This window comes from Brachycentrus maculatus, unplaced genomic scaffold (assembly GCF_059751285.1).
Source record: "Brachycentrus maculatus isolate JH-2025_06_01 unplaced genomic scaffold, ASM5975128v1 h1tg000667l, whole genome shotgun sequence".
NCBI classification, from domain to species: domain Eukaryota; kingdom Metazoa; phylum Arthropoda; class Insecta; order Trichoptera; family Brachycentridae; genus Brachycentrus; species Brachycentrus maculatus.
Genome location: NW_028281400.1, coordinates 28849 through 100937, shown reverse-complemented (window position 1 = coordinate 100937; position 72089 = coordinate 28849). Strand labels below are relative to the sequence as shown.

At 34.0% G+C, this 72089-nt stretch overlaps 4 protein-coding genes and 1 long non-coding RNA gene across 9 annotated transcripts in view; 2 read left to right on the top strand and 3 right to left on the bottom strand.

Annotated features, from left to right (window-relative positions):
* Positions 1-202, bottom strand: part of LOC148300706 (uncharacterized) — a 1510-nt gene extending 1308 nt beyond the window's left edge. For 2 of the 3 annotated variants that reach the window (XR_015838903.1, XR_015838902.1), the window contains exon 1: positions 1-202. This exon is cut by the window's left edge and continues 103 nt beyond it. This is a non-coding gene — a long non-coding RNA (uncharacterized LOC148300706). The other variant, XR_015838901.1, reaches the window with a different exon arrangement.
* A 212-nt stretch (positions 203-414) lies between these two features.
* Positions 415-9584, top strand: LOC148300705 (transcription initiation factor IIA subunit 2). Of its 2 annotated transcripts, none has more exons than XM_088274411.1 (4): positions 415-664; positions 745-872; positions 2283-2389; positions 6195-9584. In XM_088274411.1, exons 1-4 carry the CDS (start codon positions 593-595, stop codon positions 6218-6220), a joined length of 333 nt encoding a protein of 110 aa, XP_088130537.1. In that variant the 5' UTR covers positions 415-592; the 3' UTR covers positions 6221-9584. The 2 variants fall into 2 exon arrangements, with proteins under 2 accessions (XP_088130537.1, XP_088130538.1); XM_088274412.1 differs by having other exon boundaries at positions 2283-2402; positions 6195-8421.
* A 1346-nt stretch (positions 9585-10930) lies between these two features.
* Positions 10931-16123, bottom strand: LOC148300704 (general odorant-binding protein 83a-like). Its single transcript, XM_088274404.1, has 5 exons — positions 16050-16123; positions 14415-14467; positions 14277-14312; positions 12682-12861; positions 10931-11108 (listed from the first exon to the last, which is right to left on the bottom strand). Exons 1-5 carry the CDS (start codon positions 16066-16068, stop codon positions 11091-11093), a joined length of 306 nt encoding a protein of 101 aa, XP_088130530.1. The 5' UTR covers positions 16069-16123; the 3' UTR covers positions 10931-11090.
* Positions 16124-24814: 8691 nt separating this feature from the next.
* Positions 24815-62056, top strand: LOC148300703 (proteasome activator complex subunit 4-like). Of its 2 annotated transcripts, XM_088274407.1 has the most exons (25): positions 24815-25244; positions 28341-28481; positions 29222-29323; positions 32915-33040; positions 33169-33213; positions 35056-35269; positions 35707-35860; positions 36623-36800; positions 37280-38704; positions 39240-39417; positions 40207-40458; positions 41853-42109; positions 42811-43056; positions 45688-45935; positions 47051-47178; positions 48205-48387; positions 49670-49904; positions 50590-50842; positions 51989-52144; positions 52821-53031; positions 54081-54258; positions 54812-55017; positions 57125-57355; positions 58320-58502; positions 58987-62056. In XM_088274407.1, exons 1-25 carry the CDS (start codon positions 25018-25020, stop codon positions 59119-59121), a joined length of 5892 nt encoding a protein of 1963 aa, XP_088130533.1. In that variant the 5' UTR covers positions 24815-25017; the 3' UTR covers positions 59122-62056. The 2 variants fall into 2 exon arrangements, with proteins under 2 accessions (XP_088130533.1, XP_088130534.1); XM_088274408.1 differs by lacking the exon at positions 32915-33040.
* Positions 62057-65997: 3941 nt separating this feature from the next.
* Positions 65998-69868, bottom strand: LOC148300702 (general odorant-binding protein 83a-like). Its single transcript, XM_088274390.1, has 6 exons — positions 69788-69868; positions 68542-68617; positions 67598-67650; positions 67311-67346; positions 67030-67200; positions 65998-66018 (listed from the first exon to the last, which is right to left on the bottom strand). The coding sequence occupies exons 1-6, from the start codon at positions 69866-69868 to the stop codon at positions 65998-66000; spliced, it is 438 nt and encodes a 145-aa protein (XP_088130516.1).
* Between the last annotated feature and the right edge of the window lie 2221 nt (positions 69869-72089).

Here is a 72089-nt window from a genome sequence, read left to right as displayed (position 1 = left end):
GTTTGACAGCTGTTTAGCAAACGGCGGAATGAGAGGAAACGCCTTACCAATAATGAAGTACTCACATTTCCAATACATAATAGTTATTTTCAACACGAGATCACCCGGCGTGTCATTTATCGTTTACAATGAATTATATAAATTAGTTTGTGCAATGAATTCATGACGGTCGCCCGGCCAGACTCGAACGAAGCTTATATACAAATATCATATACTAATGATGGCGCTGTAGGTATTCGATTTCGCGTCACATCGCCAGGTTGGCAGTGAAATCTTTCGTCTTTCCAAAATTCGTACTTGAACGTTACAAAACCAGAGAAAATGTAACAAAATCTACTATTTTCCTCGTCGTGAGTGACCAGCATGACACATTGTTTTTTCATGGGTTTTTCCGTTGTCAATAAATACTAATTTAATCTCTGGTTGTCAACAAGTTGGAAGGGCTCGTTTTCGCTTCGAGGGTTTTTCTTCATATTTTATCACCGCTTTGTGAGTTTGTGGATTGATTTTCTACGTGTAATCGATTATTTATTTGACAACATATTATCTAAAAGACTTTTAGTTCAATCGGTCATTTATTTCCATTTTCAAAATGTCTTATCAACTTTACCGAAACACAACCATCGGTAACACTCTGCAGGAAAGTTTAGATGAACTTATACAGGTAAATATATATTATTAACATTATTATTTTGCAAGATTTCATAATACGTCTTTTGGAATTATTTAAATGGTTGTTTTTAGTACGGGCAAATTACTCCCGCACTTGCTGTAAAAGTGCTACTGCAGTTCGACAAGTCCATCAATCAGGCGTTGTCGGCCAGAGTAAAATCCCGGCTCTCGTTCAAAGCGGGCAAATTGAATACCTACAGGTGAGTGAATTTTTTTTCGAATTATTTAACGCCAAGTGACTTTGAAATCTAGCTACGGCTTATGCAATACCTCCTATCATGGCCGTACTTAGCCTTCAACTCTTTATGTTTCATAGGCTAAGTGGATTTACTCATTATGTTTTAAGTTACTATAATTTCATGTAATTTAGGCAAATACACCCGCACACACAGGCCATGCCTTTGTGGGATCTTTTTGTGTATTTTATATTTTATACATTTTTTGTATTTATATTAATAATAATAATAATAAAACCCTTATCCGCACCCCAATATTGCATAGGGCACTGCGTCATATAAACGCAGTGTTATCTTGATCGTTTACACATAAAGGAAAGGTGATCAGCCCTCCGCTTCAGGTACCAGTCCAGGGTAATATTGAATAAATATGACAGTAAAAAAATCATTATGTTGTATAAAAAAAAATATAAAATGAAGTTGCTTAGGTGTTTGATTTTAATCTTATGATTTTACATGTGAATGTAAATTCATAGGACACAAGATATAAGACATAGGATATAAGTTTACTTATGTACTAAGTATATATTTACTTATTATTATTATTATTATTATTTATTTACTATTATTAAATATATACTAAATATATACTAAAGATTATCGACCTGTTCTATTATATATGACAAATTTAAAGCTAGGCTGTATAATCAATGCGGCAGTTTGTCCTAAGCCAGGTTTTTTGTATCTTCTTTACTTTAGTTTGGCGCCATTTGATTGTTTTCTAAGTAAAAAATAGTGCAGTAGTTTTCTTTCTTGCCTACTGCACTGCTTTACCACCTGCCTCTTGATTGGATACCCTAATCCAACCCGCGAGTCTGGAAACATGCCAGTCCAGAATAATGCGCCAGAATAAATTTCTTTGCGCCTCGTCTCAGTACTGACAGGTATTGCTTACCTTTGACCTCTTAATTCAATAAAAATATAGTATATCCCTCTTGTATCAAAAATATTTTTCTTGTTTTTTTTTGTCTAACACTCTGGGACGGGAAAGGTATTTCTACATGTTCGGTTGGTTAATGCTTAAGTACGGGAAGGGTATTTTTACCTTTTGCGCCGGCCTTATTTCAAAGGCAAAAAAGAAGAAATTATTCAATGTCTTTATATGAATATCATATACCAATCTCTTTGTTAAGGTTTTCACTATATGTACATAATCATCAAATCCCATCGCTAGCGGTTCACAGACGTAAAAAAATACCTGACTATGTGTTAAGTAGGTCCTTGTGTAAATATTACCCGCATTTTTTTTATTTTCTACCCCATATAAGCATGATGTGAAATATCTATTTGTTTAGTCTCTGTTTTTTTTTCTATTGATCCCGGGTCATCCCGAAAACAGCTCTGTAATTTAATTTTGGTCTGTTTTGTTCTCAGATTTTGTGACAATGTGTGGACCTTTATGCTAAACGATGTGGAATTCCGGGAGGTACAGGAGGTGGCCCGAGTTGACAAAGTGAAGATTGTGGCTTGCGACGGCAAGAGTGAGTTTAATTGGTGCTGTATATCTACCTTCTTTCTAGGAATGGCTTTTTCCCCGGAATGCCTTCATCATACTAATTTTTGGGATCCAGTGTTCATTTAACTGTAACAGGATTACTTAAAACACTAGCATGCTTTTGAATACATAATGGTGGAGATTGACCGGAGAATTTTGTCGTAATGTAACAGTTACGATGCGAGCATTCAGGCAGTTAGTACAGCGAGCCGAACGCTCCATCCATAGTTTTGGATGCTCGCTGATGATCACCGTGAGCGATGTTACGACGTGACGTTGAGACGAAATGCTCCAATCAGTTCCTACCATAATATATTCGTACAGTAAAACCTCGATATAACAGACCTCTTTTTAACGAATTTCGAATATAGATAATGGACAAAAAATCCGCTCAAATTTTTGACTATTCATCAGATAACGAACTCCAACTATATTTTTGTAATTTTAGATAGTTGATTATAAAAAAAACCTGCAAATTTTTTAAATGTTGGGATATACATATAAACAAATTGTGATGCCATATCTTGTTCCTTAAATAGTAATTTTCTCACGTAAAATATCACTTTTTATTAGCTAAGGCACACAGTAGCCTTTGATAACATTGCAAATATATCTACATAAAGCTATACGCAAGTGATGATGCGATATGTCTCTAACATAGTAAAATGCCTTCTTTTTAAAGAAAATTTTGCAAAAGAAAACATTAAATTTATACACATAAAAATACCCTATTGCCTGCATCAGGTTTTGATGGTCAAACAAACAGTCATTGTATTGCTGCATGTTTCACGATAACATTTACTTGTAACAAATTTAAATACAAGTTTATTTATATTTGTTAATATTTTTTTCAATCATGATTTTTTTTTAAAACATGAAATCTCAATGGAATGATATCAATTGCTGATTACGAATAACATTATCAATTGCTTACTTTTATCATAATTAGTCAATCCTACAACCTGAACTGTGAAATTATAAAAAAAAAATACATCTACCTTTTTCATTTATAACTCTTGTGGTTATGGATTTATACGAAAGATGGGGGATGTTAGAATGGAGAACGAAGCCTGTCAGTGGTTGGTTATTAATAATAACGATAATTTTGGAAAATTTGTGCCGCCATTTTCGTAAAATACCACTTCAAGGGTGCTTAGCTGTGATATTATACAACACAATGTTTATTCTTGGACAAAACCGTACGGCGTCAAATTGCCTGTTCAAATTTCGTTTAGTATCGGTTTGTTGATTATTTAAAAACACATAATTTTACTAGTTAACCTTCCCTTTACTGTGCTTTGGTCCGCCTCCGTAGTGTAATGGTAAGCACACTGGGCTACCGTTCTGGAGGTCCCGGGTTCGATTCCCAAGGGGGGTAAAATAAATATTAGTGATTTTTTCACTGTCATAGTTATTCAATATTACCCTGGACTGGTTCCTTGAAGCGGAGGGCTGATCACCTTTCCTTCATGTGTAAACGATCAAGATAACACTGCGTTTATATGACGCAGTGCCCTATGCACCATTGGGGTGCGGATAAGGGTTTTATATTACTGTGCCAACAAAATCCGCACGTTCCAGTGCTGTGTATTCAATACACATAAAAATGAACGATTTACTATCCTAAATAAATATCATTCGTAGATAATTGCCTAAATTTATTATATTTTAAGTCAAAAGTGATGTTTGTTGAAGTTTGATAGCTGAAAACATGAAAAAATCATCGACTCACGCTTACTAACGAGCGAGACAACCACCTCGGTTGGCTGCCCGAAAGCTACTGCCTAATTACTAGAAACACAACTGAGAACTGAGATGGCAAATCTCGCATTCCGATATAACCAAGTAAAGTAAGAGTGAGACGAATGTGTGGAAAATCATTGTATGACAGAATTAAAAACGAAGATATAAGAAAGGAATGTAAGGCTGAACGAGGAATAATTGAAAGGATTAGGAAGAGTTCTTTACGGTGGTATGGACATGTGGAGCGAATGGATAACGAGAGAATGACTAAGAAAATATTTGTGGCAAATGTGAGAGGGAAAACAGAACGAGGACGACCGAAAAAGACTTGGCACGATCAGATCAATCAGAACCTAAAATCTGGCGCTGTCAAAAGTCTGCGTAATCGGAGGGCATGTATGACTAAATGTATGGATGTAAAGGAGGCGAGGAGTGTATGTCACGACAGAAGAGTGTGGTGTTCCATCCTCTCTGCCTACCCCTGCGGGGAAACGGCGTGATGGTAGTAGTAGTAGTAGTAAGTGAGAGTGAGATGTGAAAAGCGTCGCGTAGCAGTTTTTTTTAGCATAAATATACCGACGATATAAGTTTGATCGTATTGTACATTTTTTTTCTGAATTCTCACAAAATATCCCTATAATGTGCCCGATAAATGGTAATTGTTAAATTTTTTTTAATTCAATGCGTAAATGGATTATGGAGGAATACCTTAAATCTGAACTTATTATTTATTACATTTATCGAAATATTAGAGTTATTTCAAGCAATGTGTACTAGTTACACATCACCAGAAAGTAAGGGTTAAACTAATCTTTTTTTTTTCACTGAAAAAGAGGCTAGTGTTATTTAGAAAAATATTTAAAAAGCCAGATTGTCATTTGATTTGACCGGTAGCTAGAATGGCACCAGTCATATTCTTAGTACACTTACTAATTATGTTTTGTTGAATAGTGTTTTGTGTGTTTTCATAATCGTAATGTAATTTGAGCAGGGTGTAATTACTTACATAACTTATTACATCAATATAAATATTGGTGCTTTCTGATTTTTGTTTAAAATAAATTTAAAAAAAAACTAATGTGTTAACAGCTAACAGGAAAATAATTTTTTAAATACGTGTGTGTCCTTCTGAAAAACATTATTACTCCCATAGGAACTCAAATAGAGATCTAGTTGGTGTAGCGATAGTGAAAAAAACATTTTTCTCAAAGACAGTACAACTATTGTATATTGGTCAATCTTATAACCATATGCTAAAACAATGGAAAGGATAAAGTGCTTTTTAGCTAAGGAGGTTGTCTCGTAGAAGGAGTTTCTTTGTAGGATTGGTCAGGGGAATGATGAGGAGTTGATAAATGCTGACGGGTGACAAAAATATTTCTATGGTTGTTAACTACAAATAATCAAATAATCTGTCTTTTTTTGTTTTATTTTTTGTATGTATTTCGTCCGCCTCCGTAGTGTAATGGTCAGCACGCTCGGCTACCGTTCTGGAGGTCCCGGGTTCGATTCCCAAGGGGGGTAAAATAAATATAATTCATTTTGTTCACTGTAATATTTATTCAATATTGCCATGGACTGGTACCTGAAGCGGAGGGCTGATCACCTTTACTTCATGTGTAAACGATCAAGATAACGCTGCGTTAATATGACACAGTGCCCTATGCACCATTGGGGTGCGGATAAGGGTTTAATTATTTATTATTATTATTATGTATTTCATGGTATTTCTTATAAAATGTTTACTTCCATTAAAAATCATAATTTTAATAGAAGTAGACTTACAGGGACTACCCTAGTTATTTAGACAATATAATAAAAATAAAAAAAATATAAAATAAAAATATTTAAAAAATAACAAAACAAAATCAAAGGTCATTTTGTTTTGTTGACCTTGTCTCTATATTACTGACTATCCTATGACCTTTTCTCTCCAATGTTCGGATGTAATATTTTTGTATTACATTACAAAGGTCAGCATGATTTTTTTTCTCTTTTTAGTGTCACATGTAACTAATATGATTTGTATGTTTTTTTTTAAATTACAGATGTGGATGAAAATGCCAAAAGATAGAAAACGGACTGTCTATTTTCACATTTAATAAGAGTGTTCAGTGTGTCCATAGCAAATTTAATTTTATGATAAGAGAGTCTGTGATTTAAAAAGAAAATTATGGATGCGCCTGGAATCGCTGAAATATCTTACCATTGTAAAAACCTATAGACCTTTAGACTTTATAGAATGTGTAATCGTTTAGGACTTTTATATTATTTTTGTCAATCATTTACCTGTATCAAAAGGTAGGGAACTGCATTGCTTAAATTTATAACTTTTATCTTTTGAACTTGCGTTTAACTTAACTTTTCTGTTACGGGATGTATAATGTTGAGGCTGTACTTGAAATGACATTGTTTTCAACTACGGTAAAGCCCCTTTTTTGTATTCTCTGAGGGAGCACGGATAATGATGTAAATCTGAGGAAAATGTAAAACTAAGGAAATAATTTAAAAGTACAGGCTGACCTCAACTTTTGCACATGATTGATTCCTGAAAATGTGTTTGAAAGTAGAGGGATTTAAAAAATAAATAAAAAAACACCAAAAATTGTACTTTAAAATTTGTTTTTATAAAAATTACTAAGTACATATAGAATTAAAATTATGTTTTCTTAATAAACTTGTCAAGAGTTGTATTTTACTGTTTCATTTTTTATTTTCTTCATAGAGTTCTATAGGTAACATGAAGTGCTATTATGGATCGCCCTACGCACTTGAGATATGCATTCTCCATTGGGATCACATTCAATTCAGTACGTACATAACACTTTTCACAGTACAGACCTGACTCATATGCATTTCATAGTGTGAAAGGGAAACGACTGCACGGAAACAAAACATTGTTGCATTATTGCCAACATAAAAAAAAATTATAATTGTGCAATAGTCGAATGTGCGAAAGATGAGGTCCACCTGTAGAATGTAATTTCTCAATTTTCAATGGTATATAATTTGTTTTTTAAATAGTATTATGTGTGAATAAACATATTTTATTTTCGAATATGGGATATTAAGCTCTTTCTCCCTATGCTGTATTTATTCAAATAATATGAGAATATTTCATTCAAATTACCCCTTAAAACATCGGGATTGTCACGTGTGGCAACAGATCACAAAATCAATGCTGCGACGTGCATTTTCAATTTAGTTTAAGGCAATGGTTTATCCTTATGAAGTCCAAATGACAAAAAGGTTCATATTCATACAGTAGGTCATTTTAAAAATTCATATTAGAAATATTTATCATCATTTTGCTTCAATAATTACATAACATTCTTTATGTATGTAATTTACCTAAAAAAAGTATGACCTAAACATCTGTAAATCTTTTTATTTCCACTTTTCAGATCTGAGAGTTGAGAATTTTGTACATTGCTTTTAAAGTATTTGAAACAAGTTTCATTTAAAATGTCTTAAAAATTATGTATCGGGTAATAAATTAACCTTCTACCATATAACAGTTAAATTTAACTGGTAAAATAGTGTTAAAAAATGTATTGTAAAATTTTCAAGTAAGACTGAAATCAATCAATCAGTATTAACATTTGTAAAACTCTGGCGTATACATACTCATAAGAATACCCTTTACGTATACTGAAAACTTTTAGTATACTGAAAAGCGATATACTGAAATCTGGAAAATATGTTTTTAATATTATGATCTGTTTTTTTTTCCTGCGTCTTACGTTGATCTGGTTATTGTATCAGTATATGCTCATTAGTTCAATTAAATATAAAAGTATATTGAATCATAATTTTTTCATACCCAATTATGATGATTTAAGAAAAATAGGATTTCATCAAATATTTTGAATTATGATGAAATTTATTTTAAATTAAATCAATAGATGCCTCTGTAGTGTAATGGCCAGCACGCTCGGCCACCGTACTGGAGGTCCCGGGTTCGATTCCCAGGGAGGGTCAAATAAATACAAGTGATTTTTTCACTCTAATATTTATTCAATATTACCCTGGACTGGTACCTGAAGCGGAGGGCTGATCACCTTTCCTTCATGTGTTAACGATCAAGATAACACTGCGTTTATATGATGCAGTGCCCTATGCACCATTGGGGTGCGGATAAGGGTTTGAAGAAGAAGAAGAAATCAACAAGCATTTATAGATATGTACTACGAATATAAAACTGATAAAATATATTTAAAAAAATCCGATTTCATGCAAATTTTGTTTATATGTATACATGGCTGATAAAAAAAATACTTTTTAAATTTTGTACCCTTTGAGTTTGAATTAACGAGCTTTACTGTAATAACCTAATGCATCCATAGTCAAATTATATTTTTTTAAATCCAGATTGTATAATTTACTTAAATTAATCCCGCAAGTCACCCGGTTTATTGTTTACCAACCTTGTTATCAAAATATGCATCAAACGTTGTGTTTCCTTGGTTTGTTTTTATTTTCATTAAAAAGTGATTAACCCTGAATATGTTTGTGTCAAACTTCAAAGAATTATTACAAATTGTCCACAGACATAAAAAACTATAGATTTTTTGAAAATATCGAATTATTTATAAGTTAATACTTATTCTGGAATAGTTTTGTTTCACCGCACAGTAAAAGCCATACTCCCGTTCAGATTAAACTTGCAAAGGTTTCAAAACTCATTGTTTGTGGGAAACTGTTGGTACAGAATGGAAGACGCTTAAAAGCGCCTGTTACATACTGTTGATAGAGAGCAGGAGATGCAAAAAAAATGTTCATATCGGAATTGGGTTTTGCGGTTACTTGTGATTAATATACGACCCTGTTTAGTATACTAATTAGGGTCGGGGTTGATGAACAGACCGCCCTATAACAATTTGTTAAAAGTGCCACAATTTCATTAATGTCAGATTCTGTCAACAGTTTTTTTCTAGTGTCATTACAATTGCTTATCGCTCACTTCTTTCAAGACCGTCATAAATCAAAAAACTTGATTTTTTAGGAGAATTTTTTTAACACTTTCTGCCCTGTAGCAGGTAAATATTAAGTTTAAAATATTCCGCTTTTGCTGGGATATAGTACATTTTTTGGGCATTCCAAAAATACGCACAACTGAAAATTTACGATTTTTGATTTATGACGTTCTTGAAAGGAGTGAGCGATATGTATGTAGAGAACATTATGTAATTCTTAATACACACACAGGGCACAGACACTTGTAGAGACCACTTTGATTTAATATTTTATAAGTATTTTTATGTTTAAGTTTGTATTATATCATTACATAGATAAGAAGTTGGCATTGAAATAATGCAAATTTTACACATTTTTTTTAAATATTAGCTTTTGATGAAGCGCTATGAGTTGTTTGAAGAAATAAATTTGTATGATTTTCAATGAATAAAAATTTCTTTAAAATGTGTGATGAAGAAAAATGCATTTTTATTTGAATTTCCCTCATAAACTTGCAGTAAGAATAAACTGTTTCATCTTAGCCCTGTTAAAACTGGATCGTTTTTTTCATTATCTGATGAGTAAAAAATATCATATAATTTAAAGAGCACACTTTCGTAAAATATTACATAAAAGGTGTAACACTTATCTAAAATCAAATCAGGAGCAAAAATATGGAAGTAATAAATTTTTTAAATTTATTTCACTTTCACAGTTTCTTACTCCTGGTGAAAAAGCATTACATGCCATCGGACCCGCAACAGCGTAGTCATAGTTGCCAACTTTGGTGCATTGATTGCGAGGTGCTAAGATCATTTATTAGTATCCATGTCAATTATTGTTGTCGATTAAAGATGTCTTAACAGATTTAACTCTTTTTCTAGTAAATAACTTGTATTATAGTAACACAATTACATAAATTCATATTTTTTCTTGTAAATATACAATAAGCGAATCTGATATACGTCCGCCTCCGTAGTGTAATGGTCAGCACGCTCGCCTTCCGTACTTGCGGGTTCGATTCCCAGGGGGGGGGGGGGCAAATAAATAAAACTGATTTTTTCACTCTAATATGTATTCAATATTAGACTGGCGCCTGAAGCGGAAGGACTTTCCTTCATGTGCAAAAGATCAACATAACACTGCGACAATACAATGGAGTTTCCTATGTACCATTGGGTGTGGATAAGGGTTAAAAGTAGAAAAAGGTTTGTTTTATGGCAAAATATGTGATGATAATTTTTGTTAATATAAAACCCTTATCCGCACCCCAATGGTGCATAGGGCACTGTGTCTTATAAACGCAGTGTTATCATGATCGTTTTACTTATGAAGGAAAGGTGATCAGCCCTCCGCTTCAGGTACCAGTCCATGGTAATATTGAATAAATATTACAGTGAAAAAATCACTTAAATTTATTTTTACACCCCTTGGGAATCGAACCCGGGACCTCCAGAACGGTAGCCGAGCGTGCTGACCATTACACTACGGAGGCGGACGTACGCTACGTTTTTTTACATATTTAAAATGCAACATTAAAATTCTAATGGTAGGGATAGGCCGGAGCCATTTCGTCGTAACACGTTACGATGCGAGCATTCGTATAGTCAGTACAACGAGCCGCATGCTCCATCCATAGTTTCGGATGCTCGCCGCGAGCGATGTTACGACGTTACATTATGACGACATGCTCCAGTCAGTTCCTACCATAAGAGAAGCGGAAATATTTAGTCCATTTTTCTTTACAATACTTAAAAGCACTTTGGTCTTAGTGTGACTTTTTTCTTTTTTAAGTTATGGTGTAGGTTAGAAATAATACCCATATGAACACAGATATTTCCTTTTATTTATGTACTACATACAAAAAAATTGTTTTATTGAAACTTTGCTTTACACACTTAAATTAATATAACATAATATTTATATTTTCCTTGTGGGCCCGTCCATAATTTCATATTCTCAAAGGTCGTTTTCTTGTTTGATCATATTTACATCAAGAAATAATGCTGAAACACAAAAATTAATGTTATAACACCACTACGCTAATGTGAAAAGGCAACTAGCCATAACTCAAGTTGCGGCTGTTTGGCGTAACACGGCTCAAAGCATTCTTATGACTGCCTCTATCATATACAATCACGGATTTTTCTGTATCTCTTTCCTTTACCGGGATATTCTTTATCCAAATAGCCGCAACATTGCATTAATTTATTTTTTGACATCTCATCAAAGATGAAGAAGAATATGGAAGTCTGGGCATTTACGGGGCTGACGACCGTCATAGGCTTGTTTAAGTGATCACTTTACACACGTGTAACATTCACCAATTCTATCCATTATTGACAACCACACTACTCAAATTCTTGGAAGTTCTATATATATGAACCAATTTAGAAACCTTGTTCTTGAATCACTAGAACTTCACTAGAGACATCTATTGGTGAGATGTAAAGAAACTTTTTACTAAGCAGAAACTCTTATATTAGTATGTGAGGTCCGAATCCTGGATTATAATCACAACATGAGAAACGCCAGAAAATACCATTTTCATTTTTATTATTTAAGCTTATAATTTGACAAGATAATTTATTTACAACATTTTGAGTGTGTCCAAATACTTGTTCACAAAATCTGGATTATCTCCAATTACAGGAGTTATTTTCATAATATTTTTTGACATCCCATCAAAGATGAAGAAGAATATGGAATATTCCATATTCTTCTTCATCTTTGATGAGATAACAAAAAATAATATGATAATAACTCCTGTAATTGGAGATAATCCAGATTTTGTGAACAAGTATTTGGACACACTCAAAATGTTGTATTAATTTGATACATGAGTTGGCAAAAATCATCACTTTAAATTAGTTTATCTTAAAACTACTGTTTTTAACTTGTGGCTTTTTGCCTTTGCACATTAGTACGGTCCATTCACATGTAAAAGAGTCTACTATTTTAATTTTTTTCTTTCTATTTATTTTAAGATCTGTCAAATACTAAAATTATTGTCGGCTTCCATAGTGTAGTGCTTAACGCATTTGGTTATCATTCAGGAGGTTCCGAGTTCAATTTCGAGGGGGAGATCAAAATAAACAAATGATTTTTCACTTCAAGTATTCAACAGTCAATCTAATACAGCATCGATGCGATGCACTTTGAGTACGGACAAGGGTTAGAAGAAGAAAAATAATATTTTTTTAAATGAATTTTCTTGCCAAAGTTTGACTGTTAAGTGGTTAAGAAAAGTATGTTGAGATGGTTTGGCTACGTGATTCGAATAAGTAAAAACAGGAACAGTTAAACAAATTTATGAGGCAAATGTAAAACTGAAAAACTTGGCATTATCAAGTATTTCAAATACTCGAAACTGGTCAGGTCAGGAGCTGGAATAATCGGCGGATATATCGCTCACTCCTTTCAAGAACAGCGATATATGAGATGTATTAATGTGCAAGAGGCGAGGATTGTTTGCAAAGACAGATTGGTATAGCATTATGCTCTCTCTGCCTACCCCTGCGGGAAGCAGCATGATGGTTATTTATTTTTGAATATATTCAATTATCTATGAAATACTACCTCTGGGTCCGACTGCTGCCAGCATTTGTGTAGATCGTAAGAAACTTGGCAGAGATCAGATCCATCTTCCCCTTTGAAATGGATACAATCTTTTCCCATCCTATAAGCAATCTTCTTCATACTCTCCGGAATGCTTTCCAACATTTTTTCATAATGGAATGTTCCGGTTGCCGGATCCAACTAGGTCAACAAGAAAAGAAATTTGATGTCGGTTTTGTGGTAAGTTCATTTTCCCTCCATTCTGACTGGGTTATTATAATGGTGGGGACTGATCGGAGCCATTTTGTCGTAACATAACACGTTACGATGCAATCATTCGTATAGTCAGTACAGCGAGCCGAGCACTCCATCCATAGTCGGAGCGCTCGCTGCGAGCGACGTTATGACGTTACATTATGACGGAATGCTCCGTGTCAGTCCCCATCTTAAAAGATGTGCCCCATTGAATTAATAAGGAATTCTTGTTAACACTTTATTGCTCTATAAGCTCTAAAGCTTAACAAGAAACAAATAAGAATCCTAACCAGGACCTTGACAGGACACTGCAGACTGAGAAAGCACATGTCAAAAATTGGACTACATGACTCCCCAGTCTGCAGATTTTGTAATAATATTGTACTGTCACATCCTTGGAGGACCACTACTAGACTCCGAGAAGGTGAAGCTCCTACCACCAAGGCAGGTCGTGAGCTACTTGACTCACATAGGTCTTGAGAATGAGCTATGACACAAAGAGAGGTCACAATACACCTAATATGTTCGCAGTGAAAAAAGAAAAAACACTGGATTAATGAATTTTTTGAAGACATACCTCTAAAACCAAGCACATCAATAGCAAATAATTCACATTAAACAATAACATTCATAATTTATGTACCAATACCCTAGTCAGCTTTTCGCTGCCAAACGTAAACAATCAAACACCAATTAATCAGTTTTTCTACCCTACGTACTGGAAATAAGTCTCACAATTATGTAAATCACTATATCCATAACCGGAAACACATTGCGAAACCGACTAAGAAATACCGACATCCGGAGCATGTGTAAGACGGAGGATATCGTGAGATGGGGACGATAACGAAGGTGATACTGGAATGATCATGTAAACAGAATGTCAGATGACAGACTTACACGTATCGCCCTTCAAGGAATCCCTGAAGGATGTAGACCTCCGAAAAGGTGGAAAGACAGCTGGGAGTCAATATCCCAAGAGCTACAAGCGAAGGCACAAACAGATCCTTAGGATCTAAAAAAAGAAGAAGAAGAAGACTATATCCATTTGAAATTTAAACTATTCTCTTAAAAAGTATATCGACAACTGCTATGATATAAACTTCATTTGTAACTAACTTGCAGGAAAAATTGTTTAGTACCACTAAGCACTATTTAAAAAAAAAGTTTGTAGTAAATATCCTTTTTAAATGAAGAGTTTAAATTTGAAATGGATGTAGTGGTTGACAAAATTGTGAGAATTATTTCCAGTGCGTAGGGTAGAAAACCGACTGATCAGTTTTTGATCGTTTACGGTTGGCAGTGAAAAGCCGACTAGATGGCTTTTGGGTGTTAATTTTTAATCAAATATTTATACTCACAACTTCCATTTCCAGGAACATGCACTTCATGTAACACTGTCAAATTAGAAAAGAAAATTATAATTTTTTCATAATTTGTTTAAAAAAAACAGTACTGTTCATAGTATTTTATATATAAATATAAATAAAAACATTCACCTTTAGATTTTGATCATCTACCATTGTTCCTTTACTAAACTGTTCCACCAATCCTAAAAGAAAGTAATTTCAATTGATATTTTTTCTTATTATTCTGTATTTTCAACAAATCTTTTTGTATTATTTTTTGACATCTCATCAAAGATGAAGAAGAATATGGAAGTCTGGGCATTTACGGGGCTTACGACCGTCATAGGCTGGTTTAAGTGATCACTTTGCACACGTGTAACATTCACCAATTCTACCCATTATTGACAACCACACTACTCAAATTCTTGGAAGTTCTATATATATGAACCAATTCAGAAACTTTGTTCTTGAATCACTAGAGACATCTATTGGTGAGATGTAAAGAAGCTTTTTTATTAAGCAGAAACTCTTATATTAGTATGTGAGATCCGAATCCTGGATTATAATCACACACATGAGAAACGCCAGAAAATACCATTTTCATTTTTATTATTAAGCTTATAATTTGACCAGATAATTTATTTACAACATTTTGATTCATATATATAGAACTTCCAAGAATTTGAGTAGCGTGGTTGTCAATAATGGGTAGAATTGGTGAATGTTACACGTGTGTAAAGTGATCACTTAAACCAGCCTATGACGGTCGTAAGCCCCGTATATGCCCAGACTTCCATATTCTTCTTCATCTTTGATGAGATGTCAAAAAATAATATGAAAATTTCTCCTGTAATTGGAGATAATCCAGATTTTGTGAACAAGTATTTGGACACACTCAAAATGTTGTAAATCTTTTTGTACGTTGAAGAATTTTATAGTTTAAAAAATAAATCTTAGTAAAAATACAACTAGTTTTCAACGGGTTTATATAGATGGGAGTTTAAAAATAACTTTCTCTTTTATTTTTCATTTAAAAACATTTGCTCCATACTAATTTATTATTTTTTACTGTACCGGGCATCGTGTATTGTGTGTCAGTCTGGTTAAATGCAAAACAATGAAAATAGCACAAATATCTCATGTTTAATTTCACAGTGTCTGCAACGCAATGAAAATATTTTTTCAAAACTTTAAAACAACAACGCAATTGAAAATCGAAATGTTTTTCTTAGAAATATGTATATTTTGTTTATTTTTCAAAGTGATATACATATATTTTATTAATTTAGGCTGCCTTCTTAACACACTAAGGACGGGGAAGGTATTTCTACCCGTTCAGTTAATTGATGCATAAGGACGGGAAGAGTATTTTTACCTTCTGTGCTGGCCTTATTTCAAAGTCAGAAAAGAAGGAATTATTTAATGTTTTTATATAAATATTATGTACCAATCACTTTGTTAAGGTCTTAACTATATATACAAAATTATCAAACCCCGTCACCAGCGGTCCGCAGGCGTAAAAAACACCTGTCCAAAATCTGTTAATTAATTCACATTATTTTAATATTTAATTTACCCTTTTTCAATCACATATTTTTTATTGTATATGCAATTTGTGCGTAATTTGGAATGCCCCCTCAATTTGTTTTTTAATTATTACAAAACTTGCATGATTTATACTTGGTGGTGAAAAATAAATCTTTGCTTTAAATGACTTGAGCAACCCAGTTTTGCTTAAATTGTGGAAAAATATAAGTACAAGGTAGAAATATGAAGACTTCTTACCTTTGTCTACAACCGTCATGACTTCACATTTTTCTACAACCGGTTTCAACAGATCAAGGAATTCTTGTGATGGAAACTAAAAAAAATATTTAAAAAAGATTTTCCATTCATTATTAAGATGATCTGAAGGCACATTTCTTGATTGCTATGGATATTTTTAAATTTCGATTAAACCAGGCATATCAAACTCGATGCCCACGGGCCGCATGCGGCCCTCGAGTATTTTTTTGGGGGCTGCGGATACCTGCGTTTATATTTTTCATTAATTTTAATTCTTCATTGAAATCATTTTTTTGTACGGGAACATATGATATTATTTTACAAAATCATTAAGTTGGATCTATTGCACCTCATGTGACTGTCTTTGATAGTAAATTATTCACTTAAAGTTAGATAAAAATTAAAATGAGATTTTCAAGTTTTTTGATGTGGCCCGCTGGCGTACCCAAAATACCTTGAGAAGCCCTTGGTGCTTTTTGAGTTTGACATCTCTGGATTAAACTATATTGCTCTTTCCCATAAAATTTGTATTAACGAAAAATTATATTCTCACTTTAATTACTTAAAATTCTAATGCTTCATTGCTTAAAGTTCAAAACTCTTAGGCTTAAAAAAAATTAATGTTTTTCACTACAGTTACTTAAAATTCTTTTGCTTGGTAAAATAATGTTTCTCACTACAATTACCTAAAATTCTAATGCTTAAAAAAAATGTTTCTCACTACAATTACTAAAAAATCAATTTTTCTATTTTATTGTTTTTTTGGTATTTATTACTAACTCTACCTGGCCACATGTTTCTGTGGCACAGTCTTGTTACATGGAAAACAAAATAAAAAATAAATAAAATAAAACACTTTCTAATATATTTAATTTCACAATGCATATATTATGGGCATATAATATTCTAGTACAATATTGTAGTTATCAAGGAACACGCTGTCCGCTATGGCCGATGTTAAGTATTGCCTATGTTGCTGTTACGTTCAACAGATGGTGCTGCCATTGCGGAAAAAAGCTGTCCAAGGTAAAAACACCTGTCACTAGTTTATAAAAACACAAGCATGTTCAAATGCAACATAGTATCAAAATTATAAAAAAAATCGGTGAATAACTCAACTCAACAGATTTATAAAAAAGGTTTTTATTTATACAAGAATTGAAATATCCATTATTGAAAAGAGTCACTTTCGCTTTTAAACCCCTTATGGTATTTGATATCAAACAACTTTGTATTTTAATTTACTATTTATCAAACTAAATTTATGTATTTTGAAAATACCAGTGAATATGACAAGGACAATTACTCAAGTGATAGTTGACTTTCGGGAGGACCTGACATGGCACATAAAGAAGAAGTAAATATGTATGTATGTTTATAACTTTGTATATAGATACCTCATCACACAATGCCACACCAATCACAGCCAATAAAATGGAAATTATTTTTCCTCTATTTTCTGCCATTTTTAAACAATAAGAACACAACTTCTTCAGTAACTTTACAGTCTGAATCTCTATTTTCAAAAGAATCCTTATATATATCCATAAAAAGGCATTCTCACAATTATCTTGTCATTGAACGATGTCAATTAGTACCTACGGCTCACTCATGATAAAGAGCAGTGTTTTGCAAACTTTCTTTTGTTCAAGGTACACCTGCCAAATTAAGAAAATTAAGAGGTATACTAAAAAAAAGCAAAGTCTGTAATATAAATTAACTATTAAAATTAATATAATGCGAAAACTTTTTCATTTTTTTTTCATTTTATAGAAATTTCTGCTTTTACTTTTAAAATTATTTTGCTTTTTTTCTTTCTTTTATCAACATGTATATATTTCATTTAATTTATTTTTTAGCATTTTAATGTCTCCAATGTTTATATCTGTAGGAAGGTTATTGAAGTACTTGGTTCCCAAATATTTAAAGTTCTGTTGGAATTGTTTGGTATTGCATTTTGGTATTGTAAAGTCATGTTGGTATCTGGGAGATGAACTTTTCATTATATTTAAGCCTTTTTTACCCTTAAATAGTTGGAGAAATGCTGTTTTTTTTAAAATTGTTCTTACTTTTGGGACTTGAAATATTGAATATAATAAATTTGTTGGATAGGTTTTTTTTTCTTATGACTTTATTGTTCTCTGAACTGTTTTAATAGGGTTTAAAGCGTTGTTGTAAATATATCGCTCACTCCTTTCAACAACGTCATATTTCAAATATTAGCAATTTTCAGTTGTGCATGTTTTCGGAATGTCCGGAAAATGTACTATATCCCAGCAAAATCGGCATATTTTTAACTTAATGTTTACCCGCTTCAGGGCAAAAAGTGTTTTTTTTGCATTTGAAAAAAAGGTATTGTTTAATTATTTTTTTAAATAAACTAAATATTTTTCAAATGATAAAAAACCTTCAGGTTTTGCCTAAATAGGTCTGTTGCACAGTAAAAAGTTCGATAAGAGGCTTGATATTTATTTTTCAACATTTAATTATATTCTTAAACTTTAAAAACAATCTCTTGAAAAATCAAGTTTTTTTTATATATGTTCTTGAAACGAGTGAGCGATATAACATATTATGTTTTATGCAAAATGTGAGCCTGCTTAACTGAGCAAAGGCGATCAGAATTTGGAGCAGTTGTGTTATCTTCACAAAACTAGACTTTTTTCCCAGTCACAACGACTAGTCACCACGATACACCAGTGTGCCGCGGCACACACTTTGCAGAACAATGATACAGAGAACTACAGGATTTTTAACTGTTTAAAATTTGTTTTTCATTTTTATTTCTTTTTAACAAGACTGCGCCATTCTGTGCACGGCTGCGTTCAACAAGTCAAATAAATAAATAAAATCTTTATGTTTTAGAAATATGGTGTTTTCTTACAATGTATTTTTATGCTTTAACCCTGATAAATGAAGTCTTTTGTTGATTCATCACATTCACTAACATCAAATTAATTTTAATTATGCTTTAATCCTGTTATTAAAAGTATAGCTAGACTCAAAATGGTTACCTTATAATTAATGATGGAATGATACGTAAACATGGTAATTAATTACTCATTGTGTCTGACATCATGTCTGAAGCATAGAGTATTGTTTTATACACTGTCATTCAATATCCCTTGCTGTTTGGAGGTTCACAAAAGTGGATATTTTAACGGCCATATGTAAAGTGCTCTAACTACATTTTTGTCAATTTTGGGATATTTGGTGTATGTTATCATCTGACCGTTATCTACAAATATAAACAAAAAAAATAATAAAAATAAATTACGCCTACTGTTCAGGCATATAAAACGCAATCTACATCGAATTTTTGAAATGAACTGAACTCTAAAATGCTAACTACTGAATTTTGACAAAGCATAAAGTTTTAAAATGATTTAACACGTTATATTATCGTGTCTTTGAATGTAAAACACTTGTTTAGAATTTCAGATAAAACTGTTAGTTAATACAAAAAAATATGTTGAAAAAATCTTCTAAGTTTTCTCTCTCCTGTAGTGTAACAGATTTGCAGATAGAGTATTTTACGTAGGTTCCGTCGAAATAATATTTAATCTTAAATATTACACTTTTTTAGTTTATATCATAATCCAGGATTCAGACCTCACATACTAATATAAGAGTTTATGCTCAGTAAAAAAGCTTCTTTTCATCTCACCAATATATGTCTCTAGTGAAGTTCTAGTGATTCAAGAACAATGTTTCGAAATTGGTTCATATATATAGAACTTCCGAAATTGGTTCAAATATATAGAACTTCCGAGAGAGTAGTGTGGGTCTATAATGGGTAGAATTGGTGAATATTACACGTGTGTAAAGTGATCACTTAATCCAACCTATGATGGTTGTCAGCCCCGTAAATGCCCAGACTTCCATATATTTTTCTTCATCTTTGATGAGATGTCAAAAAATAATATGTAAAATATTTCATTCTTTCTTCCCTGTATCTGTATTTAGTAGTACTTATAGCACCGAATCAAAAATCTCTATTTCTTTATTTGTGGCCACCACTAAGCTGATATTAGTCCTCAGACGCGGTGTGGAGGGCAAAACTGTAAGTGATGAACAGATTTCAATTACAGGAAGTTATGTATGCACAATGTCATAAGTTATAGAATTGATAAAGGTCAGCCAAATAGAAATTCTAAATGTTATTGAAATATTTGGACAGGTGTAAATTTAATTTTAATTTATTTATTTTTATGGTATTTTAATGTTTATCATTATTATTGATAATGAGTTGAATGCATCTAAAATTGTTTTTTTTTAAAACGTAAAAGTTAAATAAAATATGATATTTTATAATGTTTGTTTGTTTTAGTTTCTTTTAAGTTAGTTTCCTCATTTTTTCCATAATGTTCAACTATGGTTAACTGAAATAGCATATGTGATTTGAAAAAAAATAAATACCGTAGCCACACTGCTGTTTTTGTATCAAATTTGAACAGTCACATTAACTCCTATAATAATCTACCGCCATGGCCTTAGGAAATGATATTACATATCACAATGGCAACTTTTAGTTTTTGAGTTAGAGTTTCTAGATTTGATCCCACTCTACCACAACTCAGTTCCTATTTTTAATGACAAACGGCTCAGGCCAATGAAAAAAGTATAAAATTGAAATATTTCTGTATGTGTTATAAGAACACAAATATTGTGAAATTTGCTCAAATAAATTTAGTTTGTCAACCTACAAAGCCAATGTGTAGAAACGTCTGGCTTTTTACACATGATTCCGGGGTACTGGGAGCAGAGACAAGGATTGTACATAACACTGCTGTGATTGCAAATATAACCTTGATAAATAATGAGCAAGGAAAACAAAACAACACAACCAAGTTAAAAAAAACACTGCTGTGAAATTTAATATTAGGCTTTTTACAAAGACTCTTATCCTACCTAGCTTCTAGCATATATATTGTTATCACTTACCTAACCTTACCTTTAATGATCGCCAAACATGCATATTGTGATCACTATAACATTATCTTTCGTGATCACCATACGTATATATTGTGATCACTAACCTAACCTTGCCTTTCATGATCGCCATACATACATATTGTGATCACTAACCTAACCTTACCTTTCATGATCGCCATATATACATATTGCAATCACTAACCATACTTTAACTTTCATGATCGCCATACATATTCTGATCACTTATCTAACCTTCCTTTCATAATCGCCACACATACATATTGTGACCAATAACTTAACTTTATCTTTCATGATGACCATACATATATATAATATTGTGATCACTTTCATTTACAGACATTTACATCTCCCTCATATACATGAGTTTAATAATGTAAATATACGCAAAGAAGATGTAGTTGCTTTCCTTTTATTTATTTAAAAATAGTTAACTATTTTAAATTACTGAAAATACATTTGATATCCACATTATAAACCTAAATTCAGATTTCGAAAGATGTATCAATAAATTTATTACAAGAATTTAGAAAAATATGTCACTTTCTGCAGTCTTATAAGATAAATGCATGTTCCTGGTGTTTCCCAAGGAAATAGATTGATACTCTTGGCATGATACTTTTATGTGTCATGGTCAGAACTATTTTGTGCTAGTTAATGGTCAGGTGTCCTATTTCTAGATAACATTTCGACATGTGGAACCAGTCACAGTTGCTTTTTCAATGCCAGATTACAGGGAAATGTTGGTTATCGTTATTATCAAACATCATTTTTATGGAAAATTGTTACATAACATTAAAAACTTGAAACATATATCACACTACCATTTCATTAACTAAAATTATTTCCTACCGTTTTATTGGTTTAAATGTTTTAAAGTAAAAAAACATTTCAAATGTAAAAGTCATAAACATTTTTTTCTATTCAAGTAGTTTTTATTTGAATTCTAATAATTTTTGTAAGTATGTAACACCTAACTATATTTTTTATGTTTATTGAAAAGAGAAATATTTGTGTTTTTATCATTTACACAAATATTTCGATTTCATACTATTTCTGTGAGCCTAAGCGGCTCATTATTAGAAATGGGTATCAAATTGTGGTAGAGTGTCGAACCGAGAAACTCAGACTTAAGAGTCCGCGACACTAACCACAGGACCACTCTTTATTTAATAACCGTGGTCTTATCAGCTCCCTTCATGTAATAAATGAATATGATAACACCACCTTAATATGATGCAGTGGCCTATGCACTATTGGGTGAGAAAAATAAGAAAAATATCAGTATTATTTTCAATAAATTAAAAAGTCTAATAAGTACCTTACACACTCAAATATGTTTGAAGACCATTTGGCTGAAGTTAAAACAAGTGACAACATACTCGATCGATTGTAAGTATGACAAATAAGAGTCGGTGGTTGGAGTGCTGGCCTCGGAAACACCATTTAACAAGAGCCGATTTCATAAAATCTCAATACATGAATGTATCAATGCATGTAAGTATCAATATATGTAAATATTTTACTTTATGGTGTCGAGGCATGGGTCCTAAAGGTTAATATCACTAAACGCTTGGAGGCTTTTGAAATGTGGATCCGCCGTAAACGCACTAAACGCTTGGAGGCTTTTGAAATGTGGATGTTGAGAATATCCTGTACTGACATGATTAGTAATGTTGAAATACTGCGTAGAGCAAAAACACAGAGAAAATTGTTCACAACAATCAAGCTTCTTAAATCTTCGTATTTTGATCACATAAGGAGAGGTGAAAAGTGTGCCATCCTACAACTGGTCATATAAAAGGGAAGATTGAGGATCGCAGAGGGGTTGGAAGAAGGCAGCTTTCCTGGCTTCGGAATATTTGAGAGTGGACCGGGACGAGAGGTGTGTAGGAGCTGTATTGTGCTGCCGAGGACAGACAAGGTTTCTCCCAAGTGATCGTCAACGTCGGGGGACACATGTAGAAGAGATGTAAGTATTGAAAAGTCTACTGACATATTGACAATGTAGGTTTGGAAGTGTATTGGAAACAGCAAGCACGCAGTATTGCGAGTTGGGCTTGAGTAACATTCTGATAGAAGTTATTCGATATTCTGGTGTGTTTAATCGTTCATGTCTACCTAAAAATAGGCGTGCCTATGAAATTTAAGGATGTGCCTATGCATATGTTGGATGTTAAAAAAATATTCAGAATATTATGTTATTGATGTGGTGATTATTTAAATTAATTTAGAAAATCTGTGATAATTTTTTTAAAATTGAAATGATGAGATGATTGATTGATTTATCAATATTGTAATGATTTATGATTAATAGGAGGGGGGGTCATTGACATTTTTCCAATGAGAACTTTGTTATATGTATGAATGAATTCCTTGATAATATTTAAATTGATTGGTGATTTTACTACTCTTAACATAATTTTGTTATTTATTTTAGGACGCTATTATTAATATTTTTTGCTGTTTCTCATGTCACACATATTTTTTTATTTCCTTAATTTTTTACTTTTTTATGTATATTTTATATATATATTTTTTACTTTTCTTTTCTGCCTATTTTCCTATTTTCTAATTTTTACATTTACTATATTGTATTATAATGTATACTCACGCACAGATTATGCCTATGAGAGATTATTTGTTTATGTTGTTTATAATATTTTTATTCATTTAAAAAATATATAAAATTAACAAAAAAATTTGAAAAATTTAACAAAAAGAAAAAAAAAAATGAAATAATATCTTTGAGGTTTAAAATAATCAAAACTGAAATTCAATTTCCGAAAATGTGTGAACTTTTAAGAGAATAAATGCACTTTCGCATATCAATATTGCATAACAATTAGTTTTCTGAATGACTCGTAAAAATTAATTCCGTGGAATTGTTTGCATTTTTCCTCACAAGATGGCGCTACGTGTCAAAATTTGACGTTTCAAGGTATTTTAGAGTAAGGTAAAAATTGGTCTGCTGATTGTTACGTTAAAAAACTTTCGTCTTTAGCGCATACGTCATAGTTGTAAAATGAAGTGTACAGATTTTCACGATTATTCGATTTAAATAAAAATTGATAACTCAAAACAAACCATTTTTGTAAAACTCTACCTCGAGGGACCTATTCATTTTACTGAAAACGTGGAAAATTTTATGAAATATTTTGTGAATATATGAGTTACAATTTGTTTTTTCTTCTGTAAAATCACCATCTTTAAAGTTTAAACAGCTTTTCATGTCATCGGCCAGCAGCAGCAAAGGCACGATCGCCAAATTTAGTGCATTGATTGGGAGCTTCTATTACAATTTTATCCAAAGAGATGTAGTAGCTCATTAAGCTTATTCGTCTGAGAAAAGTGTAATTTGTGCGAACTCAAAACCTCTATCATAGGGGTCTACGCGATACTGGGTGCAAATACGTTGAAAGGGAAATCGTTTAAAGGTTTTTAGTCTTTGTTTTGGTATTTTATGTCACTCCCCAAACTCCCTTATTAAAAGTATAATTGAATACAGTAAACCCCCCCCTTAACGTTCAAATAGGTACCGTGTTATCGGAAGATACGTTATAGGATATTATTACAAATATATATATTTTTACATTTTAACTAGCGGGAAGACTGAAATTAGTAATTTAAATAAAAATACAATTTAAAAACATCAACGCTTATGACGTTCCGTCCGATAACGTAGTTCTCAACGTTATAAGGGGGTTTACTGTACATCCTAAGAAACGTCATAAAAATAGTGCCAATAGATGTCATCAATGCATGACATGCGCATGGCCATACCAGATATACTTTTACCTTTTATTACACTTGTTTCGCAGTAAATTTTTTTAATAGCGTTTGTTTCGTAGTTTAAAAATGTCGTCTGCGTGACTTGTGCATTGTAGAAACATCGGATGATGACAGTCGGTGACTTGTTTAGTACGTTAATTAATTCAATCGGTTTTAATTATTTACGTGTGTGAAGTGTTCTTCGATAACTGTTAAGTGTAACTGTGTCCAAAACATTTTCACGATGGAAGAAAAAGATTTTCACAAATTTTCCGCGTCCGAAGAAAGAATAAAACGTTTGGGTTTTAAACCACAAAGGGAATTGGTTTACAATCATTTACTACCTTATGCCGATGAATTGGACGATGAATCGACATTATTGTTTTCTGAAATAAAAACATATTTGGGGAAAAGTGTCTTGCTTAAGGAGATGAGACCAGGTTGCGGGATGTGGACCTCCAGACTGATGAAGTAATTTAAACCACCCTTTTCTACGTTTTATTACATTTATTTCTGATATGATAACGCATAAATACGTCATTATCCATGTAAATCTACCTACACAATTTACGTGGACTTTGTGCAAATAATCGTCCATTTACTACCATATTGTCGCTTTATATATTTATTATGCTCCGTTTCATCGACGACAAACGATCGTTTTGGAATATTAAATCGCAAGCGAAGTGAATTTGCCATTAATAATAAATAATAAAATTCCATTAAAATAATTTCGTTTTGAAATATCATAGTTAGCCATCATTTTTGCTGTCATTGCATCATTGCACTTTGTATTTTTTTTAAATGGCTATTTAAAAATCAAACTTTGTAGCTTTTGCATTAAATTGGGTCATGGTGATGGTTACATTTGGGTTATTTTATTTATGAACAGTAAAAAATGCATTGTCACTGCGGAAGGATATTTATTTACTTAACATTTTTGAACGCTATATATTTTTTTGGCTGAAAGGTGAGGTGGTAACAATGCTGACTCCAGGTTCCAACCAACTGGTTATACGCAGGGCCGTTCAAAGTTGCCCTAGAGCAGTGTTTTCCAACGTGGGGCGCATACAATTTGAATGTCTTGGGGGGGCAACGCGCAAATCGTTGGTATTTGTTACATTGTTGTTGAAAAACACATTTTCTAAAAAAACATATATTGCAACTCTGACTTTTTGAAAAAATGATGGCATCACATTTATATTCGTTTTATTTGTACTCTTCCATATTATTTTTAGTGACAGATAGCAATACTACCTCAACGTAAAAAAAACTTGCGATTATAGTTGGGGTACTTTGCATGTGTGTGATTAACGCGTTCATTCGCTTTTAAGTTTATTAACTTATTTTAATTATAGTTCATTACCACATACAAAAATGAATAGTAAGAATATGAAAAAAAATTGTCAGGATTCAGAAGATTAGTCTCATTTTGGTTTCTCCAGCCAAACCCAAGGATTGCACTAATTTTCTTTAGAGTTGTAATGTAACGTAATTATAAATATTATTTATTCATAAAAATTAAATAAAAATAGTATCAATTGCATGTATGTATTTTTTATTTGAAGTGATTCAATTTTTTTTAGACTTTATTAGGTAAATAAAAAATTAATAGGGGGGGCGTAGAGATTTTTGACTTGTTAAAGTAGGGTATTGTATAAATAAGGTCGGGAAACACTGCCCTAGAGGGCAAACCTAGGAGTAACAGTCGGCATCGGCTGACTGTTATATTCCATACTTGATTAATCCTATATGAACCGTATGGAGCCCGCAAACTGCTTCCGAACTCTTCTGTCAGCAGCCAGCTCCCAAGGAGTCAGGTCCGCGTCCTGAAGTTCAGACAAGAACTCCTGACATTTTGTCAGCAGTAGAGGTCCTGGGCGGCGGGACCTGATGCCTTGTAAAATAGGCAAGCTTGATGGCGGCTCTCAGGAGGCATGCCAAGTGCCTAACCTAAGGGCCAAGGGACTTGCCAGATTAATAGCCTTTTCTTGAAGACAGTTGTGACCATGGGTCGCATTCTTCATAGTGTAAAACTACCGCATGCCTATATTATTCGTAGATATCAAATAAATGTACCTACAAAGTACATATATATTTTGTCTGTGTTTTTTTTTTACATTCGACGACAATATTCCAACGTGTGGGATAGAAAATATTTCCTTGTGTATTGACTTCTTTATCCCGTATTCATAGTTTATTTCAATAGATCATTTTTTTAATTAATGTTTTACTTAGTAAATACCACTATTTCTTAAAATGTACCGTGACACGTGTTTCGATACATTCCGCATCATTTTCAAACACCGTAAACAGTGTTTGAAAATGATGCGGAATGCATCGAAACACGAGTCACGGTACATTTTAAGAAATAGTGGTATTAACTAAGTAAAACTTTAGTTGAAAATGGATAGATTTTACCACAAAGTGAGTGCCGAATCAATTAATGAAATCAATAGATCCTTCTAAGAGGGTTTCACTGTATTGTTATTTTATTTATTATTTATTTATTGACTTGGCGTTTAATTTGTAGAACTCCATTTTAATTTATGTATTAATTTTAAATCAAACACAGATTTTTTGAGTCTACTAAGTTGTATTTTATTAACAAAAAACACATAAAAAATTATATTGTGACAATTGTTTCGCCTTGTTAGGGCATTATCAAACGAATGCGAATTCGTTTGATAATGCCCTAACAAGGCGAAACAATTGTCACAATATAATTTTTTATGTGTTTTTTGTTAATAAAATACAACTTAGTAGACTCAAAAAATCTGTGTTTGATTTAAAATTAATACATAAATTTTATTTATTGTTTCGGCATTCACTTTAGCTACAGATGCTTCAATTTCCGGGTTTGAATTTAAACACGTAGACAAGCGTCTGTAGCCTCCGAAACTAGTTGTTAAACAAAATATATATAATACTCAAGTGGTAATAAACCAATGTCTTTATTTACAAGTTAAATGTTGCTATATTACATAAATTATCTTCTTCTCCATCTAATTCCTCATTACTGAGGGTTGTAACCCTTGTGCAAGCAATGACTCTTCTCCAGTTATGCCTTAACTGCGTTGCACGTAGCGCTCCAACCAGCGAGGTGCCTGTTGCTACCTTAACTTGATCGGTCCATCGTGTGGGGATCTTCCTCTCCCTCGCTTCCCCTCCAGGGTATTGATCACAACCAGGCCATCCTCATTGCCACGCGCAATGTGTCCAAAGAACAGGAGAATCCGTCATGTACAGACATTGGCCATTACACTCGGATGGCTTGACTCTGGCCAATATACATTATATGCACCTAGATAGATGGATCGGCCATGTGATGCGTCAGGAAGGTCTCTTGCATGCCATAATGGAGGGTATGACCGAGGGGACAAACTCTAGGGGCCGCCGAGGAGGATCATATGCAGATTTCAAAAGAGCCGCACAAGGCAGGGAAGAATGGAAGAGAAGAACAGAGGAAATTGCTGCAAACCAATCCCAGGATTGAAACCAGAGAGAGAGAGATAGAAATGACCCTGATAGGATTCTGTAATTTTCAATACATAACTATTTTTTTAGGTACATAAAGCTGTACGGATTGAAATTTTCAAAGGAGGACCATATAAAATTAATCTACTTGGTTTATGAGCTCATTACCATTCCTGATTTGGAGCCGACGAAATTGCACAAATTTTGTACGCTTATGATTTTGCTAACAAAGTAAGTATTTTAATTATTGATAATCACTTTCCCATTCATCAAGACGATAGCATTGAAATAGATTCAAGCTGTTAAATATGAATTAATCTCTGGTATAATTAGTCTTTGTGTCTATGGGCTACTTGCCAGCAAAATTTTGAGTGAAAATCCATTCGAAGAATGAGACATTTTATTTACCTCATATTTTTATGACAAAATTTATGTTCAAGTAGTTTCAAAGTATTTTAAACTAACCGAACCATAAAATATTATTTTGCAACAAAAAAACATTATTTGCTTAAATTACACCGAATTTAAATATAGTTTTTTTTGTTGTTGTTGTAAACATGAACACATATTTGATATTAACACATTTCGGACGGGTGTTTTTACGCCTGCGGACCCGAATGAACTGAAAAAGTACTTTATGGAAAGATATTTTTGGTAGTGTTTAGTTTTTTTAATTTTTTTAAACATCTTACCTTATGTTTTTATTATTTTTTATATGCCTAATTATAATCTTTTATTGGTTTATATTTTACATTTTGCCCTGTATTTTCTTATTTGTGTTTCAGTCTTGTTAACCTTAATCCCATGTCCCAAAATGAGTAATGTAAATTACTCATCGGGAATATTATATGTGTAATATGTTTAAATATATAAATAAATCTTTTAATTCTAGTTTTACATGTATCAGGTATGTGCATGTGTAGAGAGATGAATGCCATCACAAATTTATTTATTGTAATTTTTTTTTTCAGAAAAAAGCACTTACTATCACCGAAAGACGTAACCATACCATGGAGGCCATTATATAATATAGCCACAAGGATATTTTCCAAATCTTCAATTTACCATTTTTCGTAAGTAGACAACATCCTTTTCAAAATCAGCAACATGTAAATAATTTCTTGAATGTTTTCCGCAGATACTTTGAGGCACATTTTATAAACTTTATAAAATGAATTAACTTTGTTTTCACCGCTTTTTTTACTAATACAATTTAACCTGCCGGTTTTTACAGAGTGTGTGGAAGTTTTTGGTGAGAGTATTTTAATGTTTTTGAATTAAAATAAACCCTGATGATGACAAAGTTTTTGTTAAAACCGGTAAGTTAAATTGTATTAATAAAAAAAGTGGTGAAAACAAAGTTAATTAATGTTATAAAACATGTAAATAAGTTTATTTTTACTTTTATTAATGTTGATTAAGGGTTTTATGAATTTAAAAAAATGCTTATGGCATGGCGACATTTACATACTGATATTTTTTCTATATCAGTTATCATATACAGTGGAACCTTTCATAATGAGTATAATTCATTCCAGAATCTTAATTGTTAAAGGAAACATTTTTTGTTTTGATTGGCGCGGCTCACAAGTTAATGTCGTGAAATAGGGGCTCGACCTCTCTGTAACTCATTATGCGAAATGTCGCTCATTAAGGCAGCAACTTTTTGACAGTTTTCTTTCGTTATGTGAATTACACGTTATGAGAGGTTCCACTGTAATGTTTTTTTTTAATTATTGGCTTTTTATGAAACAGCCTACGAGGAACTACCTGACAATCAAATTAAATTTCATTAATTGATTCGGCAGTCACTTTGTGGTCAAATCTATCCATTTTTAATTAATGTTTTACTTAGTAAATACCACTATTTCTTAAAATCTACTGTGACACGTGTTTCGATGCATTCCGCATTATTTTCGATGTTTGAAAATGATGCGGAATGCATCGTAACACGTGTCGCAGTAGATTTTAAGAAATAGTGGTATTTACTTAGTAAAACATTAATTAAAAATTAAATTTCATTATTTTCCGCAATTTCGTCAGTTTCCTGCGGTTTGCTTAACCTTTTTACACGTGATATGTGTTTTTATTGGTTTCCATTACTTGACAGACTCTTTCAAATTTCACATTTGCTGACATTAAAAGATTGCATTTGCATGATTTATTGTTGAATTACCTAGAATTCTGAGCATTGGAGTTTTCGACCCTTTTATTTTTGATGATATCATAGTTTGAGTCATAATTAAGTACAAATAAATAAAAACAAGTCAGCTGTATAATATGATATTATGTAATAACAAGTCTACAGTAAATTTATTATATTGTGAAAGAATATTATTGTGTACTTCAGTATCCATAAATTAGACGACTTTATAACTGAAAATATATGTTGAAAGTTCACTTTTTGCGAAATTTAATCAGTTATATTTCTTTATGAAAAAAAATTAAAATCAAAATATTCAGTTATGTTATGATTTATTGAGATTTCTTAATTTGATGAAGTGTAATGTAATTTATTGATGCACATTAAAAAATAACTGGTTTATTCTGGGAATAAATAAAACTTTGTAGAAAAAAAAATTAATATGAACTCGCTAAGGACGGGTGTTTTTTACAACTGGGAATGCTGGCGATGGGATTTGATAATTATGTACATATAGTTAAGACCTTAACAAAGAGATTGGTATCTTATATTCATAAAAAAAACATTAAATATTTAATTTCTTCTTTTCTGATTTTGAAATGAGGCCGGCGCAGAAGGTAAAAATACCCTTCCCGTCCTTAAGCATCAATCGACCAAACGGCTAGAAATACCTTTCCCGTCCTTAGTGTGTTGAAAAAAAATTTCCAGTCAATTTATATTTCAGTAAATTGGTATTAAAAAAATTACATGCATTTGATAAGCTTTGCTTTATTTAAGAAAATTATGCAGTAATTAAAATAACAATTTTTTGTTTCTTTTTTACATATTTAATACATACTAATGGAACAACGCTTTGTATATTTTTATGCACAGTTACAAAATAAAACGATCTTTTTTACTTTCTACGCAGATGCACAAATATATATCGTCAATCAATAAAAATACCGCTCAAACCTTAACCTTTTAACTGCGTCAACTTTGTTCCTGAGAGACGCCTGTATGTGGCGGTATTTAGCTGTTTTTAAAATGATTACTTTTATCATGTATTTAGTTAAGAAACGATTTATTTTCCTAAACAAAAACGTTCAATGGGATTCATTGTGCCTTTTTGGTACTCTATAATACACTTGTGTCACATTATTCTTGAAATATATCATAATATAAACAAATAAGATCGTAACATAAATAAATCAAAGCACGCATCGTGTGTCACTCTTACCCACTGGCGATGCGTAGCGTCGAGAGTGAGACAGATATGGGGCATGATTATGGCGCGGACTAATTACCGACTGCAAGAAAAATCAGGGATCTGTTATTTTATTTATCCTTGCGATGTTACAAATTATTAGTCATATATTTCAACAGATGTCATAAGGCCAAGGATTGACGTATTATTTTATCCAAAGTTCCACACCATGAAAAAATTCCTCCAAGTTGAACTGAGGTTCGAAACTTGGACCTAAGTGAAAACACAAACGGTTATGTCAGCCGCGTGTGGGGAATGTTTTGTAAAAACACAAACGGTTATGCGAGCCGCGTGGATAGAGTTAATTATTGAGAATAAATAATGTAACTTATTATTTATAAATGAAATGCAGGGCTCTAGGTATTATATAATTTTTGACTGGATACTACCTTTAACTCGCATATAGACTCCATCACACCCATTTTGTATAAAATTGTTTGTTTTATTCTTTTTCTTCTGTAAGTGTCATGTCAGGTCCCCTGACATTGATTATCACTTGAGAGTTATTGTCCTTCTCTTGGGCAGCTCTAAACGGCGCCTCGGTAGTTCTTAGAATTGGCCAAGCATTAAAAGCGCCAAGCTAGGACACAAAATGCTGAACCCTCTTATAGTGGAACGGAAGGTCTGCTGATGACAGTCAACAGTCGGGCTTCTCCTGAGGAGTTTTACGTGGTTTTCTCCCAGCAATGAGCAAATGCTGAGAGAAATAGATATCAATAATGTTTCTTTTAATATATTTAAAAGAAATATTGTTGATGTCTATTTGACCAGTTGATAAAGAAAATTTCTATATAGTTATACTTTTATGACAGTTTATTTGTTTTTTTTTTTAAATATTTTTAGATTACTTAGGTGGAAACTTTTAATTAGAATTGTTATTTTTTTTAAATAATTTATTATAATATGTTATTTTTGTGAAATATTCTGTTGGTTTTCCAATAAAAAAAAAGGTTCCTGACTTCCATATTCTTCTTCATCTTTGATAAGATGTCAAAAAATAATGTGACTATAAACTGTTTATTTCAAAACTACTGTTTTTAACTTGCGGCTTTGCCTTTGCACATTAGCTCAGTGGAATACCCTTAAAACTGGCTTTGTGCAAATGGTGCCTAAATCTAGGCACTTCTGTCCTTAGCACTTTTGGGTGTAGATAAAAGAGATAATCGTCTACCTAGCGTTTCGTCCTGATTTTCCCTTTGCAAAGATTCGTAAGGTTGAGCCGTATTGTTTGCTTGTTGACAACGTATAAAAATTAGGATGTTTAATGTTGTGTAGGGGTAAACGTCGTGACTCTGATGATGAAGAGACAGACTCTGAAACTACACTACCGATCCACCAATTGTTGGAGAGTCTGGGGATCGAGGTGCCGTTCCAACTAGCCGAGTATGCCACCGAGAATGAGTAATAACATCACTTTGTTTATCGGGAGGTGGTTTGGGGTCTATGTCGCTTTTGGGTGTGGACAAAAGGTTGTTGTGTAATTTCGCTGGAAGCGTACTCGGCAATTAATTTATTTGATGTCTTTCCAGATCGCTCGAGGCCACCTATGATCTCCTGATATTCTGTCTCAAGCCGTAAGTATATTATGTATTTGTTTGCTTCAAAATGTATCAAACGTTTGGCCACCTATGATTTGATATTCTGTCTCAAGCCATAGGTATATTATGTATTTCATTGCTTCAAAATGTATCAAACGTTTGGCCACCTATGTTTTGATATTCTGTATCAAGCCATAAGTATATTATGTATTTGTTTGCTTTAAAATGTAACGTTTGGCCACCTACGATCTCCTGATATTCTGTCTCAAGCCATAAGTATACCATGTATTTGTTTGCTTCAAAAAGTATTAAACGTTTCACGGCGAAACATCTTAGACATGCAGCTGTCAAGTAATACACCGCCCGTCATGTTGCATTACATATGCTGCGGACATTTTATTATTATTTTATTAAGGAAGAACCAACAAAGTCTCTATTTTAGAGGATTGTATGCACTTGGAGCGCATTCCGCCAAGCGTTTCTTTAATTTTGGGAATATGTGATAATCACTAGAGGCTAGGTCCGGACTATAGGGTGGGTGGCACTGCCATACTGATGATGAAGTCAAAGAAGAGGTTATTCAATTTCTTAGAGGAATGGCGGCAGAATTTTATGAATTGGGAAAACAAAAGTTGAAGCATTTTGACAGAAACAGCAATTATGTAGAAAAATAAAGTCAATTTTAAGCTTTAAAATGATGTATAAATGTAAAATGCCAAGGTAAAGAATAAAGCTGTATATGTATTTAGAAAAAAAAAGGATCCTTATTTTATGAATGACCCTCGTAATTTATACACAAAAAGACAAACAAGTTTAGTTTGGGCATTAAATTTAATTGTTCACATATTTAAAAAAAGAGATCTGTTCTTGTAACGGTGTTATTGAACTCTCTCTCATCATTTCAAATTTAGAGTAAATACATATGTACAATTGGCAATTTTCCAAATAAAGGCGTTCTTTTGTGACAGAAAAAGTAAATATTTTTTCAAGCGGTTGTTCACAATATCTATCTTGTCATGGAAAAGTTTTTGCACACAAATTTTGAATGTTTCTGTTTTTGCCGGTTGGCTTTTAGTAGTAAATACTGATAGTATTTTATAGGTATGCTTCTTTGACACCTATCTGCTAAACAGCAAAGCAAACGTGACAAGAAATTAGACGTTTTACACGGGTTTTTTGTACATGAAGTTAAAGCTTACCAAAATGGACAAAAATGCTCTTCTTTTTGTCACCAGCCCCTCGGAGAATGCAGATGATAACGTCCAACCAAAATTGTTACTCAATGATTGTTTGTCGTTGTTCACACATTTATATAACATAGGGTTGTTATATTTAATTTTTCCGCCTCCGCCTTTGTCCGCCTCCATGGTGTAATGGTCAGCGTGTTTAGCTACCGTGCTGGAGGTCCCGGGTTCGATTCCCAGGGGGGGAGGTGAAAATAAATATTAGTGATTTAACACTGTAATATTTATTTAATTACCCTGGACTGGTTCCTGAAGCGCAAGAGTGATCACCTTGGCTTCATGTAAGTAATGATCAATATAACACTGCGTCAATTTGATGCAGTGCCCTATGCACCATTAGGTGCGTTATAAATAAATAAAAAATTAATTAATATTAGACTTAAAAATTATATAGATAAATAAGATCACACGCGAAATGCAACTTTGAATCAAAATTCAAATCAATCGTTGAATAACTTAAGATTTAAGATTTTGAAAAAACGTTTTATTTATGTACATTAGTTTTTAGTATATCTATGAAGTTTGTAAATAAATAAAAAAAAACTTCAGACACAGTCTTAAATACTTCAATTTATCAATAATAATCAAAGCACCAATTTTGCGTGGATACCACCAATAATTTTTTTTGTTTTAGATATTTTCCACTGTCGGCAACTCAAGAGATATTGGATGAATTGATGCCCAGGTTCACTCCGTGGAATGGAACAAACGAGGAGACAATCCAAGACCTGCTGGTGTACCTGCCGACTTCACACCCCCCTGAAGATATGGACTATGGATTCAGGCTGTGGATGGATGATCTGATGGACATTTGGAATGTCTGTAACAATGGACCAGCATGGGAATCGGTAATATAATTATAATTTAATTTAATTTATATTTGAAGCACTAACTTTGTGATTTTCCATTTTATAATGAAAATGTAACTTTGTTTTAAAATCACTATAAATATTTTATTATAACTTAAATATAATGTCTACCGGTTTCGAAGCTAACCGCTTCTTTATCAAGACTGATTAATACTAAAACACTATCTACTAAACAATATTCCAAATAATTCCAAAATCGAGTATTTCAAATACTTGAATGTGGGCAGGTTTGAGGAGATGCATGAATGTGGAAGAGATAAAGATTGTTTGCATAGACATATTGGTGTGGCGTTCTATATCCTCTGCCTACCCTTGCGGCATGATGGTTGGTTAGTTATTTAAAATTTTATATCACCACTATGTTTTCTTTACTGTTTCTTCCTTGCTGTTTTACGGGAAAATATACATTATTCCAGGAAATTATGGTGCTGATGGCAAACATGGCATATGCTTCCATTGGCTATGTCGATTGGGAACCCCATATTCCCGTGATGTTCACCAGATTCCTGAGATCTTTCAACTTGCCCGTGTTTTACAAACAGTCTGAGAACAACCCGCAGCCGAATATTGGTAAGATATTTTTTTAACTTCTAAAATATTTATCTAAATGTAAAACTAAGAGTGGCAAGTAGATGAAATGTAAATATAAAAAATAAGTACACCCGTAAGATTCCAAAATGATTTTATGATAGCAAAACGGAACACCGATAAATTCCAACAAAATTACAAATATTTGGGAATCAAATTAATAGCCTCACTGCGGATTAGAGATATTCAAATATTAATTATTATAAAAAGATATTTAAGATATTACAAAACATAGTAAATTCCAAAAAAATAAATGCACATTATATATATCGTAGTCATACAGGAGAAAGTGACCAAGTGCATTGTTTTACAAAAACGTGATCATTGACTATTTGATATCTTACTAGCTTAATATTGCCCTGAAAAATCTCAAAGGGTTTTAAACTTGGAAGCATAATATATTGACTTGTTTAAAATGACTAACTGCATTGGTGTTTATTTTATTGGCAAGCAAAAGTCAGTTAAATGGGCCTCCTGAACATTTTACGTTTTGGTAGTTGGTCACTTTCTCCTGTACGACTACGGTATATAAGATATTAGAAAAAAAAACAACATAATCCTCAATTCTTCTTTTTCTTCTGCTTGGTGTAGGCCTTGTGGCCTGTTTTTAAGAGGGATTAGCTTCCTGCGATGTCGATTTCCAGTATATTTTTTATCGCAGTCTCTACAAGAAATTTCATACGCACCTGAGTAATTTCATATGAGTAATTTTTACCCGAATTTTACTGAATATTTTTCTTTCAGACATCTGTGGTATGGCTCTGTGGATTGTGTCTGTACTCGGCCCAAACAGCTCTGCCCAGAAGTACCTGGATAATTTTATGACAACCGTTGTGACTTATCTGCACAGCGCTAACACGGGCCGTTGGTCCATCAAACTGAGAGAATTAGTGCGGAAGCTTCCGGATCATTTCGTGCAAAGGTGAATCTCTCAACAAATTATATTATTATTTTTTGAAAATCAACACAGATGAAGAAAAATATGTATGTCTGGATTTATATTCATATAATATGTTCAGATTTGTGAACAATCATTTGGGCACACTCAAAAATGTTGTATGAAATTATCAATTTAAACTAGTAGTGCTTCTGTTCTTAGCTTAAAATTATTATTAATTTTTTTTACAATTTGTACTGAACTTTCGTTCAATTTTTGTATGCAAAAAATATAACAACTTCATGCCGTTTTAAAGTTGTTTGAAAAGTATATTTAACAAATATAAATTATTTATCTCAAGGCAATCACAGTATAGATTGGATTAAATCAACACTTTTTCATTTTCACAACATGCACCATTCAACTAAAAAATAGAGATTTTTATGTTTATTTTTCTTCTTCATATTTATGTTCTACGATTTTGTCCAAAGTTTCTTCGTTAACTTGGCTATTTCTTGTTCTAGGGTTCACAGAGAACGCACAACATACAAGGTGACCTGGGAAACTAAAGTGCCCGAATCACACCATCTGACCGACGCCGATATCACGGCCTTCGTGGAATGCATGTTGAATGTCGCCCTCCAGGCCGTGTTCAGCCGGGCCGGAGTCAACGAAGCCTGTTGCGCCCTGCAGCAGCTGGCCGTGCTGAGGCCTTCTCTCGTGGTCGGCCCGACTATAGAGAAGATGTGGAATACTCTAGACTCGCTGACCGAGCCCCACAAGCTGACCTGCGCGATGCAGTGCGTCGTAGCGGTCGCTCGCCCGCTAGTGAGCGGATTCACCAACGGATACCCGGAAGGGCCCACTCATGTCATTCCGCTGCTGCTGTCTTCTCTACCCGGATTAGACCCCAACGACTTCAAGAAGACGATCGTCACCCTTCATTTTTTATCCGTGTTTTGTACTTTAATCCCGCTCGTTGATTGCAGCGGCGCGTCCGAGTATTGGAAAGACTTGACGGAAGAAGAACACACCGTCTGCGAGGCCACTGCCCAAATAGAAGATTTCGTGTTGCAATATTTCGAGAGAGTTTTCGCTCTCGTGGAATCCAGCTCGATGGAGAGCACCAGAATGGAACAAAAGGACACCGATTCGAGAAAAAACAAACTCGAGTCTACCAGCGAAGGCGCTTTGGCGTCGGCTTCCGTTACAATTCTGATGCAGACGTCCACGAACATTTTCAAAATGGCTCTGAAAAAGTTTTTTTCATTCGTGACGCAGAGAATTTTAGAAATAAACGTGGCCGGAGTGACCGCGGCATCTTTGGGAAGAGCATTCGCCAGAGTCAACGCCAGGGAGACGTATAAAATATTCATCCCGTATCTGTGCGATACGATCACAGATTTACTGGGCGAGGGGGACGAGGTGATCAATGGGGAAACCCTAGACAACGATCTGCTCTTTAATTTGTTACTCTTGTCTCATATGGTGGAGCGGAACGGCGAAGAACTACTCGTTTACATTCCGAGTCTTCTGGCGGTGTTGGATAAGACTCTCAACATTGCCTGCAAAGAGGGGTATATTCTGGCCACCAACACTCTGAACTACATCCTCTCGTCCATGTGCAACATCTACCCGCAGGAGTTCAGGAGCAGTACGGAGGATTACGACAGCGGCGTGAAGAACTTCCTCGCTGTCCGGGAATGGGGCAAGCCGGGAAAGTTGCTCAAGTGCAACATCAAGTGGCACGTGCCCAGCAAGGAGGAGATTGAATGCGTTCAAAGCATCGTCAACAGATACATGCCTAGAGAGCTGCAAAGGTTGAGGGACCATATGGACGGGACACGTTTGATGACCCGAGAAGAGATGCACCGATCTCTCAACACGGTCAAGGCCCTCTTCTCGGCGAACCCTGTTTTGCCACCTCTTGAAGATGAGCGGCTTGTGGTGTAAGCGATTTGTATTTTACTTATTGTAATCAAAATATGTGTATATTTCTTCTTCTAACCTTTATACATATAATATAACACCCAATGGTGCATGATATCAGATAACATAAAACAAATATATAAACTGTTTAGCTTCAAATCAAACCCTTACCCGCACCCCAATGGTGCATAGGGCACTGCATCATATAAACGCAGTGTTATCTTGATCGTTGACACATGAAGGAAAGGTGATCAGCCCCCCACTTCGGTACCAGTCCAGGGTAATATTGAATAAATATTTGAGTGAAAATATCACCTTTATTTATTTGACCCCCCCCCTGGGAATCGAACCCGGGACCTCCAGAACGGTAGCCGAAAGTGCTGACCTTTACACTACGGAGGCGGACAAACTGTTTAGCTTAGTGGATAGAAAACCTGATCAAAAATTGGAGTCCTGAAACGGCCAGTTATAATTTAATTGTATTGATTTATATTGGCATAAAGATATTCTCTTAGGTTATATAATACACATTCTTTGATGGTTGATATATTTCAGAATGGATTCCAAGTTACCAGCCTTCAACTTTAAAATAACCACCGGTATCCACGGTAGCGTGACAATGCCGGACGGGAGTAACGTGAGGAAGGCAGTGGCGAGCGTGATTCACGAGTTGCAGAAACAACTATTAGATTCCAATGAAGATGATACCAAGAATCTATGTTCTATTATTGCAGTAAGAGATACTCTATTTTATCATAATGCTTTATGCCAGAGATGGCGAACCTTTTTGAGTCTAAGTGCCAAAAAAAAATAAAATTAGTATGTCGCGTGCCTCATGCCATGGAAAAAAAATGCATCAAATGTTTGTGTTACTTCAGATTTTTTGATAAACAAAGCATTCATACATGGATAAAAAATTAACTACAGTAGAATCACGATATAACAAAATCCATAGGACCAAAAAATATTTTTTCGTAATAACAAATTTCCACATATAACGAAATAAATTTTAAAAATCATACTAGGTATATATATATATATACAACATTTTGAGTGTGTCCAAATACTTGTTTACAAAATCTGTGTTGTCTCCAAATACAGGAGTTATTTTCATATTATTTTTTGACATCTCATCAAAGATGAAGAAGAATATGGAAGTCTGGGCATTTACGGGGCTGACGACCGTTATGACGATCGTCAGCCCCGTAAATATCACTTAAACCAGTCTATGGGCTGGTTTGAGTGATCACTTTACACACGTGTAACGTTCACTAATTGTTGTCAATAATGGGTAGAATAGGTGAACGTTACACGTGTGTATAGTGATCACTTAAACCAGCCTATGACGGTCGTCAGCCCCGTAAATGCCCAGACTTCCATATTTTTCTTCATCTTTGATGAGATGCCAAAAAAAAAAAATAGGTTTGTATATGTTACGCGCCGTCGCAATGTTGCGTTTCACCAGATTGTCGCGCACACAAACTTCTCGTTGAATCAGTTGTGAGCATATTTTTGTTTCCAGATTTGGGACCAGATCGTCGCGCACACCAACTTCTCCTCGTCGCAGTTTGAGGCGCACCTGAAGGCCTTTGCGGCGGTGAAGCGCACGCTGGAGGACCGGCTGGCGGGGCGCCCGGCGCACCCGCGCGCGCTGCTCGCGGACCGCGCGCTGCTGCAGCAGGAGTTCCGCGCGCAGACCGGCGGCAGCCTCACGCGGGCCCACGCCGACGTCATGCGCGACCTGGTCACTCTGTCCACCAGCATATACAGCGCCGTGAGTGAATAATTAAATTTTTTATTTTTTTTTTAAAAAGAAATATTCATGTTTTTATTATTTACACAGATATTTCAAATCTAAAAGTCATAATCATTTTATTCCATTCAAGAATTTTTTATTTGAAATCTAGAATTTATCTGAGAAATATTTGTGTTTTTATTATTTACACAAATATAATTTATTATTAGATTAAAACCAATATTTTTAGCTTTTTCCACTTTTTTTTATTTGACCAGCGACCGGGTTTCGTCGTTACCGACATCATCAGACTGGTCTCCAGCCTGATGATGTTGGTAACTACGAAACCCGGTCGCTGGTCAAATAAAAAAAGTGGAAAAAGCTAAAAATATTGGTTTTAATCTAATAATAAATTAAAAATGCAATTCCATCACGAAGTGTCAGTGGATAATATAAAAAAAAAAAAAATTACACAAATATTTCAATTTCATACTATTTCTGTGGACCTAAGACGCTCATTATTACAAATATGAAGGTATCAAATTGTGGTAGAGTGGGTTCGAACCGAGAAACTCTGACTTAAGAGTCCGCGACACTAACCACGGGACTTTAACCCGACACACTAATGTACTGATCATACAAAAATTACACAGCATAACAAGCAGGGTACCAAAAGACTCCAGTTCATCTTCTCTGTCCTCCTCACTCCTGGATATATGTCTCTTCCTCATCTGTTCCTGTTGCTGCTTGCAGCCAGTTTCTTACCCCCACAGTAACTATGTAGTCAGATCATCTCTTTTGGGGTCTTCTGACATCTCTTTTGTTTCCTAAGGTCTTCTTCGTAAAATTCTCGGGGTCTATCTTGTGGGGTCCTGTCTTGGAATATGTCCTGCCCATTGCCATTTCAGTTTTGCCACGTGATCCATGATATCCTATACTTAGGTTCTTTTCCTGGTCTCCATCTTAACCTTCCAAGGTCTCCATCTTAACGCACTTCGGGCGGGTGTTTTTTAATGCCAGGATCGCTGGCGATGGGATTTGATAATATGTACATATAGTTAAGACCTTAACTAAGAGATTCGTACATCAAACATATTCATATAAAAACATTATTATGTAATTCCTTCAGTTTTAACGTTGAAATGAGGCCGTTACAGAAGATAAAAACACCCTTCCCGTCCTTAAGCATCAATCAACCGAACGGGTAGAAAAACCTCTCCAGTCCATAGTGTGTTAAAAAAATCATATAATTTTTTTACCCAGTTCATATTTGTACTGAAATGTGTTAGTCTCCTGTGATGTTGATTCCCAGCTGTCAATCTATCTTTTTGGTGGTCTGCCCGTGAGTCGTCTACCTTGGGGTTGGCCGTGCAGTGCAATGTGCATGTGCATAATTGTTAGCATTAGAGAATTGATCGCAATGTCTGTCTCAGGTGAGGATCCGAGCGCAGGCCCGCCTGAACTGGATGATATCACACTTCACATACTCGTACGTGTGCATCGTGCCCCAGCTGGCGGAATGCCTGGCGGCCGATCCCGTGGCCGAGCACGACAAGCTCAAGGGGGCGCTCTACTGCCTGCTGGGGCCCAAGCAGACCCCCCTGGTCACGCGGCACGACTGGACCGTGCCCGCCGCGCTCTGGCCAGCCATAGTCAACTCCAAGCCCAGCGAGAAGAAGAGCGTCATCAGGTAATAACCCAGCGAGAAACAGAGCGCCATCGGGTAAAAACCGCTTCTTGGGAAACTGCAAACCCAGTGAGAAACTGAGCGTCATCGGGTAAAAACCACTTTTTGGGAAATACAAACTCAGCAAGAAACTGAGTGTCATCGGGTAAAAACTGCTCATCGGGAAACTGCAAACCCAGTGAGGAACTGCGCGTCATCGGGTAAAAACCACATCTTGAGATACTGCAAACCCAGCGAGAAGAACAGCGTCATCGGTTAAAAACCACCTGGAAAACTTGTCCTTAGCATAACTGATATTAGTGCACCATTCATTCTGTTCCCTGCATTAACTCTCTTTAATATATCGTTGTCAATCTTTCCATCTCTAGGAAAAAATGCTTTTCCATTTATTAGTATTTTACATCCAGAACTACATTAATCTCTTTCGAAAACCATGACTTTGGATTTGTAAACATTTATCAGCCATTCACTTTCCTTGCACACATTATGCATCTTTTTCACCAACGCTTGCAAGTCTCTGCTATCGGCAAGAAGCCCAGAAATGGCAAAAGACATTAAAATTGATAATTTTAGCTCCAATATTAAAATATTACTATGTAATATTTGAATCGGCAAAGTTATCTGCCGCACCTGTAGAATCTCATTTTTTAAAAATAAAATTACAAATAAGCAAACAAAAAATAAAAAATCCCCTCAAATTCCAGGCTTTTGGACCGCATCGTCAACTCTGTCGAGTTGCATTTCCCCACAATCACAATATACCCCAAGTGGTCTCAGACCTGCTTGGATAGAGCCAAGGATTTATTGTCCGAAGCCGATTTGAACGATCCGGATTTTACGATGCTGGTTGCGGAAGCGGACGAGACCTTGAAGAAGATCGGAGAAGAAAATGCCGACTTGTATAAAAATCTGGTGGACGCCTTGGTTGAAGGTGCCGGGTCTACCCTATTGTGAGTTGAAATTTTGTCATTGTTATTAATGCTGTAAACGGAGAATAAATATAGAACACATATAGAGAATATTTGGGACCAAATTCTTTGAAATTTCAATTTACACAATCATTAAAAATAACAAGAGTATGTATTCAAAGAGTAACAAATATTATATCTAGTATCCAAGAGTATTCTTGCTTATTTTCAATGTTGATGTTCGATTTTGCCGATTATTTTTTGCTAATGTACACGCATTCAATTTTAGTTTCTAATGTGGATGTTAATTTTGAATAAATAAATTAGATTGAACAAAGTTATGACATAATGTATCGCGCACTCCTTTCAAGAACGTCATAAATCAAAATACTTGATTTTTCAGAACGTTTTTAAAGTTTAAAAATATAATACAATGTATTAAAAATAAATATCAAACCACTTTTTGAACTTTTTACTGTGCAACAGATTTTTTTAGATAAAATCTGAAGGTTTTTTCTACATTTGAAAAATATTTAGTATTTAAAAAAAAAAAAAATAAACAATACATTTTATTCAAAATGCAAAAACAACACTTTCTGCCCTGTAGCGGGTAAATATTAAGTTTAAAATATGCCTCTTTTGCTGGGATATAGTACATTTTCTGGGCATTCCGAAAACACGCACAACTGAAAATTGTCAATTTTAGATTTATGACGTTCTTGAAAGGAGTGAGCGATATGTTTGAAGCAATGAGTTTGTGATTTTTCATTTTGTAATTAAAATATAACTTTGTTTTAAAATCACTATAAAAAATATTTATATTGATTTTTAAACAAAGTTATATTTTAATTATAAAAATTATCACAAATCACAATGGCCAGCAATATGAAAGAATGAACTTGCGTTTTTCCCTGAATGTTTGTCAAATTCAAACTCAAATCTCAAAGATGTTCACTTATTTATTATATTCTCGCATGCATCATAGATCCACGTGTAAAGGATTTTATTTACCTACTAGTTTGTCATTATGGTTGTCATATTATGTTAATAATGTTTATCAATATGTTCCTCTCCGTAGTGTATTGATCAGCACGTTTTCAAATTAATAAAATTCGTTTTAAAATGCCATAACAAGGCGAAACAATTGTAACAAAATTTATTTTTATGTGCTTTTTAACCTTTTAACCGCGTCAACTTTGTACCTGAGAGACGCCCGTACGCGGCGGTATTTCACCGTTTTTAAAATGATTACTTTTATCATGTATTTAGTTAAGAAACGATTTATTTTCCTGAACAAAAACGTTCCATGGGATTCATTGTGCCTTTTTGGTACTCTATAAAACACTTGTGTCGCATTATTCTTGAAATATATCGTAATATAAACAAATAAGATCGTAACATAAATAAATCAAAGCACGCATCGTGTGTCACTCTTACCCACTGGCGATGCGTAGCGTCGAGAGTGAGATAGATATAGGGCATGATAATGGCGCGGACTAATTACCGACCGCAAGAAAAATCAGGGATCTGTTCTTTTATTTATCCTTGTGATGTTACAAATTATTAGTCAGATATTTCAACAGATGTCATAAGGCCAAGGATTGACGTATTATTTTATCCAAAGTTCCACACCATGAAAAAATCCCTCCAAGTTGAACTGAGGTTCGCAACTTGGAGCAATGTAAGAACACATACGGTTATGTCAGCCGCGTATGGGACATGTTTTATGAAAACACATACGGTTATGCGAGCCGCGTGGATCCGGTTAACAATAAAATACAATTTAGGTTTAAAAAAATCAGTTTTTGATATTAATATTTAAAATATAAATTAAAATGGAGTCCTACAAATTAAAAGCAATATCTATAAATAAGCTATTTTGTATGTTAAAAGCTTAGGTAACTTTGTGGTGGTAATAAAACACTCTCCTTATCATCCATTGTTTACTTTGTGTAATACCGATCAATAAAAACTCACCCATCATAAATAACCAAATAAATTTAATTTTGAGTCCACTTTTAAAAATATTCCCATTGTGATTCGTTTGTCTTCTTTCTCTCTTTCAAAATTTTATTTTTATACAAATCGCTCACTCCATTCAACAACGTCATAAATGTATCAAAAAACTAGATTTTTCAGATCGTTTTTAAAGTTTAAAAATATAACAAAATGTATTAAAATTAAATATCAAGCCACTTATTGAACTTTTTACTGTGCAACAGATCTTTTTAGGTAAAACCTGAATGTTTTTTCTACATTTGAAAAATATTTAGTTTATGTAAAAAAATAATTAAACAATAGCGGGTAAATATTAAGTAAAAAATATGCCGCTTTTGCTGGGATATAGTACATTTTCTGGGCATTCCGAAAACATGCACAACTGAAAATTGACGATTTTTGATGTATGACGTTGTTGAAAGGAGTGAGCGAAATGTCAAATCGTAATAATTTAATTTTAACGACCTGACGATGGATTGATTTTCCGAAACTAGTAGTCACAAATATGTGTTAATAAAAGTGGTATTACACAAAGTAAACAATGGATGATAAGGAGAGTGTTTTCTATACATAAGATATTATTTATTATTTATTAAAGTGATATTTTGCATAAAGTTAGTTTTAATTCTGCGCGAAACGCTTCCAAAGTCAATATGTTATTACTTTTGGTTGCAGGCACTGGCGACATTCGATGATGTGCTTGGCCTTCCTACCGAGCTTGATGCATTTAGACATAAAATATTCGACCAACACCGTCAAGCTCGTGATGCAGAGTCTCATCCACGACTCCATCCTCGTCAGGAAGATGGCCATCAAGCTGATCTCCCCGGTCCTCAAGCAGAGGAAGAAGAAACACAAGAAGGTCGAGGTGGACCCGTACGAAATGGCCGGAGTCGCCAAGCCGGAAGGGAAACCCAAGCCGGGTTTGTCTATTATTACTCTCTCTTATACCCGGAAGTCATCTCTCCTATTAAAGAACATTTTGAGTGTGTCCGAATACAACTAACTAACTATCACGCCGCTTCTCCGCAGGGGTAGGCAGAGAGGATGGAATGCCATACTCTTCTGTCCTGACATAGACTCCTCGCGCTTCCTTGACATCCATACATCTATTCATACATGCCCTCCGATTACGCAAACTTTTGACACCACTAGATTTTAGGTTCTGATTGATCTGATCGTGCCGAGTCTTTTTTGGCCGTCCTCGTTCTATTCTCTCACTTTCGCCACATATATTTTTTTAGTCTTTCTCTCGTTATCCATTCGCTCCACATGAACATACCACCTTAAAGAACTCTTCTTAATCTTTAAAAAAATAATTGTTGCATTTAACAGTATATTATAATTACAAATACATTTTTAAAATTATTTTATTAATCCAAAAAAAAGATCCCACAAAGGCACGGCCTGTGTGTGGGTATACATTTTATTTAGTTATAATAAAGGGCACTAAAAAAAATACAATAGATATCAGAAATATAAATAGATTAAATGTGCTAATATAAACTAAAAATATTTGATTTTAACAGAAAACAAAAAGTTTCTTTTTACAACCAAATTTCTATTCTTTATAAATATATATTTAACTTGTACCGTAGAACTGGGCTACTTGAACTTCGATGTATTACTTGAGCCTAGTACAAAAAAAATATTTAGATCTGTATTTGGTCTACAATAATGAACGTATGGACATGATGCATTGTTTTCCTGACAGGTGACACTTATTGTCACGATACATTCATAATTGTAGACCAAATACAGATTTATTTATTTTTTGTACTGGGCTCAAGTAACACATCAATGTTCAAGTAGCACTGTTCTACGGTACTCTTATTTGTTTCTATAAGTTTGTTCTCATCTAATTGATGAAAAACATTGCAACAATTTGTATTGCGCTGTATTTCATTTCTTGTAATGTGTTTGTCATTGTTTGAGAATCATTAATACATAAATAAATTAATTAATGTACTAAATGAGTTATAAGTTTAAATTATCCCTTGTTCTGCCAAATTTTATTATTATTTTTTCCTTTATACAGGAATCAGACCGGACAATGATTGGTTGCAGTTTGATATTGATAAGCAGTTCACGGAAGAGTCATGGGATAACACACCGTATATTCACCAAGACTGTTACGGATACTATCGCTGGCCCCAACCTTTCAAGGTATCCTTGCATTTTTTTCTTGACCATCATTCATTTATTCATTTATTCATTTATTCATTTATAGTCCTACGTGGTGTAATGGTTAGCGTATTGACTGGTCCTGCGTTTGCGCGGAAATTTTAACTGACCATTAAGGACCGGTCCCGCGTTATCGCGGGTTTATAAGTAGTCAAACTCAATGACATCTATTGAGTAAATGAAGACATTTGTTTATTCGAAAATAAATTCTCGCTTATTAAAAAGGTTCGTGTCATGGCTAAGAGCTGATTTCATGAGCGTTTGTACCTCATTTTTAATATTTTATGACTATGAAATTTTTCGCATCTACCAGTAGAAAATGTAGATGGTTTTGCCTCTCTGTTTATTACATATGAATTTTTGTACAAAATTGCCGATGCGTGCAGTTATAGGCGTATATCTCATACATTTACATGCGGTCATTAAGGTGTTAACTACCATGCCGGAGGTTCTGGGTTCGATTCTCAGGGGGGGGGGGGGGGGGGTGAAAATAAAAATTCGTGATCGTTTGCACTGAAACATTTATTTAATATTACTCTAGACTGGTCCTTGAAGCGCACGAGTGATCGCCTTGCCTTCATGTAAGTAACGATCAAGATAACACTGCGTATATACGATGCAGTGCCCTATGCACCATTGGATGCGAATAAGGGTTAGAAGATCATTAATTTAATCTCTCTCTCTAACCCTTGATCCGCACCCAATGGTGCATGGGGCACTGCATCGTATTGACGCAATGTTATCTTGATCGTTAATTATATGAAGGCGCTTCAGGGACCAGTCCAGAGTAATATAAAATAAATATTAGAGAGTAAATTCGCTAATATTTATTCTCACCCCCCCTGGGAATCGAACCTGGGACCTCCAGCACGGTAGCTAAACACGCTGACCATTACACCACAGAGGCAGACTGACATTTACACATCTCTTTAGATTTGATTGATTCGGGATTTGATTATTCTAAAGAATTTTCGCAAAATTTACAATGTTTGTGATATTTTCTTTCAGATGTATGCGCCGCCCTCCGAGCAGCCGGATTTCGAAGGTCCCGACAGCTCTGAAGAGACTGACAGAGAAATATTTATCTTCTTCAGCAATAAAGACAACGCGGACAAATTAATGAAGTATTTCTCAATGGAAGATAAGAAGGGAAAAGACAAGTTTAACCTGTACAGATATTCAATGTTTAAGGTAATAAGTGTGTCCGAATAGAGTGTCGAAATGGTATGTTCACAAATCTGGACTTCAGATTTGTGAACACACTATTTGGACAGGCCCAAAATGTTATAAACAAATTAACTTTTCTTGAATGTTTTTCGCATATGCTTTGTGGCACATTTTATAAACAACTCCGTTTTAACCACTTTTTTTTATTATTAGTACACTTTAACCTACCGGTTTCGACAAGAATCTTTTCATCATCAGGGTTTATTAAATTCTAAAACATAAAAAACATTAAAATATAATAAACTATTTAATAAAAAGTGGTTAAAACAAAGTTGTTTTATTTTATAAAGTTTAACAAATTGACTGGCCAAATTATAAGTCATAATAAATATTGAAAATGATTTTTCCTAGCGTTTCTCAGGTATGTGAATAAAATCCAGGATTTAGACTTCACATACAAATGAAAGAGTTTCTGCTTAGTAAAAGCTTTCCTCATCCCACCATAAATATCTTAAGTAAACTCTCGCATACTGTATTTCGAATTTGATGAATACAGAATAAAATAACAACTGTGTAATTTTTTCCACGTGAATTTTACTAGACCGGCAAATGGGTTTCGTCGTAATCGACATCATCAGACCACTCTGATGATGTCAGTTACGACGAAACCCGCTTACTGGTCAAATAAAATTCACATGGAAAAAGTTGCATAGTTGTTATTTTATTCAATAAAATGCAGTTCCACCAAGAAATGTCAGTACAAAACTTAAATTTGATTAATATATCTAGAAGTTTCAAGAATTTGAGTAGTGTGGTTGTCAATCACTGGTAGAATTGGTGAATGTTAAACATGCGTGTAAAGTGATCACTTAAACTGGCCTATTTTGGTCGTAAGCCCTGTAAATTCCCAGACTTCCATATTTTTCTTCATCTACAGCAGGGGTTCCCAATCTTTTTCAGCCCGCGGCGCACTTACAAGTTTAGTATTTTGTCACGGCCCCCTACTTTAGTAAGCTACTTGGAAAAGACAATGTGACTGTATATGCATAAACATATATTATAGTCGAAAGAAAGTAGGTACCTACAATAATAGTAGTAGGGTAGAAAGATGCTAGCTCTCAAAAAAGAAATTGTTGCTATATAGGTACCCGAGAATATTTGTGGTTTCGGATAATGATAGAGGATCGACTCACGACGCCCCTCTTTACTTTCTACGGCGCACACTTTGGGAACCCCTGATCTACAGTGAGATAATCTATGGTCAAAATTAATGTAAAATATTTTCATGTTTACATTATGTTTCCAGAGGTTATTCCGATTGTACGGCGACGGCTTCCTACCCGTATACCTGGAGTACCTGCGCCGCATGGTGTCCGACAAGCAGGAGGCCGTGCAGCGCTCCGGGGCCGAGCTCTTGGCCGGCATCCTCAAGGGCACCAAGCACTGGCCCTTCCGCAAGGCGGAGGCCCTCCGCCTGCAGATGGAGCCCGTCATACAGGACGCCCTGGACAACATGACCGCCGAGAACATCTCTGACTGGGGTAACTAATTACTTGCAGCCTCTTCTTCGAATAATGTGCCGGCTTGTGGTTCGGTGGTTAGTGTCGCGGACTCTTAAGTCGGAGTTTCTCGGTTCGAACCCGCTCTACCATAATTTGATACCTGTTTCTAATAATGGTAACCACTTAGGCTCACAGAAGTAGTATTAAATTGAAATATTTGTGTAAATAATAAAAACACAAATATTTCTCATTTTAAATAAATAAAAAATTTTTTTATCCGCACCCCAATAGAGATAAAATTTAATTTTTTTCCCATTGCTCCATCTACATTTCACTCCCAAATGTTTATTTAAAAAAATCGTCTTCTTCAAACCCTTATCCGCACCCGGTGGTGCATAGTGCACTGCATCATATAAACACAGTGTTATCTTAATCGTTGACACTTGAAGGAAAGGTGATCAGCCCTCCGCTTCAGGTACTATTTATAGGTCCAGGATAATATTTTATGAATATAAGAGTGAAAACATCGCTTATATTTATTTGACCCCCCCCCTGGGAATCGAACCCGGGACCTCCAGAAAAGTAGCCGAGCGTGCTGACCATTACACTACGGAGGCGGACACAGTTATTGAATACAGTGCACTTTATTATTATTTACGACTCGCTCCCGTCTGTGGCGTGTGGTGTGTGGTGTGTGGTGTGATCAAGTGGCCCCCTCTTGCAGGCATCTGCTTCGGGACGGCGCTGGAGCGCATGGACCCGTCGCGGCTGGCGTGGGTGGTGCGCGCGCTGCAGGGCGGCTGGGAGCGCGGCGCGGGCGGACTGGGCGCGCTGTTCGGGCGTCTGTACGCGCTGCAGGCCGCCGTGGCGCAGCACCCGTGGCGCGGCGCCCGCAACGCGCGCCGCCTGCTGGCCGCGCTGCGCGACCAGCGCATGCTCGGACACCCCTACCAGCTCATCCGGGACAGGGTGGCCAGGTGGGGAAGGAAACAATGCTTGCTAGTAACTCCCTCAGGAGTCGTTCTAATACAACGCGATTACGCAATCATCGTGGGAATCAACGACGCACATTGGCGATAATTGGGTGTCCTAATAGATAGCCGCGTGACTCCTTGTTCGCACTATGTCATTCCTTCAATTTCATTTTCAATTTCAATTTATTTTATTTATAGATAATATACACATTATAAACTTAAATTTTAATAGTATACATTAACAAAAATAGAAAAATAAGCAAGAATACTATTGCTAAAGGTGTAGAAGAATCCAACTTCGGAAAACTCCTTCAGACGCATGGAACAGATCAATATCCAATGAGATATTGTTCAACATAGCGGTAGCTCTTCCTACAGGCATAACCATCGGCAGGTTGGTCCTGTGTATAGGAATGTGATGTCATCCCTGATGATGCGATGCGATTATTGTGCGAATCTCAATTAGGTCACCTATTCGACATCAATATGTTTGATCACGCGTTCGTACAAACTTAGTTCGCATTAATAGATTATCGAATATTTTCATCGCGCAACCACATTGCGAAGCCAATTAGGACACTTTTTCGAGATCTTTATGTTTATCGCAGATTAAAATCAGCGAGAACGCGCGACGATTGTGTTATCGCTTTGTATTAGGACAACGCCTTAGACGAATGTGTGGAAAATCATTTGTATGATAGAATGACTCACTTTCGATAGTTTTTTATGAGACCCCAAAAAACATTGTATAGATCGATATCGGGTTTTTGGCGGCAGACTGTCCAAATATAACTAGAGTCGGGGTTGATATAAAGACCGCCCGACAACAATGTGTTATTATTTAAAATATAAACTGTAAAAACCTATTGTTCAAAGAAGTCCATATTTTTTTTCTGAACAGTTCTTTCTCAAAAGTACACTTTTTATGATGCTTGCAAGGAAATTGACGCTATAACCAAGATGAACAATCATGATAAAACGATGATAAAACCGGGTTTTTGATACATACAGTTTTTCAAACGCTAATACATACAGACTTGTCTGACTTGCTAAAGAGTGACACAATATCCGAGTCGAGGTAACAGCCGAGGCCGTTATAACCGATCGACCCTTTATATTGAATTTTAACAATTTATTTTTTGTCGATAGCTTGTTGGCGAATCTCTTCGAGGCTGACATAACATTCCCCGGAGGTACACAAACCATTGCCCTCAATGTTAATGAGTTGATGGAGGAAATTTCTCCAGTGATAGAAATTCTGCTCACTGAAGGAATGAAGGATGCTAGTAGCTCCAATAATCAAAGGTAATTATAATTTACTTCCGCAAATCTTAAGTGCTAGATATTTATCAGTCTTTTTCATTTTAAACTCTTATCCGCATGATGCATAGGGCACTGCATCATATAAACGCAGTGTTATTTTGATCGTCAACACATGAAGGAAAGGTGATCGGAGGGCTTCAGGGACCAGTCCAGGGTAATATTGAATAAATGTTGAAGTGGAAAATAACTTATATTTATTTGACCCCCCCCCTGAGAATCGAACGCAGGACCTCCACGTTTCCCGGAGTTTTTCATTTTCGTTTCAGTTTCTCCAAGGCCCCGGGTTCAATTCCTAGGGTGGGGTCGAATAAATAAGTGATTTTTCACTCTAATATTTATTCAATATTACCTTGGACTGGTACCTGAAGCGGAGGGCTGATCACCTTTCCTTTGTGTGTGAACGATCTAGATAACACTGCGTTTATATGATGCAGTGCCCTATGCACCAACGGGTGCGGATGAGGGTTTGAAGAAGAAGAAGAACAAAATATTCTTAAAATCTGTGCTCATGTCTCTGTTAGTGCCTTGCACCGAATAATTTATTTGCACAATTTTGAAAAAGTGAACCAAAAGATAATTTTGTCCGAAATATGAATCAATATCAACTTTTCTACATTGATATATTGAATGATAGTGTTTTTTTTCCCTCCACCAACAGTAATAATAAAGACGTGGTTGTAGATGTCGTAAATTTAATCAACCCAAAGCCAGACTCTTCCAAGTCATTCCTCACGGACGATATGAGGGCCGTCATACAAAACACGGTAGCGAAAACTGGGATCCAAAAGGGGTCTATCAACATGGCAGCGCTAGGTGAAATCATGAAGGATTTGAAGAACTCCAATCTTCTTAATGCGGACGTATTGAAAGTAAGTTTATTTCAAGTTCATTATATTCATATCATTCCAAATTGTGAATAAATAATGTCCAGGATGATAGATTTATAAAAATTCTATTTTGTATATTAAAAACATTATTTCAAAAAATAAATTAAAAATACTTCAATTTCATACTATTTCTGTGAACCTAAGCGGCTCATTGTTTGAGATAGGTATCAAATTGCGGTAGAGTGGGTTCGAACTGAGAAACTCTGAATCAAAAGTCCGCAACACTAACCACGGGACCACAACCCGATACGTAGTTATCTTTGTGGTATGGTAATATAATACGCTCCTTATCATTCGTCGTTCACTTTGTGAATGATAAATATAAAGTAATTTTTTTCACGAAGTAGTGTTTTTTAAAGTGGTATTACACAAAGTGAATGACGAATAATAAGGAGATTGTTATATTACCATATTACCTCCACACCTGTCATCCCGGTCTATTCTGGAATGTTCCGAAGCCAGGAAAGCTGCCTTCTTCCAACCCCTCTGCGATCCTCAATCTTCCCTTTTATGTCCAGCTGTAGGATGGCATACTTTTCACCTCTCATACTCTCATTTATTTTAGCTTCATGTACAGAAAAGAAATAAGTACATCTTCCAACCAACCAAAAACAGACCAGTGATATTGATCAAAACGTTTGATACCATATATAGCTGTTTGCAATCAGAGGGTAGATAGTACTTGAACATTTAAAAAAACCTAAATTAAAAATTGACATAAAAAAACTTAAATAACAAAAGATGATAATAAGGAGGGCAAAGGAAAATAGTATAAAAAGTAATATCCGAACATTTAAAATTTGTTGCCGACGGATGTTATAGGTCAAATTAAAATATGGAACAAAGGCAAAATAAAGGAATGTGTAAATAAATGATCAAGAGTTAATTTTATGAAAATTGTAAAATAGTTAAATATGTTTAAAATTGTTCTTTAAATAAATATATACAATTATGTTAGTAAAATTAAAAAAAAATCTAATAAAATAACTATTATTAGACATTTAATTTAATTAATAATAATGTTTTTTAAGGAATGTGAAATTGGAAATAATTCTTCGCTTGAAGGCATAATCAGTGGATTTATGGATACTCAACTCAACACAACTGTGGAGCTGCCCGACGATTCACCGATGGATGGCAGCTCAAGCAAAGAACTCGCCTCAGATCCGGAGGGATGCGACGATGATCACCTCAGGATCTTCAAAACAGGTAACAATTTATCATAAGAATTTAGTTACAAGCGTTGACGTACACCGATACATACTCCTTTGAGGGAATATTTTTTGGACGAAATGTACGGCCATAATCTTGAACTGGTTAAATAACCACAGCAGGACTTCTATAATCCGAACCCCCGCTAATCCGAACGCCCACTCATCCCTTAAATACATGCCTAGAACCGGCTGACCAAATGGATATTCCTGTGCCAGAGAAGATGTTTTTACGTATATTGCGGGACATCTTTTTACTTGTCATTTAATAAATTTCAATCAACCAACATATTTGATTTCTTTAAAAAAATATATAAACACATTTAAAATCTGATTTAAAAATATTCTACAGATTCTCTGTACCGTAATCCAAATGCTCCACTAGTCCAAACAGAGGGTACATTTTCGGCATTCGGATTACAGAGATCCTGCTGTTATAATAATAATAATAATTTTGGATGATTTATATAGCGCCATTTTCGTAAAATACTACCTCAAGGGCGCTTAACTAATCGCAGTCGCTAATTTTTGTTTGTCTCGATCATTCTCAGCGGCGAAGTTTGTCATCTGCTCCATATCGCGCAGCCCGTTTGCGGCCCGCGAGGCGTACTACACGCTGGTGCCCGCGGCGTGCGTGCTGGGCTCCAAGGAGGGCGACGAGGAGCTGTGCCGCCTGTGCGGCGCGCTGCTCTCCTCGCTCGCGCACGCGCTGCACCCGCCGCAAGCGCTCGCCGTGGCGCTGCAGACTGTCGAGAAGGTCAATATCCCAATCTCACGGATTTCTCGGAACGTCCCAATATGTTTATGATCTAGCAGGATGATGAAAATATCTTGGGTATACTGGCAAAAAATGAAACTCGAAAATATTAAATTTTGACTTAATGATGCATATTACAAAGTTTTCAACGTTCTTTAAACTGGCAAAATACACTAAGTAGTTTGAAATGTCATATATATATCGCTCACTCCTTTCAACAACATCATATATTGAAAAACTTGATTTTTCAGGAGATCGTTTTTAATGTTTAAGAATATAGTAAAATGTATTAAAAATAAATATCAAGCCACTTATTGAACTTTTTACTGTGCAACAGATCTTTTTAGGTAAAACCTAAAGGTTTTTTTCTCCATTTGAAAAATATTTAGTGTATTTAAAAAAATAATAAAACAATACCTTTTCTTCAAAATGCAAAGACACTTTCTGCCCTGTAGTGGGTAAATAATAAGTTAAAAATATGCCACTTTTGCTGGCATATATGTACTACATTTTCTGGGCACTCCCAAAAACAAACTGAAAATTTACGATTTTTGATATGTGATGTTGCTGAAAGGAGTGAGCGATATGTGGTTTTAAAAGTAAATTCAACTTATCGTTTAGTAGCGGCTATTTTATGCAGGTTCATTTTACCCACGATATATTCATTTTTCAATTATAAGTAAAACACTTGTTGTTTTTTGTATTGTTTTTTGATATCTCAGCATAGATGAAGAAGAATATGGAAATCTGGGCATTTACGCGGCTTGCGACCGTCATAGGCTAGTTTAAGTGATCACTTTACACACTAGTCGAAAAGTTGGTCCCGTCTTCCTCGTTAAAACCGAGTTCGACTGTATATGATGTAAAATTAAGTGTTAACACACTAAGGACGAGAAAGGTATTTCTACCCGTCCGGTCGATTGATGCTTAAGGACGGGAAGGGTATTTTTACCTCCTGCGCTGGCCTCATTTCAAGTTCAGAAAAGAAAGAATTATTTAATGTTTTTACATAAACATTATGTACCAATCTCTTTGTTAAGGTCTTAACTATGTGTACACAATTATCGAATCCTGTTGTTAGCGGTCCGCAAGCGTAAAAATACAATGTGTTAACCCTAAGCACTCAAATGTCGCCGTAGGAGCGGCATGCCTGGGTTTGCCGTATTCAAGTGCCGCTGCTATGGCGCCAAGAAAATACAGTCCTAATACTCAATATTTTTAATATATGGTTATTTTCTTGTCAATATAATCAAACCAGAATCAAAAAAGTACGATTAAATATAATAAGTCTCAGAATTCAATTGAGTTGGCGTATGCACATACCAAATAACTTTCGAGTGCAAAGGGTTAGTAATATAATGGCTTAAGGTGGAGACTGACCGGAGCATTTCGTCGTAACATCGCTCACGGCGAGCGCTTTGACTATGGATGGAGCACTCGGCTCGCTGCACTGACTATGTATACGAATGCTCAGACGTAACACGTTACGACAAAATGGCTCCGGTCAGTCCCCACCATCATGTGTCACCACTAAGTATTGTTAAAATAAAAATTAAAATCGCCCTCTTCATCTATATATAATTCTAAGTAGGTTGTACTTAGTATGCTATAATAGCCTGATAATTATTAAAATCATGTATTATGTACCGCCGATAAGTGCCGAGTTGAAATAATAATGGTACCTGAAGCGGAGGGCTGATCACCTTTCTTTCATGTGTTAACGATCAAGACAATACTGTGTTTATATGATGCAGTGCCCTATGCCCAATTGGGGTGCAGATAAGGGTTTGAAGTAGTGAAGACCTAGTATATTACAATTGTCTCATAATTATTAAAATCATGTATTATGTACCGCCGATAAGTGCCAAGTTGAAATAATAATGGTACCTGAAGCGGAGGGTTGATCACCTTTTCATGTGTTAACGATCAAGATAACACTGTGTTTATATGATGCAGTGCCCTATGCACCATTGGGGTGCTCATAAGGGTTTGAAGAAGTGAAGACTTTGAAGAAGAAGAGATTGTCTGATAATTATTAAAATCATGTATGTATGTATTTTGTACCGCCCCGCCGATAAGTGCCTAATAAATAATGTTTACACTGCAGGTGTGCGAGTTCCCGTCGTGGTGCGCGCGCGCGGCCAGCGTGGGCTTCCTGCAGTCGCTGGTGTTCCACAACATGGCGCTGGTGTGCGCACGCGCGCCGCTGCGCGAGGCCGTGCTGCGCACCGTGCTGCGCCTCATGGCCGACGCGCGCCCCGAGGTGCGCCAGGCCGCCGCGCAGATCATGGCCGGCCTGCTGCACTGCGGCTTCGCGCCCGACCAGCCCAACCTGCTGGTGACACATCACTGATCAATTACATACGCGTTACCTTACCCTTACAGTGCTAAAAACCTCCCACGTGCAACGGTGATGTGTATTTTGTACATATGAAAATGTGATTTAAAAATGGGAAAAATGATAATATTACTAAATGTTGCTTTCATTGAAGTTGAAATGTAACAATTTTTGTAACGTTTTGTTCTCGGCTACCGTTCTGGAGGTCCCGGGTTCGATTCCCAGGGGGGTCAAATAAATATAAGTAATTTTTTCACTCTAATACTTATTCAATATCATCCTGGATTGGTACTTGAAGCGGAGGGCTGATCACCTTTCATTCGTATTTTATCGATCAAGATAACACTGTGTTTATATAATGCAGTGCCCTATGCACCATTGGGTTGCTGATAAAGGTTTGAATGAATGAAATGAGTGAATATAGAGACATCTATTAGGATGATCAAGAAATACTAAAATATCACAATTTACCAATATTATCAAAATTACAGTCATCTTTTTAAAATCTTTCACATTTTTGTTGAAAAAAAATCACGGCCTGCTGGGTACGGCCATATTAATACCTTCCGGCATTGAAAGGGTTAATTGATTCGGCAGTCACTTTGTGGTAAAATCTATCCATTTTCAATTTAAGTTTTACTCAGTAAATACCACTATTTCTAAAAATCTATTGTGACACGTGTTTCGATGCATTCCCCATCATTTTCAAACACAAAAGGTGTTTGAAAATGATGCGGAATGCATTGAAACACGTGTCACAATAGATTTGAAGAAATAGTGGTATTTAATTTTTTTTTCAAACCCTTATCCGTCCATACACACAGAGCCACCCTTCGAGATTACATTAAACTACCTCACAAAATAATATGATGAAGTTAGTTTGAGCTATCTCTCCGCTATTTCTTCTCTAAACAGGTTACTATTTTTATGCTTGCCGTAGTAACAGAGGTTATTTTGTTCCCAGGAGCATTTTAAGAGTCTGTGCAAAGGTAAGGTGAGCAAGACGCCTGAAGCCTTGGTGAAGAGGCACTGCGGAGTGCTCGGGCTGTGTGCCTTCATAGCGGCCCACCCGTACAGCGTCCCGCCCTACCTTCCCGAGATATTCCTACTGCTGGGAAGGCATCTCAATGATCCCTTACCGATACCCGTGAGTTGAATTTCTTTTCATTCAATAATATCTTCTTCTTCTTCTTTTCCCATGTTCGCTCCCTAGGTGGAGCATATGGCCAACACGAGACGTCTCCAAGTCACTCTATCACGCGCCTTCTCCTAGGCTTCCTCCCAGGTCAGTCCGGCGTCTCAAAGTTTCCCGTCAGCCATGCACTTAACGGAAATCTGTTCATATTTGGTTTTTGGATGCACACTTGAGTGTCAGAAATCAATCTGTCTCTGTTATATGTCACACCATCATGCGTTATTGTTTACAACTCATCGTAATGGCTCCTATAAAGCAACATTTATTTAATGTCACCAGGTTGGCACTTCTCGCTATATCCATGGTGGCCAGGTTGCAATTCTGAAAAAAATAGGCCATACGTATTTGTCATTATGAAGTCATTTGCATGTTACTGGCCATTATATCCAAGAATTTACCCATCTATTGCCTAATAATTTTTTAAAATTTATTCCAGTCAACGATACGCAAGACTCTTGGAGACTTCAAGAGGACCCATCATGACGACTGGCAGAACCATCAACTCAAGTTCACAGAAGATGAACTGTGCTTACTTAGTGACCTTACTGTACCGCCTTCTTACTACGCATAAGGTGTTATGGACCAATTAACCGAGTCGGAGTGATGTCAGATAAACTCTAAACCCTAGCTTCTCAAACTCTTTTACTCAAGCAACTTCTGCTAAAAGATTCGATTCGGGAAACGATATTGCCAGAATGTCTCCTTATAGAGAGAGGGGAACAAAATATGGGTATTTTCCCCATTAACAACTTTTTCTGTAAATTTTCATTTTTGGGTACAATCAGTTTGGATTCTTAAAATACCTTTCATCTTCTTAGATGAAAGATGGTCCAAACTCTGGTATTTTTACAATTATCACAATTTAAGAACTTTTGGGTAGACTATTGTCACTATGTCAGTCAATCCCGTTGCCCAGAGTCACCATTATAGAAGTAGACTATAATAAAAAATAGACATAGAAGTGGACTAAAGTAGAAGTTAGGCCATAAACAGAGAAGTGGACTACATATAATACAAAATAGAATGTGAATGTATCTGACCACTAAACTCAACAGCTTTTCCCAATATAATTAATTGCTGTAATTTATTGCGAGTCCTATTTATGATATTTTGAAGTTTATCTGACTTTATTCCGGCTCTCAATTAAAATGTTCAAGATTATTTGACTTTTACTTAATGATTCAGGATTCCTTTTATTTATATCAGTATTGTTTTTTTTTGTTGCCTAAAGTATTCTCATTTTTATTATTTATCTTTAAAAAAATCTTTGTTGAATTCTCATTTTTAAAATATTGCACGATAATTTGTTGGTTATTTTGTATTAAAACATTGTAAATTTGAAACTAGAACTGAAATTTTGATGCCAATGCCGGATCTTAATGACGGTTGTTGATTGAAGTTGATATTTTACACTCGGACCATGTATACTTATTTATTTTGTGAAAACGACAACTCATTCATTATTGTGTTTATTTTTATAAGTCATAAAAAAGCGGTCTGCAATAGTTTATAAAACAGTTGTTTTTTTTACCTTGTAAGAAGTGCCATCATTAGAGGCTACATTTATAATACTACAATTTGAATCTCTCCCATACATCTTGATACATTATGATATGTCGAAACAATGTTTATTTTTTAAAATATATTATAGGTAGATATTTTTATTTTGTTATTAATATACTGGAGTATCGATATACATATTATTTTCATAATTTTAGCATTCTGTGATATGTTGTTATCTGAAATAGGGTCTTTTCACATCATTTTTATTTTTATTTATTAAATAAAGTAAACAATTACAATGATACTTAACTGCATGTGTATTTTTTTATGATGTTTTTAGCGAATTTCAATATAATAGTCAGTTCATTTTTTTCTTGACACATTGGTTATGGCGAAGAAATGTGATTTGTCACGGGCGATATTAGAATGCATTCAAAGAGTGATCGCTTTTAGCCATATTTTTAACCTTTTAAACGCGTTAACTTTGTTCCTAAGAGACGCTCGTGCGCGGCTGTATTTCGCCGTTTTTTAAATTTTTACTTTTATCATGTATTTAGTTATGAAACGATTTATTTTCCTAAACAAAAACGCTCAATGGGATTCATTGTGCCTTTTTGGTACTCTATAATACACGTGTGTCACATTATTCTTGAAATATATCGTAATATAAACAAATTAGATCGTAACATAAATAAATCAAAGCACGCATCGTGTGTCACTCTTACCCACTGGCGATGCGTAACGTCAAGAGTGAGACAGATATAGGGCATGATTATGGCGCGGACTAATTACCGACCGCAAGAAAAATCAGGGATCTGTTGTTTTATTTATCCTTGTGATGTTACAAATTATTAGTCAGATATTTCAACAGATGTCATAAGGCCGAGGATTGACGTATTATTTTATCCAAAGTTCCACACCATGAAAAAATTCCTTCAAGTTGAACTGAGGTTCGAAACTTGGAGCAAAGTGAAAACACAAACGCTTATGTCAGCCGCGTATGGGGCATGTCTTGTAAAAACACAAACGGTTATGCGAGCCGCGTGGATCCGGTTAAACAGAAAAGAAGCTTTAAATGTTTTGTATTATAGTGACGCATATAATATCATTTTTCAATGAGTAGCGACACAGCAAAGCCAACATGTATTTTTTGTTGAAGGTAGCCCAAATGCACAAAAATGTGGAAATGCAACATACGTTTTATGAAACGCACTAATAAGTGCATGCCGTGATCAATGTGTTAATTTTATAAATAGAATATATTGTTCTTTGACTTGATTCCAATTTTGTGTGAAATGTTTTCTTTTTATAGCTATCCAAAGTTTTGAATGAAAAACACGTTATGCCAAAACTTATAAATATTGTATGAATTGTATCAAAATTTAAACTATTATTTTATTATATTGACCTTTAACTATAATTTGTTACTTTTTAAATGTTTAACTTGAACTATTCAGAGTCATAAAAATACATTTAAAATGTTAAGTATACATATTTAAAACGCTTTTCCAGCTTTGTGAGAAGTCCCTGTTATTACTTGTTCTTGGGTTTTCGCATGGGAACATTTCATGAAATGAGAATATTTTACCTAATGAGAACATTCCATGTAATGAGAACATTTCATGTAATGAGAACACTTTGAGCTGTGCATGTTTTCAAGTAACTTGGACATCCAGACTGAATTGTATTTGAATTATGATAATTGTAATCTAGTAGGTTACAGGGTTGTGTTCACTTAATTATAATGAAGATATTTATATTGGTATTAGATATAGATTACTATTCTGTTCAAACAACTTATCTGTTACCTGTAATTTTTTTCAAAGGGAGGCTGTTAGACTAATATACAAATTTACTATTGGAATGGAATAAAAAAGGTGATGGTTTTATCAAATATTCATATACATATTAAATTTGAAACTAAGTACATTTAAGAGTATATGTATTGAAAAAAATTACAGCCCATATCAATTAATGACAGAATTATCATTATTTGTGTTATCGCATGATTATATAATTATATATATATATATATATATATATATATATATATATATATATATATATATATATATATATATATATATATATATGTGTGTATATATGTAAATATAATACAGATTAGTGCTTGTAAAATTATTTGAGGTAATAAAAAGTTTAAAAAAAAAATTGTTTTAATATATTTTTGACGATTGTCAAAAATTTACAAATTGCCTTGTTTGGACTTGCCTAAACATTAAGTGATTTACTTAGAGGTGAGGTTTTTCGATGAAGTGAAAAATATATAAAAGAAATTATCAATTACTAGCATATAATAATATAATCATTTTTTGTCAGTCACCATAGTGTAGCGGTCAGAGTCAAAATAAATACTTGGACTGTTCAATTGATGTGTAGACTGACGTCATAAAACAAAATGCACTTTATTTAAAAGTTATATCGCTCACTCCTTTCAAGAACGTTATAAATCAAAAATCGTAAATTTTCAGTTATGCATGTTTTCGGAATGCCTAGAAAATGTACTAAATCCCAGCAAAAGCGGCATATTAACTTAATATTTACCCGCTACAGGGCAGAAAGTGTTGTTTTTCTATTTTGAAGAAAAGGTATTGTTTAATTATTTTTTTAAATAAACTAAATATTTTACAAATGGAGAAAAAACCTTCAGGTTTTACCTAAAAAGATCTGTTGCACAGTAAAAAGTTCAGTAAGTGACTTGATATTTATTTTTAATACATTGTATTATATTTTTAAACTTTAAAAACGTTCTCCTGAAAATCGACTTTTTTGATTTATGACATTCTTGAAAGGAGTGAGCGATATGTCTGGGTCCCATTCAATGTATTCCCTCCCCGACGCACACTCTTATCCCAATGGTGTTTCTACTGGAACGCTTCTTTTGTGATATTCTTCAGCTTCTTTGTCACATTGGCTTTAATCTCAGGAATCTTCTCATAATCATCCTTTTGTCTTTTGAGTTTGGGGAACAATAATAATTCAGAAGGAGCGAGATAAGGTGAGACGAAAGAAGTAGTTAAGATTATAAAACGGTTTACATTGATTGTAGATTATGGGTGATTTAAAATATCCTTTGTTTCAATTTATTTAAGGTACCATAAATTTATTTAATCGTGGATTGGGAATTGTAAATTAAAATTGATAATAAATTTATTACAAGAAATAAAATTTTTTAGTGTTACATTATTTATTATCAGAGAGATTTTAAATTAGTGATAGCGAAATTGCATTAAGATGCACAATATTATCGTCAAACATCAATCAAAATGAGACAAATCCATTTGACGTCAGTTAGGAATCGGAGATAAAGAACCATATCAAAGTTCGCATGGCAACTCCATTTAACAGGTCTTCCATCCTTCATGTACAGCATTCTTCCTCTGATCTATTCCCTTCAACTTATCACATATGAGCTTCTCCAGTGATAAAAAATATGTCCAAAATATTGGAATATTCACCAAGAACTTATGCTAGAGAATATCTTAACCTTTCCAGGAGTACAATAATTGATGTCCGACTTTCTCTGGGGAGTGGGTTTTTTTTACATTAAATATGTATTTTTTTTAAATAAATTTTTTGTATTATGAAGATAGAAATTATGTAAAAATAATTTAAATAAAAAGTAAATCTCATCATCTCTAGGTTTTATTTTATGACAAAGTTAAATACAAATATCCACAGATGTCATTACTACACAAATTACATCATACCAAGTGACAGATAGACTTAGACGTTCATTAACGTCGATACTCCTTTGAGGAGAATTCACACCGATGTTCATTTACGTCCATACTCCCGGAAAGATTAAATATGTAACTAGTGGTCAAGGAAAATAAAACAAGGAGCTAAATTTGTACATTAGATATTTAGACATTAGCACATTTTAGATCTTTATAAGGATTTTATTCATTGATAAAATAATATTTTAAAAGCAAGGCATCCATAAGAACACTACTTAATTACAAATAATATACTTGCATCTCCTTTAAATGATTGATCAAGTCAGGTTTCTATGTTGTTATTTTAAGCACGTTTCCAGGTTTTCCTCAATAAGACGACTTCTCAGTTTGCTCTTAAAAAGGTATTTTAAAAAAATAAAAGTAAAATATTTCAAGAACGTCATAAAAAAAAACTAGATTTTTCAGGAGAACGTTTTTAAAGTTAAAAATTACAATACAATGTATTGAAAATAAATATCAAGCCACTTATTGAACTTTTTAATGTGCAACAGATCTTTTAGGTAAAACCTGAAGGTTTTTTTTTCATTTGAAAAATATTTAGTATAATAAAAAAAAAATATTAAACAAACCTTTTCTTCGAAATACAAAAACAACACTCTCTGCCCTGTAGCGGGTAAATATTAAGTTAAAAATATGCCTCTTTTGCTAGGATAAAGTACATTTTTTGGGCATTCCGAAAACATGCACAACTGAAAATTGTCGATTTTTGATTTATGACGTTCTTGAAAGTTGTGAGCTATATGATATATATTTATGTAAAGTAATAATGTATAGCCACATCTTAGAATGTTATGCATTCCATGGACGGAATATGAATGTGTTTCAAAGAGCAAGAATGTTGCTGGCTGATATCTAAGTCCTGAAAGTTACCGTTTTTTTATTTAAAAAATGAGAAATATTTTTTTTTTTTATTATTTAAACAAATATTTCAATTTCCTACTATTTCTATGAGCCTAAGCGGCTCATTATTAGAAATAGGTATCAAATTGTGGTAGAGTAGGTTCGAACCTTCTCGGTTTCTCACTCTGACTAAAGAGTCCGCCACGCTAACCACGGGACCACAACCCGACAAATTTTATGTTTGTATTTTATATAAAGGTCTCTAAAAATATGGAAGACTTATTTTTAAATGTTTTTATTAAACTTTTTTGGTAATATAAGTTTTTCTAATTGTCATATATTTTTCGATAGTCCCGTATTACCACAACTCGACACAACCCCTTTATAAGTACATACCTTTATCTGGAAACAGGGTTAGAAGGGCTATTTTAATATACCTTTTAACGCATTATATTTCATATTATTTTTTGACATCTCAACATAGATGAAGAAGAATATGGAAGTCTGGGTATTTACGGGCATTATATTTCATTAAAAAATGTTTGCTTTTAATAAAATATAAAATGCTTAAAATATTTTTATATGTAATAACTCATTCTCTACAATATGTTATTGCCCATTTGCCTCACCAAATTTTCCTGAAGCCAGCATTGCCCACCAAGATTTCTTAATATCCCACAGTAAGATATTGCCCGCTTATGGTGTAACCCGTCCCAATAGGATACATATCGCTCACTCCTTTCAAGAACGTCATAAATCAAAAATCGTCCATTTTTAGTTGTACGTGTTTTCGGAATGCCCAGAAAATGTACTATATCCCAGCAAAAGAGGCATATTTTTAAGTTAATATTTACTCGCTACAGGGCAGAAAATGTTGTTTTTGCATTTTGAAGAAAATGTATTGTTTAATAATTTTTTTTAAATATACTAAATAATTTTCAAATGGAGAAAAAACCTTCAGGTTTTACCTTAAAAGATCTGTTGCACAGTAAAAAGTTCAATAAGTGGCTTGATATTTATTTTTAATACATTGTATTATATATTTAAACATTAAAAACGTCCTCCTGAAAAATCAAGTTTTTTGATTTATGACGTTCTTGAAAGGAGTGAGCGATATATTAGATCAATGGCTATATTTAAACCCCTGTTTTATAAAAACAAACATTTGAAGCATACACATATGATATTTATTATAATAATCTACCAATGTTTTAGACAAAAAGGTAATAATAATAATTAGTGAATATAATTTCGATATTTCATTTTATACATTTTTGTAAAGATATTTTTTCTTATTGACAAATAAATATCATAAACTGGAATATTATAAATATCATCATTAGGTTTCAAAACAGGAATGCAAATCTCTGCAAAAAAAGAAAAAAACAAATTAAGAAAAGATAAATAAAATTATTTTTGTGTTTTATTATGAAACATAAATGTACGTTTGAAGAATGAAAAGAGTCGGAAAGAATTTAAAAATGAATGTTTTGTTTACCGTAAGAAGATGTAAATATATATGATGTATTTTATTAAAATTAAACACTTGAATAATCCACTTTATCGAGTTTTATTTACGACTAGTTTCGAAAACGACAATTGTTTTCATCTTCTGGTACAAATTAAAACTAACGAATAAAAATATATTTAGGTGTATATATAGGTTAGTAAATATAGGTAGGGGGGTTAAGGTTATTTGTACCAGAAGATGAAAACAATTGTCGTTTTCGTAACTAGTCGTAAAATTTATTATTAGATTAAAACCAATATTTTTAGCTTTTCCACTTTTTTATTTGACCAGCGACCGGGTTTCGTCGTTACCGACATCATCAGACCAGTCTGATGATGTCGGTAACGACGAAACCCGGTCGCTGGTCAAATAAAAAAGTGGAAAAGCTAAAAATATTGGTTTTAATCTAATAATAAATTAAAAATGCAATTCCATCACGAAGTGTCAGTGGATAATATAAATCTATTAAACTAGTCGTAAATAAAACTCGATAAAGTGGATTATTCAAGTGTAAAATTTTAATAAAATAATCATGTCATTCCACAAAGTTAATGCCGAATCAATAAATAATATAAATGATGTAAATTAAGTGTAAATAATAGTTTGTATTAGTTGTAATATAAGCTAACTAAAGAATTAAAAAAATTTAAATTAGAATCCTGAAATATGAAAATTTGAAAAAGTGGCACTCAAAAAACTGGCTTAAGGCTTAGATGTTCGGGAAATACATAAAATTGGAGAAAACTAAGGCACCTTTACTGAAGTCATACATATTTTCATTTTTTGGTGAGTCATTAGCTGGCATAACACCCCTTAAAAGGAATACGTTGGCTAATTATTATAATTTAAAATAATATATATTTATTACCTCTGCGTCATGCTTATGGATGCAAATCATAAAGTCCAGACAAGCCTGTTCGTAATTTTCTCCCTCAATATGGAGACAACCTTTTCCCATTTCAAAAACAATCTTCTTCATCTCTTTTGGTATCATTGTAAGTACTTTCCAATATTCAAACTCGTGGTGTTGCTTGTCGATCTAGAGTTAGGATGTTCCACAATATATTATTATTATAACTATTATTTTTAGGTGTTATCCAATAAAAGTAATTATAATAAAATTATAATAAAATCATTTCCAATGCTTACCAAGTCGAAGGCCTCAAACATGCATAGTAAATATTTCTGAAACAATTAAGAAAAAAAAAGAGTTTTCAATATGTGTAGCTAACCATCATGGGAAGAGTCCCAGTAGAAGTAGCCAAAGAGTATAGAACGCCACAAGAATAGAACATTAATGCGGAAGAGGCGAAGATTGTTTTGTTCTCTCTCAATCTCTATCTTTTTTATGGTTTGGTTATCAATGAGAAAATATTTGACACAAATTTTAAACTCGTTTTAAAGAAATGTTTTCGTATATGAACGTCAAATCTTACCTTTAAAACTGGATCATCCGGTAAAACTCCCTTTCTTGCATTAATAACTACGTCTGAAAGAAAAGAAATTTTTTATTTTTTATTTTATATTATAAAATTTCTTTTTTTTTATTTTATAAGCCTCTTATATACTCGTTTCAAATCATGGTTAATTTAATTAAAAAAAAACGATTAAAAACCATCGTCACTCCTGCCTTGTTGAGTATATAACATTTTTGTCTAGCCTCCTATCAGTCTGATGATGTCGGTAACGACGAAAGTCAGTCACTGGTCAAATTAAGTAAATGTGGAAAAAATTATACATTTAGCTGTTATTTTATTATCTAAAAATACTATTTTTTAGCGTAAATCAACATTTTGTTTGCATGGCTATATATGTACAATATATTGTACATGGTAAATTCTTTTTCTTCTTCTTCTTTTAACCCTTATCCGCATCCAATGGTGCATAGGGCTCAGCATCATAGCGACGCAGTGTTGTTTTGATCGTTAATTGCATGAAGGCAAGGTGATCAGCCCAGCGTTTCTTGTACCAGTCCAGGGTGATATTAAATAAATATGAGAGTAAAAATCACCCATATTTATTTTGACACCCCCTGGGAATCGAACTTGGGACCTCCAGCACGGTAGCCAAACGCGCTGACCAGTACACTACGGAGGTGAAAAAATAAATGTGGAGCTCCTCACCAAAACGTTACATTTCCATTATAAATGATTTTAAGTTATCAGGAATTCTAGCTTGTAAAATTGTTTTGTTTTGGTACAATTTAATGATTTCAATTTGGTTTAACACAGGATTGGTCACGTTTTGTAGCAAGTTTAATTAAGATTTTGATAGAATACAGTAAACAGAACAGATTTGTATTTAAAGGATTTTTGTGCAATATTGGATATGTAATTTTTTGGTGAAGACCTCCACAAATAGAGTATGAATGAATATTTACCGATATTAATTCCTGTTTTTTCAATACATTTCTCTGCTACAGGTTTGACGACATCCACAAACGACTGAGATGGCCACTGCTAAGGAAAACAAATTTTACTACTCATTCTATCGGACAAAGGATTATTCATATTATTTTTTAACATCTCATCAAAGATAAAGAAGAATATGGAAGTCTGGGTATTAACGGGGCTGACTACCGTCATAGGCTGGTTTAAGTGATCACTTTACACACGTGTAACATTCACCAATTCTACCCATTATTGACAACCACACTACTCAAATTCTTGGAAGTTCTATATATATGAACCAATTTAGAAACCTTGTTCTTGAATCACTAGAACTTCACTAGAGACATCTATTGGTGAGATGTAAAGAAGCTTTTTACTAAGCAGAAACTCTTATATTAGTATGTGAGGTCCGAATCCTGGATTATAATCACACACATGAGAAAGGCCAGAAAATATTATAAGACTTCCATATTCTTCTTCATCTTTGATGAGATGTTAAAAAATAGTATGAAAATAACTCCTGTAATTGGAGATAATCCAGATTTTGTGAACAAGTATTTGGACACACTCAAAATGTTGTAAATGGATTATTCACCTTACGGATGACATCAATATATCGCTGGGTAAATGCCAAAGGGCCACAACAAAAAAAATTGAAATCCTTATTCCAAAAATGGTATCTTAATCGTCAAGATTTTCATATTTGAAAAAGATTCCCATGATTCTAAATGAAATTGACATTTCTAAAGTTAGAATCCTGGGTGTCTTTTTCGAATACGAAAATGTTGACGATTTAGATATAATTTTTGGAATAAAAAGTTTAATTTATGTATTGTTACCCTTATCGCCCTTCGCATTTAACCAGCGATATGTAGGTTTCAGAAAAATATTGTAGTCTGAGCATCCCAGGGCTTACGACCTGGTATTTCGACTGCATTAAGTCTACTTTCATCCTTTTTTTGCCAGCACCATGCTTTATTTGCAAAAATTAGGGTTGGAACTAGGACTGCATTGTGTATAAAGTATCAATATATGTAGTTGTATAAAATATCAATAACCATTGCAGTAATTGATCGGCAGTCGCTTTGTGGTAATATCTTTTCATTTTTAATTTAAGTTTTACTTTAATTTAACTGATACTTTGAATATGACAGTTTGTAAGCTCTGTACATGCCCAGACTTCCATGTTCTTCTTAATCTATATTGAAATGTCAAAAAATATGTTAATTATTTTACCTGATCGCAGTATCCGATGTGGAAACACGCGCAGAGTATAAAAATCACTGCTCCGAAAATCGCTTTTTTGAACTGCTTCATGGTTGAAATATAAGTATGCAATGAGACGAAGATGTCTTCGGAAATGACTATTTAAACCCAGGATAGACGACAGACAGATCTATTATTAAAAATATTTCCAAAACAGTGGTTTTAAAACTTTTATCTGGAAAATAGTACAATTTAATAAAATAAAAAAAAAAACTTTTTTTTTAAAATTAAGCACTTGTATTATACTACTTATTGAATTTTATTCATTACACACGACTAGTTTCGATAATAGGTATGGTTTCAATGCCATTCCACAAAATTAATGCCGAATCAGTAAATAATATAAATTTGATGTACCTGGTAACGATTTGCTGTGGCTCAGTCGAGTTAAATTGAATAAAAAGAAAAATCATCAACACACAATCTGCACTTCAATTAAAACAATCTACATATATAAAAATATTAAAATGTTCGTTTTTTTTAAATTTTAAATCTTACTTACTAACTAACCATAACGCCACTTCCCCGCAGGATTAGGCCGAGAGAATAGAAAGCCACACAAATCTGTCTTTGCACACAATCTTCGCTTCTTCCACATTCATACATCTCATACATACACACCGATTATTTCGAATGCTAACCTGACCGTTTTCAAGTATTTGATAATCTCTTCAAGTGCCAAGTTTTTCCCGGTCTTCCTCTGCTCATTTTTACAACTAAATTCACCTCATAAATTTGTTTTACATTCGTTCCACATGTCCAAACCATCTCAACACACTTTTCTTAATTTCATCGACACTGTTTATCTCGGCTTTGCCTTCATTCCTCTTATTTCACCATTCGACCATCTTTCATACATCGTTTAGCCGCACATTCGTCTGAGAAATTACATTTCGACACCATTCTGTTTATTTTCATCCTTTATTGCCAAACTTCAAATGCTTAATATTAATTTAATACGCTTTATACATAATTTTTTTAACGATACATTACCAAAATATTTAAAGGATATAATAGTTTTAAACAAAAATTGTCATGAACATATTACTAGGAATAAAGATAAAATAAGACTACCATTTATGAAAAAAACATAGTCGCAAAATTGTTTAATGTATAAGGGTTTGAAAATGTATGATGAGATGCCTGAATGTATGAAGAATGAAAAGAGTCTGAAAGAATTTAAAAATAAATGTTTTGTTTACTGTAACGAAATACATATATATATATATATATATATATATATATATATATATATATATATATATATATATATATATATATATATATATATATATATATATATATATATATATATATATATATATATATATATATATATATATATATATATATATATATATATATATATATATATATATATATATATAAATATATATACAGTATCTACTCAATGAATTAGGGCCACCCATTATTTTTTTGAATACTCTGAAATCTTTTGGATTATTATATTTATTTTACATAAATACTTTAAGTTTTCTATTGACATCTAATATCATGTATATTACCTTCAATAATATGTAAAATATACCTGGATTATTTAAGCCTTTACAAAATTTCAAACCCTTTTTCTGAGAAAGGTCCCTAATTAGCACAGGTAGACAGATAGTTGAAAGTTAAAATAATAGTCCTATCTCATTTATTAGTGAAGTTTCTTGAGTTCTGGTTGTTGTTTTGTTCAGAGAGGTTATATAGTTATCGTGTCTTGTGAAAAAAACTTAATTTTTAATTTTAGTTCATAAAGTATAAAAATTTTTTGTAAACACAAGTGTTTTTTTTTGAAAAGGACAAAATGGGAAAAAGTAAAGACATTTCTGAGGAAAAAAAGTCTAGTGTTATAGTGCTACTGAAATTAGGAATACTATCTAATAGAGAAATTTCAAAAAAAGAAAACGTTTCTCGTCAAACAGTGGACATAATTTCAAAATCAATAAAAAATCAGTCACCCGCCACCAGCAATCGGCGAAAGAACTGTCGTAGGATTAGAAAAACAACACCGAGGACTGATTGAAAAATCGTTCAAAGTGCCTTAGAAAACCGTAGTGCATCAGCAAAAACATTAAAAATAAAATTGGAAGAAGAGGGTATAAATATATCGGTATCAACACTGAGGCGACGTCTTTACGAAGTAAATCTGAAATGCAGGCGCCCTGTAAAAGTACCAAAATTGACACCACGAATGAAAGCGGATCGATTAAAATGGGCCAGGCTACATCGAAATTACTCGGTTGATGATTGGAAAAAGGTATTTATT

Coding starts and splice junctions, on each gene's coding strand:
- LOC148300703 (XM_088274407.1), top strand. CDS start 25,018: ATGGAAGAAAAAGATTTTCACAAATTTTCCGCGTCCGAAGAAAGAATA. Junction 33,214..35,055: donor CTGATATTCTGTCTCAAGCC/GTAAGTATATTA, acceptor TTTTTGTTTTAG/ATATTTTCCACTGTCGGCAA. Junction 55,018..57,124: donor CGCTGCAGACTGTCGAGAAG/GTCAATATCCCA, acceptor TTTACACTGCAG/GTGTGCGAGTTCCCGTCGTG.
- LOC148300704 (XM_088274404.1), bottom strand. Junction 14,313..14,414: donor TAGATGATCAAAATCTAAAG/GTGAATGTTTTT, acceptor CTAATTTGACAG/TGTTACATGAAGTGCATGTT. Junction 12,862..14,276: donor TGTTCCTGGAAATGGAAGTT/GTGAGTATAAAT, acceptor TTGTTGACCTAG/TTGGATCCGGCAACCGGAAC.
- LOC148300702 (XM_088274390.1), bottom strand. CDS start 69,868: ATGAAGCAGTTCAAAAAAGCGATTTTCGGAGCAGTGATTTTTATACTC. Junction 68,618..69,787: donor ACATCGGATACTGCGATCAG/GTAAAATAATTA, acceptor TTTCCTTAGCAG/TGGCCATCTCAGTCGTTTGT. Junction 67,201..67,310: donor TGTTTGAGGCCTTCGACTTG/GTAAGCATTGGA, acceptor TCCTAACTCTAG/ATCGACAAGCAACACCACGA.
- LOC148300705 (XM_088274411.1), top strand. CDS start 593: ATGTCTTATCAACTTTACCGAAACACAACCATCGGTAACACTCTGCAG. Junction 665..744: donor GTTTAGATGAACTTATACAG/GTAAATATATAT, acceptor GGTTGTTTTTAG/TACGGGCAAATTACTCCCGC. Junction 873..2,282: donor GGCAAATTGAATACCTACAG/GTGAGTGAATTT, acceptor TTTTGTTCTCAG/ATTTTGTGACAATGTGTGGA.